General features: G+C 37.4%; 1 protein-coding gene across 2 annotated transcripts; it reads left to right on the top strand.

Moving 5' to 3' along the window:
• The first annotated feature begins 41016 nt into the window (after positions 1-41016).
• On the top strand, positions 41017-48944 carry LOC145123558 (kinesin-like protein KIN-7D, mitochondrial). 2 transcript variants are annotated; one of them, XM_079058765.1, is made up of 25 exons: positions 41017-41757; positions 41879-41976; positions 42096-42185; positions 42313-42365; positions 42436-42501; positions 42784-42837; positions 42975-43034; positions 43177-43255; positions 43349-43416; positions 43500-43556; positions 43645-43749; positions 43835-43939; positions 44050-44157; positions 44247-44378; positions 44466-44633; positions 44726-44884; positions 44989-45126; positions 45212-45331; positions 45466-45516; positions 46127-46174; positions 46296-46442; positions 46893-47573; positions 48049-48181; positions 48280-48399; positions 48492-48944. In XM_079058765.1, exons 1-24 carry the CDS (start codon positions 41402-41404, stop codon positions 48363-48365), a joined length of 3162 nt encoding a protein of 1053 aa, XP_078914891.1. In that variant the 5' UTR covers positions 41017-41401; the 3' UTR covers positions 48366-48399; positions 48492-48944. The 2 variants fall into 2 exon arrangements, with proteins under 2 accessions (XP_078914891.1, XP_078914892.1); XM_079058766.1 differs by lacking the exons at positions 41017-41757; positions 41879-41976; positions 42096-42185 and having other exon boundaries at positions 42312-42365; positions 42743-42837.
• Positions 48945-72089: the final 23145 nt, after the last annotated feature.

Below are 72089 nucleotides of genomic sequence, written 5' to 3' on the forward strand. Positions count from 1 at the left end.
CGAATTGAATACTGATTTGCATAATTGTTTGTTCACCTGATCAATGAATTAATAGTTGTGTTGAAATCAAAGGATTGGTAATAGTGAACATGAACCTAATCATTTTAGAAATCGGTGAACATGAATAAATAAATATGTGTGTGCAATTATCTATGATTTTAAGATGTAATTTGTCTAAACCAAAGTACCTAAAGATATTTATCTTTGGTCAGTTTATCGAGATTTATTGTTTAGTCGATTGTTTGAAATGTAATTCCATAAAACCTTTCTTTACTGCTTTTGTGTGTTTTATGTAACCTATAATCAAACATTCTAAATTAATTCACTACCGCTTCCCTTGTGTTCGACACCTGTTCTTACCACAACTATATTATTACACAATTAGGTTCATTGCCTAGTGTGTGTGTGTTAGTCCGGTTGCGATAAATTCAGTTTTATACATTTTAAACTTGAGCAAGTAAAAAAATATATATAAAAATCACACATCAAGTTTTTGGCTCCGTTGTCGGGAAGCGAGTTTCAATTAATTTAGTTTATTTGATTATTCGTTATTTGTTTTTAATTTTTTAGTTTTATTTTATTTTCGTTGATATCATGTCACTTGTCGGGAAGGTTTTTGTTGTTATGTGCAGGAATTCATGATCATACGCATTGCTTGGTTTTACTTTTTGCATGGGTTTCGGGATTGCAAGCGATTAGGGAATTATTGACTTGTTTAGTCTACTACTTTGGTGATTTGTCCAACTTAATCCACGAGACGTAGTATAACAAAGCGTATCGAGGTGGTTAAGTGGAAGACCGAACTTTTGCTACTCTTGACTAGTTGGGTCAACTCTTGTTCTACTTATTAGTTAATGGTGCAAAGAAAACAAAGGAAATAGCCTAACGGGTCCCAAAAGTTTTTGTTTTCACAAACTATCTCTTGCATGCAAGGGATTTAACCAACAATTGTAGCTTGATTTCGACGAAGACGAGTGATCGTGATATCCTTTTTAGTTATTTTGGTTTGCTATTTTTTAGTTATTTTAGTGAGTTTTTATTTTTATTTTTATTTTGTTTAAATTTTGTTTTCCATGTTGATGCTCTTGATGTTTCAGATTTTTGTAGAATTTTTGCCCTACGGATGCTTTCAGAAACTTCAGTGACAAAATCACCGTCAAACACGCTGTGGTAATAAATAAACACGGCGCGGTGAGGTCAAAATGTGCGATCCTTCATTTGATCAATAGAAAAACACGACATGTTGTCACATAAACACAGCGTGTTGAAGGCTCAGGCAACATTTTCAAGTCAGTGCTTCATACCTACTCAAGGCAGGCATTTTTCAGGATTAATGAGTCCATTCCAGGAGCGTGCCAGAAGTAATTTTTCCAGTTGTGTTACGAGCTGTCAACCACACAATACAAATGACAACCAAGGTGTGAATGAGCTTTTCCCACACCAAAGTCAGCTGAAGAGAGAAAAGAGAAGAAAATCAACCTCACCACATCTATCCCAGGGGAGTCTGTGTTAGAAATATGGTTTAGTGGCACTTGGAAATCTGAGAATCGTGATAAAGACACTTTCAAATCGAAGTATTTGGGTGGTACTCCCAAATCCTCAATTGGATAAGACTCAGAGAAAATCAGAGAGAAAGAAAGAGAATGAGATGGTGTAAATTCGTGAGTACCAGAAAACTGACTAAAAATTGGTTATAAACCTTCCTTGTCTGAAAAACTGTCAAAACTGTCATATAACAGTTTTTCTCAACAGTCAAAACTGTTATAAATCCGGGTTTTGTATAAGGATTAATGCTAAGTCAAAAATGGGTCAAATATTCAAAATTTGGATTTTCTGATGCATTTTTAATACAGCAATATAACCCAAATAAAAAATTTCTGGACCCCAGCCAGGGGCTCTTCCCCTTGGACCCCGCCAGGGGCTGTCGCCCCTTGGACCCCGCTCCCAGGGGCGCTGCCCCCGGACCCCCGTTCGTTCAGGGGCTTCGCCCCTAAATGCCAGTATACTTTGATACTTGATCAAACTTAAACAAGTGTGTACTCCACACCTTCCTTACTTGTTTAATATTTATCAAGATCATTTTTAGTCAACAAAGTAATCCCATTACACTTAAATAACATTGATGAAAACAAATCACCAACAGTCTGTTCATTTTTCTCCCTTTTTACTTGTTATTTATTTTGCATAAGATGCAATGGGGACATTGCATGAATTAAGTGTGGGGTTAGGGTTGGTTACATTAGAATCCAAGTATTATTTTTGAAAATTTGTATTATCTTGTAACATCCGGATACCCAGGTATCTCATTTTAAGTATTTTGTTGAATTTTAGAAAGGGACTCGGCGAGTAGGCGCTCAGACTCGCCGAGTGGAATCGCGCTTCTGCCAGCCTGGATTTAATGAAGGGACTCGGCGAGTCCATGCGTGGACTCGGCGAGTCCGCGCTGTTAAAAGAAGCCCGAATTTTCGGGGCTTGTACCCTATTTAAAGGCCCTTATGGCCGTCATTTGAGGCCACCTTGTTCCAGAGAAACCCTAGAGAGAGTGGGGAAGGCTTGAGTGCAAGAAAGGGCTTATAATCTTCATTTTGGGGTGATTTTTGCTAGAGAAAGAAGAGAGGATCCATCTAGAACGTGAAGGGAGCTTGGATTGGAGCTAATCATCTTGAGATATTGTCTCTGGAGGTATAATCCCTTCTATTTCATATTGATATGATAGATTTCATGATTTTAGGGTTTTTACCTCCCTTTTTTTATAAGATCTAGTGAGTATGAGGTCCCCTTTGTGTTGATGATATCAGATCTGGACCTTGAGAGGTCCATAGAGTCGCTACCTTCTAGCTTTTTGCAAGCAAATAAGCAATTTTAGACTAGGTTGCCATTTCTAGTGATATTTCTCCATTTGAGGCTTGATATGGGTTGCATGCACGTAAAGGTTGCACCTTTATGTGACTTTTGAATGTTAGAAGGATGGATCTACTGTTTGGTGAAGCAGATCTGACCTCAAGAGATCTTTTGAGAGTTTTCATGGGAGGAACTCGGCGAGTCCATAAGGGACTCGACGAGTCGAGTCAGGTTGCCCCGTGACTCGCGATCCGTAACGACCCGGGGAGTATAGGGTTGACTCAGTGAGTCAAGTGAGGACCAGGGACGAGGAGGCAGGCATGTACTCGCCGAGTCACTCTAGTGCACTCGGCGAGTCTGGTCAATGTTGACTGTTGACTTCTGTTGACTTTTAGGGATTAGTCAGTGTTTGGACTTATGAGCCATTAGAGGGGCAGAATGGTCTTTTACCCTTCTTAGAGAACTTATAGAGAGGAGTTGGCCTAGCCTTTAGAAGTTGTATTAATTAGATAATTTATTTATGTGATTAGGTGAAGGCTAGTGCAGTATTTCAGAGTTCGAAGTTTACCAAGTTACTCGAGGTGAGTCTTCTCACTATACTTTACCTAGGGTGGTAATTAGAGTTATGTGGCAGAGTATTTTGTATGCTTTTGCATGATGTGATTTCTATGTGATTTATGCTATGTATGTTACAGAGTTTACAGAGTTAGGACCGGAAGGTCCACAGAGTTAGGGCCAGAGGGCCCACAGAGTTATGGGACTGGAGGGTCCCACTGAGACACATTGACCAGAGGGTCAAAAAGAGTTATAGCCTCGAGTGGCTAATATGTGTTGTGTGTGGTATTTTGGGGAACTCACTAAGCATTTATGCTTACAGTGTTTTGTGTTATATGTTTCAGGTACCAGTGAGGATCGCGGGAAGGCGCCGGCATGATCAGTACACACTATTAGAGTTTTATACATTATGATCTTGGGATGTGTTTTTATGGATTTGATATGTGATACATTGGGATTCGAGAATATTTATGAATGAAATTATATTTTAAAAAGTGAAAAATTGTTTTGAAACTTCGGTGTTACAAGTTGGTATCAGAGCCTTGGTTTGAGGGATTCGGGTGCATCTTCGGATGAATCTGAACTCAAACTGAGGAATTGAGAAAGTTTTCAAAAAATAAACAAAATTTTCTAAAAGAGTAAAAAGATTTTGAAAAGAGCAGAGCAGAGCAGTGTGTACGATCAGCTAGCGCCTGAACGGTGATTTCCCAAAATACCCTTACATTGTGTGTTATAAGATGTGTTATGATATGATATGCATGCTAGAGTAGGCTAGGTATTACTATTAGGACTAGAGTGGCCTGATCTGTGATGCCTTAGCCTAGGAGTTACTGCTACTATGAGATGCTTCGAGAGTAAGTAGGTAGCAGCGAGGAACTTATGAGTGGTTTACTAGAGAGTAGCCTGAGTTTAGTGAGATATGGAGTACTGGTGACCTGGGATCCAAGGAGGAGGACTTAGGGTGAATACTAATGCGGTGTGGACGGTAGTATAGGGCCCGTACTACTGAAGACACCGGAGCAGTGCACACTCTAAGTAAGAATCATTTGGGTACTAAGAGAGCAAGTAGGGTCGAGTATCGAGTGCGAATATACTCGAGCGAGTTTCTGATTCCTTTTGTGTGGTATTTCAGAGACATCATGGTTGTGACGCGCCATCACCCAGGGGGCAGTGGTACCAGTGGTACCAGTGATGAGGAGATCCGTAGGCTGATTCACGAGGAGGTGGCCGCGGCCATCCGAGCTGAGATACCAGAGATGTTCGGGTCTATCAAGACCACGTTGATCGAGACTTTTGATGAGCGGTACGCTGCTCTCACTGAGGCTGCTGTTGCTGCGGCCACCGCAGCCGTCGCTGCTGCCAGGCCGCAGGGGGGTGACTCATTGTTGTACCGAGAGTTCAGCAACACGAAGCCACCAGAGTTTGATGGGACGCAGGACCCGATTGCTGCGATGAGATGGGTTTCTGATATTGAGGGATGCTTTTATATGTGTTCTTGTCCGGAGCATCTGAGAGTTCGGTTCGCGCTGAACCAGCTTCGCTTGGGAGCGAAGGACTGGTGGAAGTTTGTGACAGCGCACTACACACCTGCAGAGTCTGCCGCAGTGACCTGGGAGAGGTTCACCGCTATGTTTCGTGATGAGTACGTTCCCCTGGTGGAGAGGGAACGTTTGGCCCAGGAGTTTCTGACCCTCAAGCAGGGTACTGAGTCTGTTACTGTGATCACCAGGATGTTCCATGAGAGGGCGATGTTTTGCCCCGAGCACGTGTCTACCGAGAAGGCACGTATGAGTCGGTATATGAGTATTCTGAGAAGGGACATACGAGAGTTCGTGGCGAACTCGTCATACCGGACATTTGCTGAGCTTCAGGCAAATGCCCGGAAGAGGGAGATAGAGCTAGAGACTCAGGCTAGAGAGGAGGTGGAGTCTCAGGGGAGAGATCGGCGGCCGGCACAGTCCCAGCCGGCAGCCAAGCGGGCCAAGCCCGCCGATTCGAGATCAGGGAACCAGAAGGGCCGCACTTGTGGCAAGTGCGGCAAGGGTCACGAGGGAGTTTGTAGAGCAGGGTCTTGCTACAAGTGTCGCAAGGCCGCACATGGCCAAGGATTGCCCCCAAGGGGTTTGCAGTTTGTTTTCACTGCAACCAGACTGGACACCGGAAGGCAGAGTGTCCGCAGTTGCGAGGGTCAGCTCAGGGAGCTTCTCAGGGATCTGTCCCTGCTGCCGTGCGAGCTACGGAGAGTCGGCCAGTGAAGGCCGAGGCGCCAAAGGCTCGCGGGAAAGCCTTCCAGTTGACAGCGGAGGAGGTCCGCGCAGCGCCCGATGTCGTGGCTGGTATGTATTCTTACATCTGCTTATTTTTGGATTGTGGTGTTATGCTTATATTGTGTTATGCATAGGTACATTTCTTGTGTGTTATGTACCTGCTTTGGTGTTATTTGACTCGGGTGCGAGTCGGTCTTTTGTGTCGTTAGCCTTTAGTCAGCACATCAGTACTCGTCGAGAGGCGTTGAGTCGACCTTTGCGAGTTTCCATAGCTGACGAGAGAGCAGTGTATGCCACTGATGTGATTCGAGGATGTGTACTCGAGATCTTCGGCGTTGAGTTTCCGATTGATTTGGTCCCGATTGCTATGGGAGATGTCTGTGTCATCGTGGGCATGGACTGGTTGAGCAGATTTTGAGCGGTTATCGACTGCGAGCGACAGCTGGTGACCATACGAGACCCTAGTGGGGGAGTTCTTACAGTTTATGGCGAGGGTACCCCTTCTGGGTCGGCATTTTGTTCAGCCGCAAGAGCGAGGCAGAGTCTACAGCAGGGCTGTAGTGGGTTTGTGGCTTATGTGGTGGATACGAGAGTAGGTGCAGAGAGACCGAGGTCGGTCGATGAGGTCCCGATAGTGCGTGAGTTACCGGATGTTTTCCCCGAGGAGTTGCCGGGTGTGCCTCCCGAGAGGCAGGTGGAGTTTCGTATCGATTTGGTTCCGGGGGCAGCGCCTATCGCCAAGGCGCCTTATCGCCTTGCACCTCCAGAGATGCAGGAGTTATCCTCGCAGCTTCAGGAGCTGCTAGGAAAGGGGTTTATACGGCCGAGTAGCTCGCCGTGGGGAGCGCCGATCCTTTTTGTCAAGAAAAAGGATGGTTCACACCGGATGTGCATTGACTACCGGGAGTTGAACAAGTTAACGGTCAAGAACCGTTACCCATTGCCGAGGATTGATGATCTGTTCGATCAGTTGCAGGGAGCGTCTTGGTTCTCCAAGATTGATCTGAGGTCTGGATATCATCAGATGAGAGTACGAGATGAGGATATCCAGAAGACGGTGTTCAGGACTCGTTATGGGCATTACGAGTTCGTGGTGATGCCCTTCGGGCTCACCAATGCACCAGCAGCATTCATGGATCTCATGAACAGGGTGTGTAGACCGATGTTGGATCGATCGGTGATCGTGTTCATCGATGACATATTGGTGTATTCGAGATCCAGAGAGCAGCATGAGGAGCATTTGAGGGAGATCCTCAGAGTTCTGAGATCGGAGAGGCTTTACGCCAAATTCTCCAAGTGTGATTTCTGGTTGCGAGAGGTCCAGTTCCTGGGACATCTCGTTAATCAGAATGGGATATCGGTCGATCCGGCCAAGATTTAGGCGGTAATGAGCTGGGAGGTGCCGAGGACCCCCACCGAGATCAGGAGTTTTCTGGGGTTGGCCGGCTATTATAGGAGATTTATTAAAGATTTCTCTAAGATCGTCGTGCCTCTCACCAGGTTGACCCGGAAGGGCGTTACTTTTTCGTGGGGTCTTGAGCAACAGGCCTCGTTTGAGACTCTTCGCCAGAGGTTGTGCGAAGCCCCGGTGTTATCCCTTCCCGAGGGAATGGAGGATTTTATGGTGTATTGTGACGCATCGATATCAGGGTTGGGTGCAGTGCTTATGCAGAGGGGGCATATGATAGCATACGCATCGAGGCAGCTGAAGCCTCATGAGACGAGGTATCCCACTCATGACCTGGAGTTGGGGGCTGTGGTGTTCGCTCTAAAGATCTGGCGTCACTATCCGTATGGGGTTCGGTGTACCATATACACGGACCACAAGAGCTTGAAGTATTTGATGGATCAGCCCAACCTGAATATGCGCCAGAGGAGATGGTTGGACGTGGTAAAGGATTACGATTGTGAGATCCTGTACCACCCGGGCAAAGCTAACGTTGTAGCTGATGCCCTGAGCCGTAGGGCGGAGAGTGCCCCGATACGAGATGTTTGCTTGAGATTGACAGTGATGACTCCGGTGCTGGACACCATTCGGGAGGCCCAGGCAGAGGCCGTGAGACCGGAGAACCGCAAGAGGGAGCAGGTGATTGGGCAGGCACCTGAGTTCGTTACCGATAGCCGTGGGCTTATGACCTTTCAGGGTCGGGTTTGGGTGCCGTATACGGGCGGGACGCGCATCACTTTGATGGAGGAGGCGCACAGATCGAGGTTCTCGATCCATCCCGGGGCCACTAAGATGTATTTGGACCTGAAGAAAGATTATTGGTGGCCCTGTATGAAGAGGGATGCCGCGTGGTTTGTGGAGAGGTGCTTGACCTGTCGCAAGGTTAAGGCCGAGCACCAGCGTCCGCATGGCAAGTTGCAGCCGCTTGATATTCCCCAGTGGAAGTGGGAACATATTTCCATGGATTTCATCACCAAATTGCCGAGGACCGCGAGGGGTGTCGATGCAATTTGGGCGATCGTCGATCGGCTGACGAAGAGCGCGCATTTTCTTGCCATCAGTGAGAGCTCTTCTGCTGAGAGGTTGGCAGAGTCGTATGTGCGGGAGGTGGTATCGCGTCATGGAGTACCGATCTCGATTGTGTCAGATCGAGATGTACGTTTCACTTCCAGGTTCTGGAAGAAGTTCCACGAGGAGTTGGGTACGAGATTGCATTTCAGTACCGCCTACCACCCCCAGACGGACGGACAGAGTGAGCGGACGATTCAAACGCTCGAGGACATGCTCCGAGCATGTGTGTTAGACTTCAGAGGAAGTTGGGACACGTATCTGCCGTTGGCTGAGTTTTCCTACAACAACAACCACCATTCGAGTATTGGTATGCCTCCCTTCGAGTTGTTGAATGGGAGAAGGTGTCGGACTCCCATTTGCTGGGGAGAGGTAGGGCAGCGTGTGATGGGTAGCACTGAGATAGTGCTTCGGACGACAGAGCAGATACAGCAGGTTAGACAGAGGTTACTGACGGCCCAGAGTCGTCAGAAGAGTTACGCGGATAGGCGACGATCCGATCTTGAGTTCCAGGTGGGAGACTTCGTACTCCTGAAGGTATCTCCTTGGAAAGGAGTGATCCGATTCAGGAAGAGGGGCAAGCTGGGGCCCCGGTACATCGGTCCGTTCAGGGTGACCGCGAGGGTGGGCAGGGTAGCATATCGGTTGGAGCTACCTGTGGAGTTGAGCCAGATTCATGATACCTTCCACGTGTTTCAGTTGAGGAAGTGTATAGCCGATGAGTCGACAGTGGTGCCACTGGAGGATATTCAGGTGGATGCGAGCCTGAATTATGAGGAGAGGCCAATCGCGATTCGGGATCGGAAGATCAAGGTTCTGAGGAACAAGGAGGTGTCACTGGTGCAGGTCCAGTGGCAACATCGGAAGGGGTCCGAGCTGACCTGGGAGCTAGAGTCGGAGATGCGGGAGCAGCATCCAGAGTTGTTTGCCGAGCAGGACTTCGAGGGCGAAGTCTGATTCTAGTGGGGGAGAATTGAAACATCGGGATACCCAGGTATCTCATTTTAAGTATTTTGTTGAATTTTAGAAAGGGACTCGACGAGCAGGCGCTCAGACTCGCCGAGTGGAATCGCGCTTCTGCCAGCCTGGATTTAATGAAGGGACTCGGCGAGTCCATGCGTGGACTCGGCGAGTCCATGCGTGGACTCGGCGAGTCCGCGCTGTTAAATGAAGCCCTAATTTTCGGGGCTTGTGCCCTATTTAAAGGCCCTTATGGCCGTCATTTGAGGCCACCTTGTTCCAGAGAAACCCTAGAGAGAGTGGGGAAGGCTTGAGTGCAAGAAAGGGCTTATAATCTTCATTTTGGGGTGATTTTTGCTAGAGAAAGAAGAGAGGATCCATCTAGAACGTGAAGGGAGCTTGGATTGGAGCTAATCATCTTGAGATATTGTCTCTGGAGGTATAATCCCTTCTATTTCATATTGATATGATAGATTTCATGATTTTAGGGTTTTTACCTCCCTTTTTTTTATAAGATCTAGTGAGTATGAGGTCCCCTTTGTGTTGATGATATCAGATCTGGACCTTGAGAGGTCCATAGAGTCACTACCTTCTAGCTTTTTGCAAGCAAATAAGCAATTTTAGACTAGGTTGCCATTTCTAGTGATATTTCTCCATTTGAGGCTTGATATGGGTTGCATGCACGTAAAGGTTGCACCTTTATGTGACTTTTGAATGTTAGAAGGATGGATCTACTGTTTGGTGAAGCAGATCTGACCTCAAGAGATCTTTTGAGAGTTTTCATGGGAGGAACTCGGCGAGTCCATAAGGGACTCGACGAGTCGAGTCGGGTTGCCTCGTGACTCGCGATCCGTAACGACCCGGGGAGTATAGGGTTGACTCAGTGATTCAAGTGAGGACCAGGGACGAGGAGGCAGGCATGTACTCGCCGAGTCACTCTAGTGCACTCGGCGAGTCTGGTCAATGTTGACTGTTGACTTCTGTTGACTTTTAGGGATTAGTCAGTGTTTGGACTTATGAGCCATTAGAGGGGCAGAATGGTCTTTTACCCTTCTTAGAGAACTTATAGAGAGGAGTTGGCCTAGCCTTTAGAAGTTGTATTAATTAGATAATTTATTTATGTGATTAGGTGAAGGCTAGTGCAGTATTTCAGAGTTCGAAGTTTACCAAGTTACTCGAGGTGAGTCTTCTCACTATACTTTACCTAGGGTGGTAATTAGAGTTATGTGGCAGAGTATTTTGTATGCTTTTGCATGATGTGATTTCTATGTGATTTATGCTATGTATGTTACAGAGTTTACAGAGTTAGGACCGGAAGGTCCACAGAGTTAGGGCCAGAGGGCCCACAGAGTTATGGGACTGGAGGGTCCCACTGAGACACATTGACCAGAGGGTCAAAAAGAGTTATAGCCTCGAGTGGCTAATATGTGTTGTATGTGGTATTTTGGGGAACTCACTAAGCATTTATGCTTACAGTGTTTTGTGTTATGTGTTTCAGGTACTAGTGAGGATCGCGGGAAGGCGCCGGCATGATCAGTACACACTATTGGAGTTTTATACATTATGATCTTGGGATGTGTTTTTATGGATTTGATATGTGATACATTGGGATTCGAGAATATTTATGAATGAAATTATATTTTAAAAAGTGAAAAATTGTTTTGAAATTTTCGGTGTTACATATCTTGAAAAATTACTAGGTTAATTCATGAAATTATGGTAAATTTAAAAGCAAATTTCATTATTAGGATTCAATGCTAGTATTGTGTGGGATGATTCAATGCGAACCTAAATGTTTAGTTGATCCAACATATGTTATAGTGTATATGTGGCTTCCTTATCTTAGTGAAATCATGGAACAAAAACACGACCCTGCTTAGTTTGAGGGCCGCAATATGTTTAGCATCATGTACCAGAAATGTATCAAGGAGAGCTTATGTAATCATTGCACATTAGACTAATACCTATAATCAATAAAGGTTGAAGTTAAATCCCTTTGCTTAAGCATATGTTTTTCTAGGATTTTTAGTTTTGAGTGAAAAAAGTGAGTATGTTAAAAAAAATTGAAAAAAGTTATGAAAAAAAAAGTTGAAAAAAAAGAGTTGCAATGTTTGAAGAATCTACAAGTTATGAATATCATGAAGAAGAGCTACAAATTATCAAAGATTTAAAAGAAAAAGTTGTTAAGTTATTTTTATTTATTTGTAATTTTGTTTTCTAGGTTATTTTTCCATATGTATGCTTGGGGTTTAACCAAATATACCTTGAGGTTAAGAAAGAGTTATGGAGATGGATTCGGAGGGATGCATAAAATGAGTCTTGTTCAAAAGAAGTGGGAAAGTGTTTATGAAGATTGTGAGTATTTAGGATTAGGAGGTTCTAAGGAAAATTTAGACACAAATACATGCATTGCGGTCTTGGCATAATGGTTGGGTTCAATTTGGATTGTCTTGTGCGGTATTGGTACGCTAAAATTCAGTTTTGTTTGGGGGCAAGCAAAAGTCAAGTGTGGGGTATTTTGATGTGAGCTTATATAGTTATATATTTCATACATTATCTTTATATTTTATGCTACATTATGTGTTAATTCTAAAACAAATGGTACTTATTATGTTTGAAATATGTTTTATAGTAGCGAACACATGCTCGAGACAAAAAGGAAGCGTATGAGAAGTCGGAAGCAGGAAAACGGGAGATAAAGCAAAAAAGAAGACAAAGAAGGGTGTTGTTGGACAGCTTGACCCCTCGTCAATGTTTTAGCCATATCTCATGACTCATAAATCCGATTGACGAGATTCAAAATGTTCTGAAAACTAGACACAATTTCGGAAGACTTTTGTGTTTTGATAAAATGTTGATTCTAAACGAACATGCCGTGTTGATCACAAACGCTGTGTGTTGAATAGAAGTTTTGCGATTCTTGACGCTGACTTAGAGAATACGGGATTTTGATGAAGAACACGCCGTGTTGGCCATTTAACACGCCGTGTTGACGCTGAAACCTATAAATAGAGCCGAAAATTATCCCTAATGATATATCTTAAACCCTAGATCGATTCCTACGATTACAAACCCCCAAGAAGCCGTTTTGAGGGTCTAGAAGACGGCCAGAAGACCGTTAAGCTGACAGGAGTGAAGATCTGAAGGATTGGAGAGCAGATTCATGCCGGTAATCATGTGGTTCATTGTTCCGACCAATATTAGTGTTCAAATGTGATTCTATATGCATTTACTTTATGATTTGGGTGTTAAAACCCTTTGCTTTGTGTTTATGATTGAATGAAACCTTGATTTTGTGGATTAATTGCTATTGTGATTGTTTATTCATGTTTTATTTATTTTTTCAAGTTTGATTGAAAGATCCATATGTGTTAGAGATTGTTACTTATTCCTTATTGCTGAATTGATAGAGTTTAGATGACAGTCTGACTGTGTTGATTTAAATTAAGGCTCTCCACTAGAGTTTTAACCAAAACCTAGGGTTTTGAATTAAGTAATGAACTTTAATGTGTGTGTGTCTGACTGTGTTGATTTAAATTAAGGCTCTCCACTAGAGTTTTAACCAAAACCTAGGGTTTTGAATTAAGTAATGAACTTTAATGTGTGTGTGCATGTAGTAGAGTGACCATTATATGCATGTTTTAATTCCTATGACCACTAGGGTTAAATAGATCAAATATTGCTTAGTACGAATTGAATACTGATTTGCATAATTGTTTCTTCACCTGAACAATGAATTAATAGTTGTGTTGAAATCAAAGGATTAGTAATAATGAACATGAACCTAATCGTTTTAGAAATCGGTGAACATGAATAAATAAATATGTGTGTTGAATTATCTATGATTGTAAGATGTAATTTGTCTAAACCAAAGTACCTAAAGAGATTTGTCTTCGGTTAGTTTATCGAAATTTACTGTTTAGTCGATTGTTTGAAATGTAATTCCATAAAACCTATCTTTACTGCTTTTGTATGTTTTGTGTAACCTATAATCAAACATTTTAAATTAATTCATCACCGTTCCCTTTGTGTTCGACACATGTTCTTACCACATATATACTATTACACAATTAGGTTCACTGCCTAGTGTGTGTGTGTTAGTCTGGTTGCGATAAATTCAGTTTTATAAATTTAAAATTTGAGCAAGTAATATATATATATATATATATATATATATATATATATCACACATTAGATTTTCTTGCACAAGCTTTGTTAATTGTCCGACTTGTGTGTGGATGCTCATGATAAATGCTTGTTGATCTATAAGTGCTACATGAATGACATCATGTCTTCTTTAACTAGCTTCCACGAATCTAAATAGCATTGACTCAAGAGCAGTTATATTGTCAGATTGGACTCGTTCTAATTGGTAGATATCATGTTCGAGTTGTTAATATTCTATTGTGTCTCGATATCTCTTGTATTCCAATGCATAATCTCGTGTAGAATAGGGTCACCCACAAGCTCCGCATCTATTGTGTACCACGTTAATTGATTCATCCATCTTTGTGAGCCTACTTTCCCTGGCGTTAAGTTTCTCCATTACCAACGTTAAGACTTCATAACATCCATCTCCATTCATGTTTCTTCTCGTGATATCCTCCCTTGGGTTGTGATACTCCCCTGAATGCTTGGCAAATTCTTCAGTTGAAGCCTTGTAAGTGGTCAGATCCTTCTTTTTCATGGACACTTGAGAATCTAGAAGTTGGCAAGTGCATACGCTGACTACATCATAAAAATTTGAGATCTCTTATTTCACATTGAAGTCATGTTCATGGAAACTTCATAATAATTTCTTACAGCGTTCCCAAGCTTCGTATAGTGACTTCCTCTCCAATAGTTGGAAATTTTGGATAATTCTCTTCAGCTTCGCCACTTTTGAAGGAATGGTGAATTGGTGAACGGATTTAGTCCTAAAATCTGCCCATGTCGTAATTGCTCCAAAGGGAAGTGATTTTAACCTTTCCTTTGTTTCACCCTTCAGTGTGACCGGTAAAAGTCGTAGCATCACCGCATCTTTACTCACGTTTGGTGCATTAAAATAGTTAGAAATTTCCACCACCTCTTCTATATGATCATAAGCATCCTCATGCTCCTTCCCATAAAAAGGTAGTTGGTTTAGCATGCCAAGAATGTGTCCTGGTAGTTCGAACTTTATAATGGTTGAGATTTTTGGTGGATCAAGACCCTATCTGTTGTCATTCCTTATATGTCACTTGTACTCTTCCATTGTCATTGTTGTGATGTCCCCCATTTTTCTTTGCCAATCCCAAACTAGAAAATACGTTTAAAACAAACAAAAAGAAATAAACTCAAATAAACTAAAAAACAAAACTGCCAATGCCCACATCGAGGTAAGATATGGCCACGTCGTGGGGAATGCCTGGACAGAAAATAAACAAAATTCATAAAAATAACTTTTTGCGTCTTTTACCCCACAAAAAGGATCGATTAACCTAAAGTCGTTAAAGTACAACTAAAATTAGTCGTTCCCACGCAACGGCGCCAAAAACTTGATGTGCCCAAAAGATACCTATCAACTTTAAACCTAACTAACTTAACTAATTTATGCACCTATAGGAAGTGTACCTAGTCGGATTATAGAATAGCTCAGGTAAGTCGAGTGTCGAACACAAGGAACAGAATTTAATTAATAAAATAATTACTAAAAGTTGAACTAAGAAAAAGTGCTAAAGTGAGCGGTTTTTATCTGATTTTACAAGTTCAGAAAAATTTAAATTAAAATACCTAATTAATGACTAGAAGGCGATTTAAAACAAAGGATAAAATAAACTTTCGTTTAGCTTCGAATCCCTCCTATTTCCTATGGTTGATTTCAAAACAATGGATTAATTCCATTAGTTACCAAATAAAAGTTACTAGTCATCTTGATCTGACTAATTAGTATAAGTCAATTTATTAACTTTAACCGCCAATGATCATGTGAGTTAAGGTCACTAAATTGATTTTAAAGATAATTTGGACTCTCAATGAGAGAATCTATAGACTACTATTCTATGGTCAAGTCTAGTAATCAAGCAAATATTATAATTAAATATTGCTCTCTAACAGAGTTAAGCAACTAACTTATCACCTATAATAGGATATGGCTAATCTCTAGCTCTAGAAATTTAATGATCATAAATAACTAGGTAAACCAAGTTCATGCAATTATATGCAGTTTAACTACACACTCTTGAGGCAAGACAATAAAGATAGAAACTTTAACAAGCTAGGTTTAGATTTATCAAACAATATTTAAAGCAAAACTAACTTCATAAATTCATCAAATAAGAAATCAACACATAGTATTTAGAAGTTCGTCTAATCTAAACGAAAATAAAGGTTATTAGACCTGAGGGCGTGTGCCGGAAAGATCATTCACTTTTTGCCTGCCATGTCAGCCTTTCCCTTACTTTTGTAACATCCCGGTGTTAAGTTTATTAAAAAAAATCAGAGGCGAGGACGGGGGCGGGGGCAAGGTTAACCCTCGTTTTAATTTCCGGGGCGGGGCGGGGGTGGGCAATCGCGTCTCGAAACCCCCATGGGGACCCCGTTAATTAATTATATATATACATATATTAATTATATAAATATAATAATCAATAACATGATTTTGAGCTTCCAAAATTCAACAAAAACCATGTTTTTAAGTTGTTAGTATAATGTTTTTAAGATGTCATACCTTTTTTATTTTTAACATCTAAAATCCCGCTATAAATAATTATTTGTTACTTAAAAAATAGCTTCTTTTAGCCCAAACAACAACTTCTTTTAGCCCAAAAAAGGCAGCCCAAAATTAATCGGGGGCGGGGGTAATGTAACGCCCGCAGATCCGGACTAGTCAATTTAGAGACGATGAGCATCAAAAGTGAGTTTTTGATGGAAGATTATTTAGAAGGATTAATATTAACCAAGTTGTAGTATATGTTACAAGGTTTCCGTACATATAAAGAACGCCGAAATCCGAGTTATAACAAAGAAGTTATGGCCCGTCGAAGTTTTACGGCAAAACCAGCACGACACCGGGAGACGTAAATAGTGAATATACGGTAGAAGAATTTTTAGCCTTAGTGATCTAAAAATTTTTTGTAGTATACGTTAAACGGAGAACATACAAAAAAAGAACGTCCAAATCTGACTTCGTATGAGGAAGTTATGAATTTTCTAAGATTTGGCATAGTAGTGCACGCCCCGAAACTCGAATTTTAGTTCGAGCGGTTTTTGGCCTACGCGACCTAAATGAGAGTTGAAGATCTCATTAATAGGAACTCAACGGTAAAAAGACAGACGAAAACGGAGTCTCTATGTAGAAGTTATAGATCGTGTTTTTAAGATCGGTCGAGAATTAGCCGACAGAGTCTAAATGAAAGTTTTAGATCGTGTTTTTACCTACTTGTGGATATAAATAATGTCGAGAGTAGAGCTCGTATGTTAAAGATATGGACGAAACTTGGTCCCTACTCTTCGAGCGCGATAAATTCGATACAGTTTTGTAAATCTGAGATAGAATGAGAATTAGCTGACGGCGTCTAAATTAAAGTTGTAGTACTCGTAAATACCAACGCGTGGATATAAAGAACTTCAAAAATGGAGTTCGTATGAACGAGTTACAAATTATAATAGCATATTTACGTATTAAAATAAAGTATAAATCATATATACGTACACATATATATACAAATGTATATATCATTAGAAAGGTATCGACGATGCGGTTATTATAAGACTAGTGTTGAGTACTTTCGACATTAGTTTAGTACAAATATCGTTAAATATATTTAAAATAGTATTATGAAGGGGTGTTTAGTCGTTTATATAACTATAAGGTCATTAAGTAATTATGGAGGGTAGTTTTTGTAAATTCAATTACTATAAATAAGAGGCTTAGACTCTCATATTTCTTGCACCATTCTCTTGATTCAAGAGTCTTTCTCTTCTTATCCCCCAAGCATTTCGGTCCCTCGTGATTCGACTTCTCTTTCTGTAGTTTTAGTATAGTAAGGTGAGCACTGAAGTGCTGCACGAATCTTTCTTATAAAGATTCAGCGACGAAGTTCTGCCACTGCAGAGCCCGACTCCTAGCTAAAACCCCCTTGTAAGTAAGTTATGCTTACCCTATTTTAATATAGCTTATATTTAAAATTAGTATTGTTATTATGAGCTTATAATAAATATTTGAGCTATTATTATGACTTATATAAGTGTCGTTATAATATCTTTTTAACTACTCGTGGTACGGAGAATCTGGTTTAAAGGGCCGCATAGGGTTGTTGGATTTCATAAGTGCTATATGCCAAAATGGTCCTGCCCTCCGGTGTTTTATGTCTGGCCCCTGTCTGTACATAGTGGTTGGAAGTATTGTTTAAACGCTTATATAATAATAATAATAAGACTAATAATTAGTCACGGTAAATATTAGACTAAAATCTAGTGGTAATAATACTAGGTTTCATCGAAGGAAATTATTTTAAAGTAAACGAAGCGCTGTCCGAGTACCGAGTCACCACCTTATCAAGTGAGTGCATAGTCCCTTTCATGAACATGATTTTAATACAAGTATTAATTAAAGTATTAAATATATGTTAAAGAGTTTATGTGTCAGTGCATAGTCCCTTTCATGAACATGATTTTAATACAAGTATTGATTGAAGTATTAATTATATGTTTATGTGCGAGTTAATTGATGTTGCCTGAAATACGTGTTAAAGAACGTACCTGATTATATATGATGATTTAGGATAAAGAGTAAACCTAAATTAATTATGATGAATATTGGGTAGTATTTTCTTACGAGTACGAGTGAGTTATACTCATAGAATAGAACTTTATTATATCTCATTGATCCGGGAGCATGGATTATACATAGTCATTGTCCCTAGTCCGAGAGTATGGATTGGACATAGTCAACTGTCATTAATCCGGGAGTATGGATTAAGACATAGTCATTTGTCCTTAGTCCGGGAGTATGGATTAAGAAATAGTCAGTTGTCCTTTGTGAGTTCTAAATTATATATATATATGATATAACATTGTGGGATTGAAATCCTTGTGTACTTACCAGGTTTCCCAACCTGGCCCACTCAAGCTTATTTGTATCACAGGTGTCGATACGAAGTTACATTACACTGAGAGATTAAAGAGATGTAGATCACTAGTGTAAATGAATGTAAGTTCTGTTTATGCTTATGTTTCTGTATTGACGATGACATCCCAAATGTTTTAAAACGAATAAAAATACATTTCTTCGGAAATGTTTTGATAACGTATTTATCATGTTTTACTGGGAACAAATTCCGCAACATTTTCACTAAAAGAGGTACTCTGATTTTTATAAAGCATAAACAAAATCGGTCTTTTGGGCCGTGAAAACGGGGATGTCACAGGTAAGAAGGCTGGATGTTTCGGGGGCGGGGGCGGGGACGGGGGAACGGGGAAATTTCAGGGGCGGGGCGGGGAATGCATTTTCCATCCCGTTTACCCCCATTGACATGCCTAAATTTCAATTTTTACCCTATGTATGAATAAATATTGCATTTTAGTTATTGAGTATAAGAAAGAGTGCAAAATGGCCCATAGTGGCATTTTGGGTGATTTTGGACAAAGGGGTACTACGATGGGCGTACATTGTGTACAATGAGCGTATTGGGGCGAACCCTAGTATGTTGGGCGTATGCCGCGTACGTGAGAAAACTTCAAACCCTAATTTTTAAGGTTTGGTCCATATATAAGCATCATTATCACCTCATTTCTCATTCCCTCATCAGCATCTATCTAAGAAAACGTCTCTCTAGCAAACCCAAAGTGAGAAGAGTGCATTATGAGCTCATTTGTGTGCTTTGGTGGTGTTCTTAAAGAATAAGAAGTTGGTACAAGGACTTTGGAGCTTGGATGCAACCTGGATCTGGGACTCTCTTCTTGTTAGCAATCTCCAGGAGGTAAAAAGCTCATAACTTGATCACCATATCTTGTAGATCTATCCATTTCTTCATTTAGGTCACTTTTGGTCCCAAATATGGTGATTCTTGAGCATGTCATGATCTTAACCAAATAAGTCGTCCTTTCAGACCTTATGAGGGGTCTTGAGACATAAAAATGTGGTCTTGAGGCTTAGTTTTTCTCCATGCATGCTCTAGAAGGTCTTAAGGCATTAAGAAGTTGGGATTTTGTGTATTAAGCGCTTAATGTTCATGCAAAGTCATAAAGTTGGAAACTTTATGACTCTTAGTGGTATTTTGGCCTTGGAATTGAAAGTTGGACGTGAGAGCTTAATACATTAAGGTCTTATTGAGAAAATGGAAATATGAGCGTACGCCATGCGTAATCTAGAGTATGCAGCACGTACTTTGTCAACCACCCGACTACAGTCAAAGCCCGAGTACGCCGTGCGTACCTCCGGAGTACGCCGTGGGAAATGTTTTGACATTTAAGATTTAGGTTGAGCCGGTTGTCAGAGCTGGGAGTTTTCAGACTGCATTCAGACTGTGAAGTGAGTTTTCCTCACTATACCCGTGGGTCGAAGGCACCAATGCCGACACACTAGATTATTCTGGAATTGCATGATAGAATTGCCTGACATATGATGCCTGATAACCTAGGGTTATTTCTAGTGTGAAATTGGCATCATTACTGTAGTTGCTTGGTGTATGCATCATAGTTGTACATAACTAAGATTCTATAGCTTGAGAGTATTTTGTTCAGCCTTATTTACTATTCTTGTTTGATTAAGGGCTTTGGGTAGAATCGGGTATTCGACTGTCTATATGATCCAGTGTTATGTATGATTAGCATACACGAGTGCTGCAAGGTTGGTGGAAGTTTCATGGATGAGTTATGTGGGGTCAGCAGGACAGTCGAGGAATTTCTAGCATTTCTCTAGGGAGTGAGAATAGGATGTATGCGTATTCTAGTGTGTGCTGTTAGGGTCGTTATGATGATCTTCTCAGACAAATATGGGTAGGTGTGGAAGGTAGTATGGGCCCATACTACTGGAAGCACAGGACTCGTACTCGTAGCATGCAAGTCACAACCCTTGGGGTTTCATTATTTGGAATAGCTCATATGATATGAATTGCGCTTTATCTGATAGTTTCTCGTTTATTTCGGTATGGTGTTCACGATGGGATCCAGATCAGGAGTAGGAGCAAGTGGCCAGGATAGTCCAGGGCTGACTGAGGATCGGATCAGGGATATGATTCATGCTGAGGTTGTTTCTATTGTCCGGGGGCAGATACCGGAGTTGTTTGGGTCTATCAAGACCGCCATGATTGAGTTCTTTGATGACCGATACGCTGCACTTTCATATGTTACTGCTATTGCGGCCGTCACTGCTGCGGGGATTGGAGGAGGGAGAGCCTTCTAAATACCAGGACTTCGACAATACGAAGCCCCCCGGTGTTTGACGGGGTTCTGGATCTGATCATTTCCATGAGTTGGTTGTCTGATGTTGAGGGATGTTTATTTACTTTCTCCTGTACAGCTGACCAGAAGGTCAAGTACGCTCTGAACGTTCTTCGGTCTGGAGTGAAGGATTGGTGGAGACCGGTCACTAGTTCATACACTTCGGAGCATAGAGTTGTTATATCATGGTAACAGTTCTCTGAGATGTTCTTCTCGAGATATGTCCCACTGGTTGAGAGGGAGAGATTGGCCCAGTAGTATTTGGACCTGCGACATGGTACTAAGTCAGTGACAGAGATCAACAAGGTGTTTACTGAGAGATATATGTTTTGCCTTGAGTTTGCTGCTTCTGAGCAAGCTCAAATGACCCGGTACTTGAGCATGCTCAATATGTACATCCACCAGTTTGTGTCTACATGGTATACTTGTGAAGTTACATGAGGACTCTAGGCGACGGGGATTCAGTTGGAGCTCCAAACGAGGGAGCAGAGGCAGGCTCCGGTGCAGTCGCAACCTGTGACGAAGAGGTTTAAGGTTGCTGACGTGAGATCTGGGAATCAGAGGGGCCGCATTTTTGGCAAGTGAGGCAAGGTTCATGAGGGTTCTTGTCGATCTACTTATGGGTGCCACAATGTGGCAAGGATGGGAATTATGCCAAGGACTATCACCAACATGTCCTCACACCGACCACCAGGATCTCTTATCACTATGAGTAGGTTGGCTATATTAAGGCCAATTATCCTTTGCTCACGGCGAGACCGGCGTAAGCTACTTTGAGGATCATCGATGTGCGACAGGGTAGGGCGGAGCCCCTGAGGGCTCGAAGTCGCGCTTTTCAGCTCACGGCAGAGGAGGCCATGGCGGCGCCAGACGTCGTTACTGGTATGTTTCCATTTACTATTTTGTCGATTATATTTCAGTATGCTTATATATATATATATATATATATATATATATATATATATATATATATATATATATATATATATATATATGTTCTGATAGGTACATTCTTACTGAATTCTTTGCATGCTCTTGTGTTATTCGACTCGGGCGCGAGTCAGTCCTTTGTATCTCAGTCTTTTAGTGTAACAACCCAAATTTCCAACAAAAATTTTCATTTTTTCCAAAATCCCATAACATCAGATAAATTATTCAAAACATCAGAGTGTCCAAACTAAAATGCCAGAGAGTGCACGCTGCGCCATCATGTCAGGCCCTTGCCCTTAGATCCTGAAGTACCTGAAACAACCAACAAACTGTAAGCTAATGCTTAGTGAGTTCCCCATAACATACCCCTTATAACCACATAACCACATAACCATATAATCACACACACACACACACACACACATATATATATATATATATATATATATATATATATATATATATACACTACATAAGCAATGCATATAACATATAGGGATACCATGGACTCCCTCCACGGTCTTACTCCAGGATGTCGTGGGCTCCCCCCAGGGTCTTACACCTATGTGTCATGGGCTCCCCTGTAGCATCCGGGATTTTCCAGGTATTATTAATCATTTTAAAATTGAAGAATGGAATGGTTTGGTTTGGGCTTTGACCTTTGGGCCTTATTAGTGGACTGAGGAAGTGACGTACGCGGGGCGTACACAGCCATGTACGCCCAGCATACTCGTGAGAATGAACCGCGGTGGCCAGGTGCGTATGCCCAGCGTAGGCATGCAGCTCATTAAACCCTAAAATTTAGGGTTTACTCCTTATATAAAGAACATAACTCCTGTTTATTCAGCCTCCCTTCACTCTTACCCAGCCACCACGAAAACCCTAGCTCCCTTTGTGTGCCTTTGTGTTCTAGAAGCCATTTGAGAGTGTTTTTGGTGTTGTTTAGTGAGAAAGGAAGAAAGGATATTGAAGAAGAAGCAAGGATCCACCAAGAGCTTGTAGATCCAGAGGATTGACACCATTTCTGACTCCTTTGAGGTATCAAGCTCCATACTTGACCATTGTATGCTTAGATTTGTTTATTTGGGGGGTTTTTATGTCCTTTTTGACCCTATTGTTGAGAGTGTTTGAGTATTGTTGGTTCCAAAGCATAAGAACTGTCCTTTTGGGCTCTTAGAGGCACTAAGAGTCATAAAAATCGGACCTTGATGGTTAAGCCACAACCATGCAAGTGTTTTTGGGTCTTAAAGTTTGTTAAAAGGACATAAGTGATGTTTTGACCCCAACCTTGCATGCAAGCACATAAAGTTTGTGACTTTATGGTTTAGGAAGTCTTAAAGGACCTGGATCTGTATTTTGGATGTAAAGACTTAACTTATTAAGTCCTGAATGAAGTCCCAAAGAAGCTGGCCAGTACGTTGGGCGTACTCCCAGGTACGCCGCGCGTACTGGGTCAACCCATGATCTGGTCAAGGCCGGCGTACGCAGGGGTACATGCCAAATACATCGCGCGTACGCATGCAAAATGAGTGTTTTGGGCTTTGGGGCCTTAAGGAGATGGGCCTGGACTTTTGGGCCTAGTGGCCCACTGGGAAGTATAATTCTGGACTTGGGAATCTGAATTTAGGGTATTGGGCCTATTGGGCCACAATTGGACCCCTTGGAACCATTATATTAGGACTTGAACTTTTGGGCCCATTTGGGGGTTAAGGCCCAATTCAGAAATTGGGCAATTAGTGGGCCCTTAGGGAGCCCTTATTAGGCCATAGGAGGGTTGGACTTCATAAGCTAGAATTTAGAACTTATGTATGTTCCAAATGGACCAAGGGGTAAAATGGTCATTTTACCCTGAGCAGTGTTGTGGTTTCTGATTGAGCATTATTATTATTATTATTATTATTATAGTTGGGAGTCATCGGAGCAGCTGTTAGAGGTTACTTCCCGTGAGATTCGACACTCAGCTTTACGAGGTGAGTTACCTTCCAGTAGCGGTGGGTCTACGGCCACAATGCCGGCCCACCAGTAGGAGTTATGTTGGATGATTGTCTTTGTGATATTCATCGTTATGTGCTACTACCTGTGATGTTTATGTGCTAATATGATATGTTTTATGTGGTAGTGGTAGTAGGAGGGGAATAGTCCCTAAGTTCGGTTGTTAGGACCGATGGGTAGGTCGGACACCCCGGTATGTCTAACAGGGGTAGGTTGAGCACCCCGGTATGCTCAGCAGGGTAGGTCGGGCACCCAGATATGCCTGATAGTATGTTATAGTATGGTATGTGGTATGATGGGGGAACTCACTAAGCTTCGTGCTTACAGTTTTCAGTTTTGTTTCAGGTTCCTCCTCAGCGAAGGGGAAGGAGCCGGCGCGGTAGCGGCACATCACACTCACGCATGATTTCCGCATTGAGTTTTCTGGGATTTGTACTCTGATCATTATTATTATTATTATTACTATCCAATGATATGCTTTTGAGACACGACGTAATGGTTTTATGAATTAATATAATGTTAGCAACGTTTGACAAATGATTTTATATGATTACTTAATTAAAAATGAAATTTTTAGTCTCGAAAATTGGGATGTTACATCCCCCACATAGTCTTTAATTGGAATGTCATGGGCTCCCCCACATGGTCTGATATCCAGCTGCCACGGGCTCTCCCCGGGGTCTTCGCATATCTAACCAATAAGGTACTAACACATTCACATGCACACATACTAGACATATCCATAATGATTCCACAATAATCATCACAACTAAATGAATGGGCCGGCCTTGGTGCCTTCGACCCATTGGTATGGTGAAGAGGCTCACCTCTCAAGAAATGTTGAACCGGTAAAAGTCATATCCCAACTCACAGCCCCAAAATCAACTGCCTACAACCACCATGTGATTGATTTCATCAGAATCCTGAAATACCAAAAATACCCTTAAAGCCAAACTTGGTCAACAGTCAAGGTCAACTGTCAATGTTGACCCAACTCGTAGAGTGCATCTAGCAACTTGTTGAGTTCCTTTAGTGTTCAACAAACCGGGAAAAACCCTAGCTAACTCGGCGAGTTATCTTATCAACTCGCCGAGTTCGCTCTGTATCAGAAGGCGAGAAAGCCCGATCCAACCCGTCGAGTTATCAGGGCAACTCGTCGAGTTTTCCATGCTTAACATATTCAGCCCATTCCAGTCAAATCTAAAACCCCAAACTACAGATCCAGTCCTCTAGGGTTAAGATACCACGTAAAGTTGGTAACTTTACATCCATTCAAGGCATAAAGGGGCTAAAACACTCCAACTAAGCTTATCAAGGGACTTAGAGCATGAAGGAGGGCCAAGACTTTATAAAGTTGGCAACTTTAAGTCTACAAAGGCCTTGAGATGTCCAGATCTGAATCCATATCTTCATAACATGCTCAAATCCAAGAATGGTCCCAAACTAGGCTAAAAATGGCCATAAACTTTCATAGAAGAATATCTAAGCAAAAAAAGGCCAAGGTATCGACTTTATACCTTAAAATGGTTGCCTTAGCAGAGTAAACACTGGATCTACAATCTTCTCCTCCAGCTATGCACCAACCACTTCAAGCTTCTTCACATAAACACAAAAAATGCACTCCTTAAGCTCTCACACACTCAAAATGGAAGGGAAGGCACGAGCTAGGGTTTCTCTTGACAAAGGGGGCGATAAGGGAGGATAACATTGGGGCTTAAGGCTTTTAAATAGGGTGCAAACCCTGAAAATTAGGGTTTTCCTTTCCAACTTCTACTCGTCGAGTTGGGGCCTTCCAACTCGTCGAGTAGACCCTTAATCCCACATCCAAAACGATCCTTACTCGACGAGTTGGGGCTCCCTAACTCGTCGAGTTCCATTCCAAAACCCTAAAATATTGAGAAATAAATGATACCTGAATCAAGCATTACATTTAGTAGGAATTTCGATATGACCCTTGGCGAGTTGGAGTGTCCGTTGCGGGTTTCTATCGCCAACGAACATGGGATCTTTGCATACAAAGTATATCAGGGTTGTATCTTGGAGATCTCTGAGGTGCCTTATCCGATTGATTTGATTCCTATTCCCATGGGGGGGATGTGTACATGATAATGATGATGGATTGGTTGAGCATGTTCGATGCTATGATAGAATGCGAGGGTCAGCGAGTGATAGTTTGAACCCCAAGTGGGGGAGAACTGGTTATCTACGGAGAGGGTACCAGGTTTGGATCAGGGTTTTCTTTGGCATCCATGGCTCGACAATACATTCAACATGGTTGTATGGGTTATCTTGCCTATGTGGTTGATATACGGGTTGTGGAGCATACATCGATTTTGGATGTGCCATTTGTCAGGGAGATGTATCAAGATTTTAGACTAAATTATTGGTGTTCGTGTATGAAGAGGGAGATAGTCTGGTATGTTGAGAGGTGCATGACTTGTAGGATGGTCAAGGCCGAGCATTATTGGCCGCATGACAAGCTACAACCTTTGAAGGTTCCCATGTGGAAGTGGGAACAAATCACCATGGATTTTATCGCCAACGGGGCTCCTTAACTCGTCCAAAACGATCCCTACTCGACGAGTCGGGGCTCCCTAACTCATCGAGTTCCATTCCAAAACCCTAAAATGTTAAGAAATAAATGATACCTGAATCAAGCGTTACATTTAGTAGGAATTTGGATATGACCCTTAGCGAGTTGGAGTGTCAGTTCCTGGGACATCTCGTTAACCAAAACGGGATTTTGGTCGATCTGTCCAGGATTGAGGTCGTGATGTAGTGGGAGGTTCCAAAATCTCCCTCACAGACCAGGAGTTTCTTGGGTTTGGCGGGATATTATCGGATATTCATCCAAAATTTCTCCAAGATTGTTGTACCCCTCACTCGTCTGACGAGGAAGGGAATGGGTTTCCGATGGGGCCTTGAGCAGCAGACGGCATTTGAGACACTGCGACAGAGGTTATGTAAGTCCCCGGTATTAACCCTTCTGGATGGTGTCGAGGATTTCGTTGTATTTTGTGATGCATCCATCACTGGTTTGAGGGGGGTTCTTATACAGAGAGGGCGAGTGATTGCATATGCTTCTTGGCAGCTGAAGTCGCATGAGGCACGATATCCTACTCATGACCTGGAGTTGGGAGCAGTGGTATTTGCCCTCAAGATTTAGAGACATTATCTATATGGGGTCCGTTGTACCGTTTACACGGATCACAATAATTTGCGATATCATATGGGTCAGCCGAACCTGAACATGAGGCATCGTAGGTGGCAGGACGTGGTCAAGGATTATGATTGCGAGATCCTTTACCATCTGGGTAAGTGAATGTGGTCGCGGATGCCTTGAGCTGTAATTCGGATGGATCTTCCGTTGGGGATATGTTTGATCAGAGGGGCATAGGTAGAGGGAGTCAATAAGGAGAACTGGAAACGGGAGAGGATTAGGGGCGAGATCGGCAGATTTGTCACCGATAGTCGGGGATTGTTGACCCGGTGTGGTCGGGTTTAGGTTCGGTTTCAAGTGGGATCAGGCAAATAGTTTTGGAGGAGGCTCATAAGTCTTGCTTTTCGGTACACCTGAGAGCCACCAAGATGTATCGAGATTTGAGACTAAGTTACTGGTGTTCGTGTATGAAAAAGGAGATAGTCTGGTATGTTGAGAGGTGCTTGACCTGTAGGATGGTCAAGGTCGAGCATCATAGGCCGCATGACAAGCTTCAGCCTTTGGAGGTTCCTATGTGGAAGTGGGAACAAATCACCATGGATTTTATCGCCAATGGGTTTTGATGCTATATGGGTCATCGTGGATCGATTGACCAAGAGTGCACACTTTTTGGTCATCCGAGAGAGTTCCTCGGCCGAAAAGTTGGCCGATGTGTATGTTCGGGAGATTGTTGCTCGTCATGGGGTTCCGGTCTCCTTTGTATCAGACCGAAATGTTCGGTTCACTTCCCGGTTCTGACAGAAGTTCCATGAGGAACTGGGTACGAGACTACATTTCAGCACTACTTACCATCCACAGACTGACGGCCAGAGTGAGCGGACCATCCAGACACATGAGGATATGTTGTGGGCTTGTGTAATAGATTTTGGTGGGAGTTGGAATTCCTACCTACCTCTTGCGGAGTTTTCCTACAACATCAATTATCACTCCAGCATTGGTGCACCGCCCTTGTCTTCTGTATGGTCGGAGATGTCGTACCCCAATTTGTTGGGGGAGGTTGGTCACAGGGTCATGGGAAGTACTGAGGTAGTCCTCCAGACCACGGAGCTTATCCACAAGATCAGGAAGATATTGCAGACAACTCAGAGTCGGTAGAAGAGCTATGTCGACCGGCGTCAATCATAGTTGGAGTTCCAGGTCGGCGATATGGTTCTACTGAAGGTCTCACCCTGTAAGGGTGTGATACGCTTCAGGAATAAGGGAAAATTGGGTCCCTAGTATATTGGATCGTTCGGTGTGATCGCCAGGGTAGGCAGGGTGGCCTACTGGTTGGATTTGCCGAGTGAGCTAAGTCAGATCCACAACACTTTCTATGTTTCGCAGTTGCGGAAGTACATGTTAGACAATGAGGCAGTGGTTCCTTTGGATGATATCCAGGTCGATGAGCGCCTGAATTATATTGGGAGGCCGGTAGCGATAATGGAGAGAAAGATGAAGGTCCTGCGCAACAAGGAGATACCTTTGGTAAAGGTTCAGTGGCAACATCGGAAAGGATCTGAGTGGACCTGGGAGCCGGAGGCGGAGATGCGGGAGCATTATCTTGAGTTATTCGCAACAACGGACTTCAAGGACGAAGTCTATTTCAAGTGGGGGAGAATTGTAACATCCCGGTGTTGAGGTAATTTCAAAATTTTACCCTATGTATGAATAAATATTGCATTTTAGTACTTAAGTATAAGAAAGAGTGCAAAAATGGGCCATAGTGGCCAGTGGAGTGGTCCAGATAGGTTGTATCCCCTGCGAGGTGGTCCAGTCTGTTGGATTTGGTGTCTAAGCCCATAACTATAACTGGGATGTACTTGACCCGATTGTAGCATGGTCCTTTTGGGTTGCGTTCATCAGTGCAATTTGATAGGATGGACTTTTTAGAATAAAGTTATTTGTGATTTATGAATATATTATAAGTATAATATATTGAGAAATCATATTATTTAATTAGTATCGATCAAGAATTAATTTGGAATTAATTTTGTGATCAAAAGAGACTAATTAAATATATGGGGATTGATTATGTGAATCAATCATTCTTATAGTGTAGGCCAATGATCCATGGTTATTTAGGATGCGCTAAACCAAAGAGATAATCCATGGATAGTCCATGGAGGTTTAACAGAAGGAGCATAAGAATGTGAAAAGTCATGGAGCGTTAGGGTTTGCATGGATGTAACCCTAACATTTGCTACACTATAAAATGGATCCCCTAGAGCCAAAATTGGTGGCCATTAACATTCTAAGAGAGTGAAATTGATTTTGTGCTAAGCAACTTATTCTCTCAAGCCGCCTCTTGCATTTGGTGTTTTCGAACCATTAGAGGCATCACATTTGGGGTGTTCAAGCTTTCAAAGGTCAAGAACTACAAGTCCTTCTCAGAGGTAAGTCATCTAACTAGTTGTATTGTTCATTTGACAATTTGTATGCTATTTAGGATATATGCTTTGGAAAACTGAAAATATGCATGTATAATTAGAAAAAACATAGATCCAAAGCATTTAGGGTTGCATGTGCACCACATGAGTGTTATAGTGCTCAAAACCCAACACAGTCATGCTGAAAGCTCGTAGAGGTAGGCCCTACAAGGCGGTCCAGTCAGGCTGGCTATTCATATTGTAAGCTTATCTGTTGTGGTGCGCTGGTACTTTGGGGGAACTTACTAAGCGTTGGCTTACAGTTTTAGTTTATGGTTTCAGGTACTTCCGATGATCGTGGGAAGGCAAAGGCGTGATCGTACACAACTTCCAGTTTTTATGTATTCGGGTATTGGGAAAACTCCGATTTGAAATAATGCTTTTAAAACAATGGCTCTTTTTGTAAACAATATTAAATCATGGTTGGTTTTAAAAAAATTAAATTATTGTGATTTTTGGAGTGTTACAACTTTTCTTTCTCTCACCAAAACCCAGGGTGTATGGGAAGAATCTTTCACTATTTATATATATATATATATATATATATATATATATATATATATATATATATATATATATATATATATATATATATATATATATATCATACAAATATTATACTTATTTTGTAGGGGATTAAAAACCATTAATTTTGATATATTTTTATAATTTTTTTAGTAGGTATATAATTTAATACATATTAAAAAAGCTGAAAAAAAATATTGACTCTTTTCCCTACCCCACGGTATGGTGTTTTAGGGTGGGGGAACTTTTCCCTCACTCTTTTCCCGCTGCACACCCACCGGTCTTAGCCCATAATCACAGTTGAAAAACACATAAACAAAAGGAAAATAGGCTAAACATGGTTAAACTAGGCAAACCAAATGAATATGTGTGAATCCTTGCTCCAATCTCTTTATCCATTGTTCTCTAGTCGAATTCTGCCCTCCAAAGGTTCTTGGAAGGTTTTTTCTTCGTCAACTGTCGTAACCCTCTAGCCTCTAACATCTAAAAACGACCTAATGTCCGGAATAAATATACTTGCCAAATTATAGTTGCTACGACGTGGTGAATAGGCGCCACATCATGGTCTTCTATTAAATCTTTTATTCTCTAAGTCAGCTCAAGGATCGCAAAGCTTCCAATTGCTACGCCGTGGTTGGTGATAACCACATCATAGGATTTAGTCTTCAAGCCTTCTTTGTCTTCTTTTTTACTTAGCCCACATTTTCATGCTTCCATCCCCTCGTTTGCTTCCTTTTCATCCCTCGTATGTCTTTGCTACTTCAAAACATATTTTAAACATAATAAGTACCTTATGTCCCAAAATAAGCATAATTGTAGCTAAAAGTATTAGAAATGTGCATGAAATATATGACTAAATATGCACATATCACCATCCACCGCCCCAAACCATGATTCTAAACCTGGAAGATGAAGAATCAGTTCGTCCTTATGTGGATTAAATCAACACTCACCGATCACACCCTTACTATTGTTGCACGGGCCTCCTCATCTCAACAACCCTAAATTGCACTTGAGAAAACTCACCAGGCCCAAACTACATCCCGAGGTATGCTGATGAAAGTCAATCTACAAACCCTTTCTGAAGGCTCTCTATCTATGTTGGAGTATATTGAAAATAAACGTTATATTGCTGACTCTCTTGCAGCAAGCCTCTACCTCAATATCCTTTGAAGATCTCATTGGGCATATCTTGTCTGGCCTCGACTCCTCCTATGGGCCGTTTCTCACCGCCTTTATGATTAATGGTGACACTACCTCAATCGACGATCTCGTTGGTTTCCTGCTGCAAGAAGAAACACATATTGAGACTGAGCTCATCCGTCAGTCCGTTGTTAACCCACCAACTCTGTCACCTAATTCCTCCACTCCACTGGCGTTAACTGTGAACCTCCCTTCATCATATCTTTCATCTTCCTCCTATGGTCAAACCTCTACTACCGACCCATAAAATGGAGACAATCTGCACCGTCGTCTCCACTACCAACTGTGCTCCAATCCTGGCCATGAAGCCATTGACTGTTGGCAATGAAACAATCATGACCATCCTTCACGTCTTCCTCGCGATCAGACCAGAACTGCTCCAAGACAAGCCCACTTAACCCATCACAATAGCCCTTCAACATTGGTTGATCCATCCTGGTATTCTAATACCAGGTCCACTAACCACGTTGCACCGGACATTCAGAATCTTCACATAATAGATCACTACAAGGGGCCAGACGAACTCCAAGTTGGCGATGGTAACAATCTCACTATTTCTCATGTCACTTCATCTTCACTGCATCATCTTAGATTACCCACAGTTCTTGTGGTGCCTCAAATCACAAAAAGTCTTTTAAGTCTCTAAACTCATAAATGACAATGACGTTTATATTTCATTTTGGCCTAAGCATTGCTCTATTAACTTTTTTTCAGGGCAAAACAATACTTCAAGGGGACGTTAAACATGACCTGTATCACCTACCGCTCACCACAAATAAATGAACCACCAAAATAGCTCTATTTGGTGTAAGAATAACTCTCCACGGTTGGCTCATCCCCATGCTCCTCTTCTTCGACGCTAACTCTCTTTATTCAAGTTACCCTCTTCATCAAATAATTTTCCCAACATTTTGTGACTAATGTCAATTGGCTAAAAGCCATCATTTATCCTTTATGCATGATCATACTACTTATATTTTGCCTTTTTGATTTGATATACTCGGATGTTTGGGGTCATTCTCCCATATTTTCTATAAATAGGAATCATTTTTTTTCTATTTATTGATGATTGCACAGAGTATGTATGGATTTATTTCTTATCTCATAAATCGCAAGTGTTTTCAACTTTCTTGAACTTTCACAAAATGGTTAAAACACAGTTTAACACCACTATCAAAAATCTCCAAAGTGATTGGGATGGTGAGTACCACAATGTTTCACACTTTGTTCAAACCCAGGGTATCACCCACTTCATCTCTTGTCCCCACACTCATGATAAAAACGGTGTGGTTGAACGTCGCAACCACATTATTATTGAAAAAGGGCTTAACTCTCTTGGCTCACTCAACTCTTCCACACACATTTGGGGATCATGATTTTAAGACCACCACCAACTTACACAATCGGACAATTACACCAGTTCTTGAATTTTTGTCCCCATATCAGAAACTCTACACCAAAATTCGTGACTATAGTTTTCTTAATACATTTGGTTGCCTCTGATACCTATTTTTGCGCCCATACAACCACCACAAAATCGAATTTTATTCTTTACATTGTGTATTTATCGGGTATACCACAACTCACAAGGGATATTTGTGCTATTACACACCCTCATATCGCATATATATCGCCAGACATGTAGTCTTCAACGAAGATATTTTCCCGTATGCTGATCAAGAACCACCCATTTCAAAATCCCCCATACCAACTCACTCCATAGTATCTTCCTCTTTACTCGAACATGCAACCACTTTAGCAACCTATCCACCTTCCTCCCCAACACCACCTATCAATTCACTCCCCACTACTCCTCCCTCTCCCAATAACCCTCCTGTTACTTCTCCTAGCCCTCATTTTCAAGGCTCAATTGTGAGCTCACGAGCTAAAGTCACCATGCCATCCATTACTCATTATCGCCCGACTAATCACACCATACATCCTATGGTGACTCGAGCTCGTACAAATTCTTTAAAACAAAAAGCTTTCTCTACTACCGTCATCACTTCCTCTCAAACTAAACCACACACCTATAAACAAGCCAATGCCTATAGATGTTGGCAAGATGCAATGCAAAGTGAATATGATGTAATAATGAGGAATAATATTTGGTCTCTTGTTGCGTGACCCTTTAATGTCAATCTTGTAGGTTGCAAGTGAATATATACAATGTAAAACGAAGATCATATGGGTTGATTGAACTTCACAAAGCGCGACTAGTTGCTCAAGGTTTCAGTCAATAAGAGGGGGTCGATTATTATGAGACTTGCAGTCCGGTTATAAAACCAACTAGTATTCGTTTGGTTTTGTCGATAGCCATCTCAAATAGTTGATGCATTCGCCAATTGGACATCAATAATGCCTTTCTAAATGGAGACTTGCTCGAAACAGTTTATATGAGACATCCTCGTGGTTTTGAAGATGTTAATAAACCAAACTGTGTATGCTGATTGAACAAGGTTCTTTATGGCCTAAAACAAGCCCCAAGGGTCTGTTTCATTAAGCTAAAAGCATATTTGATCCAACAAGGGTCCGTGCATGTCAATCAGATACCTTTCTTTTCGTGCATTACTCCTCATCCACTGTCATCTATATCCTTGTTTACATGGATGATTTGATTACCACTGGTACAAATCTTACTCTCATTCAACGATTCATACAACAACTTGATCGAGTATTTGCTCTCAAATATTTGGGAGACTTACACTACTTCCTAGGAATACAAATAAATCACTCCAAAAATTCTCTCACCTTACATCAGAAAGGATATATACATGACATCCTTGAACGAACCAAAATGTCTGACTACACACCACTTTCCACTCCTGTTGATGCTCACTCAAGGCTCACATTGATTGGTGATCCGTTTTTGATCCCAAGTTGTATCGACAAGTGGTAGGTTCACTTCAATATACCACAATCACCAGACCTGATGTAGCCTTTGCGGTAAATCGTGTTTGTCAGTACATGCATTCACCATCAATTCAACATTGGCAAGCCGTCAAAAGAATCTTACGATATCTAAACAGAATCATCGATCACTGCTTATATTTTCCCCCACTACCAAAACCAAGTTATTAGCTTTTTCAGATGCAGGATGGGTTTCTGATAAAGACGATAGTAGATCCCAATATGGATTTGCCATTTACCATGGTTCCAACCTTATTAGCTTGACTTCTCGCAGGCAACGCGTTGTGGCTCATTCAAGCACGGAAGCAAAGTATCGTTCATTAGCCTATACCTCAACAGAATTGATTTGGATCAGACAATTACTTCAAGAATTACAAGCTCCAATACACGGTTGCCGTTAATTCTTTGTGACAGTGTGGGTGCCATCCTCATGACAAAGAATCATGTAATCAACACTCGATCTAAGCACATAACACTTGATCTAAACACATAACATTCGACTTCCATTTCATTCATGAACAAGTTGAATCAACACAATTACAGATCTCACACGTGTCCTCTGTTGATCAAGTTGTTGACATCTTTACGAAACCTCTTCATAATGATAGATTCACATACATTTTAGACAAACTTCAGGTTTAATCCGCCCATGAGCTTGTAGGGGGTGACAACGGTACTCTTACTTAGTCAAACACACTTGTGTATAAGTCTCATATGTAAAGTAAATCAATAAATAGCTTAACCTAGTATTTAGGAATCAATTAAGTGAACCTATGTATATATAGTCTTTGTTTTTATCATGTAACCAACCGTTGATCAATACAAAAATCATTCTTAATATTTATATGCAACAATTTCAAGTTGTAGCATCGTTTGCGATACATGTAGGGATGAGCTTTAGAACCGAATCGGAACCGGAACCGGTATTGCGATATCATAAGAACCGGGAACCGGACCGCCAGTTTCGGTGTCGGTGCTGGTTCCGGTCCCTGTTTTTCGGTTATTTTTTCAAACCAGAACCTGTTATAAATAAGGTGAAACTAATGATGATGCAATTCATAATACATACACGTAGTTTAGTGTGCTTCCAAAAAATAAAAGACAATTAAACTTTCATATTAAAAAAATAAAAAAAAATATTGCATTGATATGTTGTCTTTTCGGACTTCTGTCGGATTCAATATTTAACACAAACACTAAGTTACATGTTGGAAAAAAATCAAGTAATTTTGACTTCATATGAGTGAGTTACAATATTTTAAAAACCGGAACAAAAAAAACATGCTGAAAAAAAACACAACATTGATATGTTGTCTTCCGGGACTTGTATATGATTCAATATAAAACCAAAATATGTTTTTTTTACAGTCTAAAATGAAGTACAAACACTAAATTACATGTTGAAAAAAATCAAGTAACTCTGACTTAATATGAGTGAGTTACGATATATTAAAACCGGGACAGAATAAAAAAACGTGCTGAAACAGAAAAAACGCAGCATTGATATGCTGTCTTTCGGGATTTATATATGATTCAATATTTAACCAAAATATAATTTGTTACAGTCTAAAATGAAATACAAATACTAAATTACATGTTGGAAAAAAAATCAAGTAATTCCGACTTCATGTTAATGAGTTACGGTATTTTAAAATCCGCAACAAAATAAAAAAAAATATGCTAAAACATAAAAAACGCAACATTGATATGTTGTCTTCCGGAGCTTGTATATGATTCGATATTTAACAAAAATATGTTTTTTTATAATCTAAAATAAAGTAAAAACACTAAATTACATTATGGAAAAAAATCAAATAATTCCGACTTCTATATGAGTGAGTTACGGAAATTTAAAAACCGGTTCCCTTTTTTTGTGGAACCGAACCGGTTTTGGAACCAGGACCGGTTTGCTATAAGTAGAGAACCGCTAACCGGACCGTTTTATTAAATCCAGTTCCAAATCCAGTGCTTCTAATGCTCATGTATGGTAAAATTCCATACCAAATCAGAAATAGGAACAATGACGAGTAAGCCAACACCAAAGTCCCAATGAAGACACGATTTGTAAATAACATCACTGCTCCATTGCACATCAAGTACTTAAAACCCCATAAACAATTTTTATTCACGTGATCTCAAACTTTGATCTATGTTATAACCGTTGTAACGAGTATAATAAAAAAGATGTTTGGTTAGATTAGGTTTTATAAATATTGTTTTTATATTTAATGTACTTATATAAAATAAAAAACCCATGCCATCAAAACCTATGTATAATAAAGTCAAGGTTATAAAATCCATACATGTCAGCATCACAACAAGTTTTACTAACTTTTTCATAATATTAAAAAAGCTAATTTTTTTAGTTTAGGATCTTCAAGTATTAAAAAAATAAGAACAACCTTTGTGGTAAATAATAAATAAATATAACTTCAATTATGATCAAAGTTCATACACTCATGACAGCGTAACACCGACGTTGTTTTGATAAAGGTATATGAGATATGGATATGATTGGTTAACCAAACCCTCCCCACCCTTTCCACTGTTATTCCCGCTCATTTTACGCTACCTTTTCAAAAATAAAACCCATTACGCCTACGCGCGTCATTTTCACGTTTAAAAACCCCAATTATTTTACACCTTCCAACATGCCGATTGCCACCTCATCTTCTTTAACTCCTCTCTTCTTTCAATACTACTTGGATAAAATTTAGGAACAAATTACTGAAATCGTCCCTATGGTTTGGCTAAAATTACGCGTTTGGTCCTAACATTTTTTTTGTATTCGGACCGTCCTCAAAGTATGATTTTATTGCGTTTTTCGTCCCTCGCACACTTGAAAATACTATATTACCCTTTGTCTTTTCTTTTTCAGTTTTTATATTATTTATTTATTATTTATTAATTAAAAAGGTAAATTAATAAAATATGGCCCCAACACATACACTCCTCCATTCCCTTCCCCTCCGTCAACCTCTGATCAACCACCAACATAACCTCCGACAGCACCTCCGTTAACCTCCCAACATCACCATCATTCACCTCAGAAAACCACCACCAGTCACCACACAAAATCAATTGACTTTGAACAAAAAAAAACAAGCAAACTTCATGTAATCACAATTAAAACCTGAAATCCAACCAAAAAAAACCTGTAACCTGTAACCAAAATCAAAATCAAACAAAAAATCATGAACAACGAACTGTTTGATGAATCAATGAAAAGCTAATCCTCCATCTGAAAACACTAACATCGACCTCTAATTCGTCGATCTGGGTAATTGATTTCATCATCAGTTCATCAATTAACTGAGTGTTGACTACTGATGAATCTCGATCTCGGTTAATAAACTCCTCCGGTCATATCCCGTCCCCGGAAAAGCTGAAAAGGCGAAGGATGCTCTGATCAGATCCGTTAACCATACATAAGAAATTTCAAAGAAGAAAGTCCAAGTGTAACGAATTTGGTCGAAGATCTGGCGATTTTCAGAAGCGATGAATGTGGTGGCTTGATTCACATAGGGCGATGGTGGTGGTGCCTCCTATTTTAGAAAATCACCTATTTTAGTAACATTATGGTGGTGGTGGCTCTAATTTCAATAAGGCGATGACGATGGTGGGAGATTTAAGATACAAGTTCAGTGAACATATCCAATTTGAGTTGCAGAGCTTATATTGCATTGCAGATCTTTGATTTGAGTTCAAGATCTTGTATTGCAGATCTTCGATTTTCGATTTAAGATCTTTGTCGGCAGTGCAATGGAGGAACTTAAGGGAAAAAGCACAGTGAGGGTGAGTGTTAGGTTACTGATGGGGGTTTACCAATTTAGGGGGAAGAGATGATAGTGGCTGCTGGCGGATGATGACGTGTGGTGTTCACCGGATTTCTGATCTCGCCGGAGATGGCGACGATTTACGGGGTGAGTAAAGAAGTGGTGATGAATGACCAGTAAATTGGAAGAGTCTTGAACACGTGAGAAGACAAAGGATGGGTGTGGGCCCATTCTGTTTTTTATTAAGAAATATAAAAGATTTAATAAAAAATAAGTAAAAAATAAATTGGAGAGGGCAATATAGTCCTTTAAGGTCGGATAGGGACGAAAAACGCAATAAAATTATACTTTGAGGACGGTCCGAGTGCAAAAAAAATGTTAGGGACCAAACGCGTAATTTTAGCCAAACCATAGGGACGATTTCAGTGATTTGTTCAAAATTTAGTATAATGCACTATTTTAAGAAAGAAAATTGTAAAAAAAAACCGATACAGATTGAAAAAATATAGCTATAAGATGTGTTTTTAACTTGGTTATATTTCATTAAAATGTAAATACCACCTAAATTGAGTGGGTTTTATTAGATCCTTTCTATGGTAAATAAACAATCAATGCAAGGTGTTTTTGTTACTCTTGTTTTAGAAAATAAAACATATATACTTTTATAGGTAATACAAACATTTATTTAGTGTCACCTATGGACATAAAAGGTTTTATTTGTAGATGATAAAAATGTAGTTAGATTGATATGTATTCTTACAAGGATATATATATTTTTTTGAAAATTGTTATAATAATATAACTTCAAATGATTTTTTATACTTTTCTTTTTGAGTCGAACAATTATTAAATGGTATTAAAAAGAAGAGAAAATAAATTGCATTATATATTTTATGCCTACAAATATTCCTACCCATTAAAATTATGATAAGTGTCACCATTCCACCATTTAATTTTATTTTATTTGATATATTTCTAAGAGAGGTGGGTGTGGGCAACGCCCACACGAGTTACAAGGCTAAAAAACAAAAAAACGCCGTTACCAAATGTGATGGTGGTAACGGGAAGTAACGCGAAAGCCTTTAACATGTAATAACGGGAGGGTGGGGCGGTGTTCATTGGCGTTATCACGTGTTATGAGACACAATAACGGGAATGGGCGTTGCCCACTTCGAGTAGTCTAATATACTCTTAATGAGATAGTTAAAAAAATATGAACGATGACATTTGTTATAATTTTAGTGGGTAGGAATATTTATAGACAGTGTAGGAGACAACTTAATTGTTTTAAAAAGAACATTTTTCATGTCACATGTGTATCTAAAAAAGGGAAAGCTTTGCTTGCTTTTTTTAATAATAAATTTCGTCCATCATGGAGTATGGATCATTGTCCGGTTTTAATAGAAAAAAAGCCAAATAGTTTTTATAATTTGTATCATGTATTTTGAAAATATTATTAATGGGTCTAATATTCAAATTAAAGCACTTCAAAACTAATTTGAGATTTTATAGTTGTAATTGTTTTAAACAAAATTAAACGTGATATAATATTATTGGTCTTATAAACATAAGAATTTACAAAATATTTATCCCCTTAACTCAACACGGTTGTTATTTAAACAAGAATATATAAAATGATATGTTAAAAAACTATAGACATTTTAATTACTAATATAAGTTTAACCGGGTAATATAAAACCATGTCGATGGTCACATGCGATCTATTGGAAGGGGAAAAAAAGCAAAAAGAAGAAAAAGATGGACGATCGAGTTAGACGACAAACTCGCTCTCAAAAACATGACCTGGACACATGATATATATATATATATATATATATATATATATATAAAACATGATTTTTGATATATTTTTTATAACTTTTTCAATAAACATATTATCTAAATAGTTGTATTAATTAAGACTCTCACATATTATATATTCCATGTTAGGTCGATAAATAGTTAAAATTTAAATTTGGTTGGTTGTTTATGTGGATGAGAGAACTTTTTTTTGCTATGTTTGACAAATAGCTAAAAAGCTAACTTTAAACTGATAAACCAGCTAATAAAAAAGACATTTGTTAAAACTGACTGATATATGTAAAATGACATAAATAAGAATATAGAAGATTAAATTTTTATAATTAATATTAATATATTTGGAACTTGTTAAAATGATATTATGATGAATTTAAAAAAAAAGAGATCTTACTTGAACCTTATTGTGTGGGCCCACATATATCTATACACCCACATATATGTCCTATTATTGAAAGTTTATTTATCAATATCATATAAAAAGTAATTTTGTAGTTTATAAAATATAACAACTTAAAAAATATCAAAAAAAAGTCACCTGTATCATTTTTTTAGTTGACGAGCATAATCTAAATTATACTCATGGCAACCCTTCCATATTTTTGAAAAATAAAAGTTGTTAATGGTGATAAGAAAATAATAGAATGGTAGCGAAGTTAGTAAGCAAATCTTTACACTTTTATTTATAACAACTCTCGGTTTTGACTAATCTTTTAAATGACTTTAAACAGATGAATATGACGGGTGGTTTTGGAAGGGTGATGATAAAACGAATTTCTTTGTTTAGTCTCTTCGTGATTTGATGAATAATGACTCCAATGTGAATAGCCCGAGAACCTTCGAATGGGTGACATGGGTGCCTTTAAAGATCAACTGCTTTGTTTGTCGTCTATTCAAAAACAAAATCCCCACCTCTATGAATTTGATCAAGCGTGGGATCCAAATTTTGTCTACTATCTACCCTTTATGTCAAAGGTCCAGAAGATAGCACAAACCATGTTTTCTTTTCTTGTTCCTATTTTGCCAAGATTTTATGGAGTTGGTTGATCAATTGGTTTTCCTGCCTTCAGGGGCAACCTTCTTATGAAGAGTTGTTATATTTACTTAAGACAAATGCCAGATTTAAGAGGATGCAAAAGTTGCGGTTGTCGTTAGTTTACACAACTCTTTGGATGATTTGAAAGGCGCACAATGCTATTATGTTCAAGAATGAGAGACGGACGACTGTGCTAATTACGGATGATATCAATATTAATACCTTTAATTGGATTAAATGTAGATCTAAATGTTACTGAATGAGTAGCTTGGACCTCATCCCTTATCCTAAACTCCTTCATATAATTTTGCTCAAGCTTTTTGCTTGTTTCTAATATATCATCTATTGTTTAAAAAAAATTAAAATAATAATAATTAATACAAAACTATACAATAAATGTTAAATATCATGTGGAAGCAAATCAATAGACAAATTACGTTAAAAACAATGTATGAAATTAATTATCCAAAATAAATGCTAACAACTAATCTAAGAACCTATATATGACCTAAATCAGTAAAAAAAATAATTTATTGTGATTAGAATAATAATAAAATAATAAAATTCCTCACTATCTGGCATAGTTTGCCTAGATTTTTATATAATTTTAATTTACTCAAATTTGAAAATAACAATAAAAAAAGGAAAAAGAAATCCTTCCATCGTTCTCCTCCCCACCTCTCTCTATTCATTTTAGGGATCTCTTGCTCTCTCTTCACTCTCTGCAACTCTCTTCTTTGTCTTAACGAAGAAGATATACTCACTATCTCTCACACACACGCACACACTTTCTCTCTCTCTCTCTCTATACGTATAGATACTCACATTGTTACTTTCTCTCTCTAGAACACCTTCTCTCTCACTCACACAGCATAAAAATATTGGAACAATGTCATTCACTTTACTAACTAATCACCATGTGAGGTTCTGACAACTCCCTCTCTCTCTCCCTCTCTCTCTCTAGCTCTCTCTTTCATATACTTGTATCTCACTTGATATTTGGCGGATTCCAATTGGTTCTTTAATTTGAGAGCTGGATCGGTAAATGGCAACTTCTTCATCAAGAGGAAGAAGTAGTTCACCTTTCCACCACCGGAAGCCATCAACTCCTTTCTCTTCCTCTTCATCAACGTCTTCTTTTAATAAGCAGCTCATTCCTCGCTCCTGCTCCTCTTCCGCAACTACGTCGTTCTACGGGGCTTCTGGTAACGGTTACGGTTCCAGATCCATTACTCCTGGTGTGGCTAGGTCGGATTCGATGTATTCCAAAGGAGGTTACGGAGGCCGGTCACCGGTCGGTTTTCCGTCTGCTGATGAGCTTATTGGAGAGCCGGTTGATGGTATGCCGAGATCGGGAGGAGGTGATAGCATTTCTGTAACGATTCGGTTTCGGCCATTGAGGTAATTTGATTTATTGATGGATCTAAAATTGAATTTAGATCTATACCTAATCTCGATTTTAGGTGAGTTAGGGTTTTGAGAAAACGTCGGTGACATAATATCTAATTTGTTGATATTGTAGTGAACGAGAGTATCAGAGAGGAGACGAGATTTCTTGGTACGCTGACGGAGATAAGCTTGTTCGAAACGAGTACAATCCAGTGACCTCCTATGCATTTGGTACGCAATATGGCTTTCTCCATTAATCAAGGAAACAGAAGAGAATGTATATGATGATGAAAACTGAATATTGGAATCCATATTTGATACTGTTAATTATGTTTATGATGACATGACAGATAGAGTTTTTGGACCCTCTGCTGTCACTCAGGAAGTGTATGAAGTAGCTGCTCGACCTGTTGTGAAGAATGCTATGGAAGGAGTAAACGGTGCGTTAGAAGTAGATCAAATTAACTAATTCAATTGCATTCATTCCCTGCTAGTTTGTTATTTCTGATTCATGAGAGATTGGATGAAACACTAATTGTCCGAGCTAATGTAAGACTGCTAATGCAGGCACTGTCTTTGCTTATGGTGTTACAAGTAGTGGGAAGACACATACAATGCACGTAAGAGAAATTGCTACTCCTGTGATATTATCAGTTTCAAGGGATATTTCTGATTCAATGATCTTTGCAGGGTGATCACCATTCTCCTGGAATAATACCACTGGCGATAAAGGATGTTTTCAGCATTATTCAGGATGTAAGTGTTTCTCAACACCATATTAATAAGATTTGAAGCGCATTGCAACTACATACACCCATGTAACATCCCTTTGGTTCATGATTGCGATGCAAGTCATGTAACAATTATTCTTGCCTGTGAGTCTGTCCCTTCAGTGTCATTTTATGTATGTGGTTATACTTGTGTATTGGAGTATGTGTATGTGTATTTGATATATGTACAGAGTTGTGCCACACTTGGTTTATTATTGACATTTCAGGAGCACATATGAGTAATAAACTCTCTATATTCACATTGCAGACTCCAGGAAGGGAGTTCTTGTTGCGAGTATCATATCTTGAGATCTACAATGAGGTTAGTAACACATTTAGATGAGCACTTGCAAATTAATCAAGAAGCAAATTCACTTCATTATGCACTTCTCACAGCCAGTATCATGTCATTACTGAAGCTTACCTATATAATCTTGTTATCCTATACTATTCTGCCAGGTCATCAATGATTTGCTCGATCCAACTGGACAAAATCTGCGTGTTCGAGAAGATGCACAGGTTCCTACAGTAAACTATATACAATTTAGTTCTAAAAGTTGATTTTTTTAATCTTTTTTTTTCCATCTTGGTCCCTAAGTATAGCTTTATATATAAATGTATGTGTGTGTATTCTTAATCATACTACTTATTTTCTTAATAGGGTACATACGTTGAGGGTATAAAGGAAGAGGTTGTTTTATCCCCTGGGCATGCCCTTTCTTTTATTGCTGCTGGTGAAGGTACTGTTGAAATTTGAATCTTTCCTTCCCTATAATATATTTGTGTATTAATTGTTATCTTTAATATTGATTAACTTTCTTTATATTATACAGAACATCGCCATGTTGGTTCTAATAATTTTAATCTGCTTAGTAGCCGTAGTCACACAATATTTACTCTGGTATGTATTAACATCTACCTTATTATTCTGTTGACAACCACTTTTTACAAATTTATCTTTGAAACATGTATTTGAATTTACAGATGATTGAAAGCAGTGCCCATGGTGATGAGTATGATGGAGTAATATTTTCTCAACTTGTATGTACCCTTGATCTTTTGATATCCTTTACATAATTTTATTACTGTTGTATCATCTATTCATGTTGTTTTCTCTAATTTGTTCTAGAATCTAATTGATCTTGCGGGATCAGAAAGCTCAAAAACTGAAACAACTGGATTGAGGAGAAAGGAAGGATCTTACATTAACAAAAGTCTTCTAACCCTTGGAACTGTAAGTATTTTTATTTATGCTTCTGTAGCTGACCAATTTATTTATTTATTTTTGTTTAGGAAATTTATTTCAACTGGATTTGCAGGTAATTGGGAAGCTTAGTGAGGGGAAGGCTTCTCATGTTCCATATAGAGATTCCAAGCTTACTCGCCTACTACAGTCCTCATTGAGTGGCCATGGACATGTTTCAGTAAGTATAAACTATAAATAAATCATAATTAGTAACAAACATTTAATTAAATATATGCATTACACCTGATAAATCACTTTATTTATTTATATTTTTTTAAATCTTACCAGCTTATCTGCACCATAACTCCAGCTTCTAGTAACATGGAGGAGACACACAATACATTAAAATTTGCAAGCAGGGCAAAGCGTGTTGAAATCTATGCTTCTCGGAACAAGGTGTGCTATGAAATAAATTAACATTTAATATCTCTTTCAGAATTTTTTTATTAACAAAATAGTAATACTAACACAGTTTAATTTTCCAGATTATTGATGAGAAGTCTTTGATTAAGAAGTACCAAAGAGAAATATCAGTTCTCAAACAAGAGCTTGATCAGTTAAGACGTGGGATGCTTGTAGGTGTTAATCCCGAAGAGATAATGACCTTAAAACAAAAGGTATTGTTTTATTATTTATTATTTATATTTATGGTTTGGGTTTATTAAAAGAATAAACAGATTTATTGATTTATATATGTTTAATAGTTAGAAGAAGGACAAGTAAAGATGCAGTCACGCTTGGAGGAAGAGGAAGAAGCTAAAGCAGCTTTAATGAGTAGAATTCAAAGGCTCACGAAACTAATACTTGTTTCTTCAAAAAACACAATTCCTGGGTTAACTCATCAAAGGAGTTTCTCTGCCAATGAGGAGGATGTAAGTTACATGACTTTTTCATTTTCACTATTTTATATATCTATAGAACTCGAGATTAATGGCTTTTTTTTTTGTTTATAAATATGTTCCAGAATAGTTCTCTGCTATTGCAAAGTGATAATCTGAATGATACTCCATCAGAAATGTCTCATGAACTCAAACACAGAAGAAATTCCAGTAACTTATCAGCTGCAGGTAGCACTATCACTGAGTCAACTCAAGTGGGTGACCTTGCTGGTGGTGGGAAACTGGTAACATTATGTTTTAAGATTATCAATTCATGTATAAAATATTTTTGTCTAAAGATGTTAGTATTAATTAATTAATTTTTTATATATATTTTTTTAATTTATAGGGTGTAATCTCGATAGATCAGATGGATCTTTTAGTGGAGCAAGTTAAAATGCTTGCAGGAGAGATAGCATTCAGTTCAAGTACAATGAAGCGTTTACTGGAACAGTCTGCAAATGATCCCGAAAGCTCAAAAACTCAAGTACTACTTTGTTTCACAAATTATGAAAATAAATTGTTTGAGATTTTGCCATATGATTTGAGGATAAGTATTTATATTTCTACAGATAGAAAATTTGGAACGTGAAATTGAAGAAAAGAGAAGGCAAATGAGGGTCTTGGAGAAACAGATTATTGAAAGTAACGAAGCTTCAATTTCTAATACATCATTGGCTGATATGCAGCAGGTAGTCTCATTTTTCAGTTTTCATTTTTTTATTAATATTTAAATTCATTCGTATCTTCTTTGATATCTAAAAGCTTATAATTTTATATATTCATCTGCAACTTACAAATGTTTCTTTCTTTGTGCTGTTTTTAGACAATGATGAGATTGATGACACAATGTGATGAAAAGGGTTTTGAGTTAGAGGTACATATGCTTTTTATGTTTTGCCTTTTTATACCATTTTACTCCAACCCAACATCATTTGTTGCACCAAATTTGGTGTTATACTATTCCTTTTGTACAATTTGGTCTTTCAAGTTTGAGTTTATAGATTTTTATTTAGTTAAAATTTTACAGTTATATTTCAAATCTAATATCTGAACTTGTTAAATTGATATTAACTAATCATATATATTAAATATACTCTTTATGTTTCAAATTTATACATGTAATTTTTTCCATTTAACAAAACGTTTGTTTCAATAGAATAATAGTTAATTCGGTTATATATAATAGTTTAATAATATAATTTATAAAGTTATTGTAACAACAAAGATGCAAGACTAATTGGTCAAAAGCTAATATGTATAAAGAGTATATTTAAAAATCTATATAAGTTAGAAAAAAGTTATATATTTGGAATATTCTTTTTTGTGTAAAAAATGGAGACGAATCACTATTTGCACCAAATATTACATCATTTTGGTGCAAAAAAGGTGTTATGGGTTGGAGATGGTCTTATTAGAGCATTTATTATTTTAATTAATATCATTACAATAATACACTCATGATTTTTGTTTCTCTATATCCACAGATAAAGTCAGCAGACAATCGCATCCTCCAGGAACAATTGCAGACCAAGGTATATATGGAGATTTCATTTGTTACAACAATACATTTGTCTTAAAATATCCACTTGTACTCTTTATTTCAATTATACATTCATGTTAAAATATTCTTTTCTACTCTTTGTTTTGTTACAGTGTATAGAAAATAAAGAACTGCAAGAGAGAATCACACTGCTGGAACAACAACTGGCTGCAGCCAATAGTGAGAAATCCCAGTCATCATCTGGACAGAATGTATCTGAAGAATACATCAACGAGTTAAGAAAGAAAATTCAGATGCAGGTAATTTCAGGTTCTAATTCCAAGTTAGAAGGAATAATAAATTTTAGTAAATTACATTTTGGTCCTCGATTATTTCGAAAATCAACTGTACTAAGGGACCAAGTCCAAAATGTTACAATAAGGACCAAAATTGCAAAAATCGGCTATACTTGGACCAATAACGTAACAAAAACATCAAATAAGGACCAAATTTGCAAACATTGATTATACTCAGGGATCAAAAATGTAATTTACTCTAGTAGTTTTTAGAGTAATTACGTTCTTGGTCCCTTAGTATAAGCTAAATTATGCAATTTTGGTCCCAAATCATAGTCATTTTACTTGTAACAAGGAACAAAAATCGCTGCAAAAACCTCAAATAAGGACATGTATTGCAAAAGAAAACTTTTTAAGGACCAAAAATGTAATTATTCGTAATAGTTTTTTTATTGTTTTGTATATTTTGAACAGGAGGTAAAGAATGAGAAACTAAAACTGGAGCACATTCATATAGTAGAAGAAAACAGTGGATTATCAGTACAAAACCAAAAGCTATCAGAAGAAGCATCTTACGCAAAAGAACTAGCATCTGCTGCAGCTGTTGAACTAAAAAATCTAGCTGGTGAAGTCACCAAACTCTCGCTACAAAATGCAAAACTTGAAAAAGAATTAGTCACAGCTCGTAGTAATAACCGAAAATATAACAATGACACCACCACAAAATCCGGTCGAAACGGAAACGGACGGTCGTTATCTGGTCGGGTCAATGACTTTGACCTTGACCCAGAAGATCTGAGAAGGGAACTAAATGTAAGGAAACAAAGGGAAGCAAGCCTTGAAGCTGCTTTGGCTGAAAAGGAAATCATAGAAGATGAATATAGGAAAAAAGTTGAGGAGTTGAAGAAGAAAGAAGGGGCGTTGGAGAATGATCTGGCGAATATGTGGGTTCTTGTTGCTCAGTTGAAACGAGAAGCAGGAGTAGGAGGAGGACAAGTTGTTACTGATGCTAATGTTAATAGTGAGAGAAATGAAAATGTGAATGAAGTAAGAATGGAAAATGGTGATTTCAATAATCAGGTTCTTAAAGAAAGGCAAGTTTTGGATGTTGTGAATGATGTGCCAAAGGAAGAGCCCCTTGTTGCTCGTTTGAAGGTATTATTATTATTATTATTATTATTCTAAAACCATCCAAAATGGTTAAGCCTTTAGAACCCATTTTTACTTTTCTGGTGACCTTTAGTAATCAAACACCTATTATAAGTTAGAAAAAAACATATAATACTTGGAGCACCTCCAGTAAATTGTAAATCAGTTAAATAAATACAACACTAATACTTCCTCAAATAGTTTTTATTGAGATAAAACTTTTTCAAGATGTTATCGGTTTCGACAACTTCACTAATCGTTTACGCAGGGATTAATTGGTATTTTTATAACAGTGGTTACAAGTAATAAATATTTACTAAATTCAAAATTTCATATTATACAATTAAATAATCTAAAAATATATATAACATTGAAAATGTAAAAAAAAAGCTGAACACCAAATAAATTTGATGCAAAAATTGAGTAGTTTTGGTATTGGGTTGGAGATTGTGTGTCTAATAATATAATGAATGTGGAACAGGCTCGAATGCAAGAGATGAAGGAGAAAGAGCTAAATTACAATAATGGAAATGGTGATGCGAATTCTCATGTATGTAAAGTATGTTTCGAATCACCAACTACAACTATGCTTCTTCCTTGCCGCCATTTTAGCTGTAAGCTCCATTGCTTTTCATGCAACATACATTACTCATTACCTTCTATAAAATTAAATCTAATCTTTTTGTATATATATATATTTTTATTTTTGCAGTGTGTAAATCTTGTTCAGTTGCGTGTTCCGAGTGTCCAATTTGCCGTGCCAAGATTGCTGATAGAATTTTTGCTTTCACATCTTGATATTTGCATTTTACCCCCCTCCCCTCCCTCCAAGGTATTATTTATATACCAAAACCAACTCTTGCTTTCTGTTTCTGATGATGATATCATTTCATTTGTCTAATATTTATATGGTTTTTTATGCAGATTTGTGATAATATTCACCCTCACCCTCACCCTCACCTGCTGCCTGGTTATATTTTGTGTTGCTTAGTGGGTGTCATTCTTTAATTGGTCAAGCTGTATGTAAACTACTACTACTACTACTAGTGTTGAAAAAGGTATACTACTGCTCTATTCTCTTTTCCAAATGGATTGTAAAATTAGAATATCTTCTTAAATAGAAACTAACGGAGGTCAAACCTTTGACCTTTTGTCATATATAATACATTAGTTGGTTGTACTGCCAATTCCTTTTTTCCCACCCTTCCCCTCCACAATTATTACTCTAGCTTTTACTCTTTTTATTTTATTTTTTTAGCTTCTCTTTTTGGTTGGTTTGTGTAGTAGGTTGCAGAGGAATGTTTGTTTCATATAAATGTACTTTGTTATATAGTCTGTATTTTTTATGCAAAAGTAAAAATGCATCATGTTTATTCATTTTCTAGCTTTTATGCTAATTCAGATCTTTGATTATTCATTTACTAATCTTGTTCTTGTCAGAATAAATGCGACCTTGATATCTTATGACTATGGCAAATAAACTAGTTTCAACATTGAATTGGACTCCACCCTTCGTTTTTATTAAATTACCTACAAATATACAATTTTGATTATCAAAGAATCAATCTGTGAAATGTTCATGATTCATTTGACTTAACTGGTGCATGCATGGGCATCCAACTCCATACCTAGAAAATAGAAATTTAATTTAATTTATCTATCTGTCCATTCTTGAGAAACACCTAACAATCCATATTATTGGTTGTTGACATTGACAAGATCTAAAAGAGTTCAATACCAATCCAATGCATGGGTCTAAGCCCTAAGGTCATATATGTCAAGGAAATATAAAATCTCACTTGTGTCTTTTCATTTTTTGTAACTACGTTTTACATTGATGCCATTACATATATCTTTTGAAAAGGATCATGCTACAACTACAATAGACTTCACATAATTGAGAAGAGGTAGAAATGGAAGACACTTAATTAAATTGAGCTAAAATAAGCTGGTGATTCTTTTGGTAGTGGAGGGCAAATTAGGAATTTTGTCTTGTGTTTCTGTTAGTGCATCATCCTTTAAGTCGGCGGAGAAATAAGGTACAAAGTACAAACATCTTTTATGGATGTGGAAACCATTTTGGAGACAAGTAGACTCTTGAAATTCTAGTAAGCATTAGGGTTACTTTTGTTTATCCACATATTTTGAGTGTTTTGAATCGATAGAAAGAAACTTTTTTTTTTTTTTTTTTTTTTATCATCCGTTATTGCGTTGAATTCCTTTTGTTAAGTCGGTTCATAAAAATTGGTATCAAAGTATCTGAGTATGGCTCCTGGAAATCTCAGCCAAAGAGTACAAAATCTAGAAGAAGGCTTAGACCATCTCAAATTTTTCCTTAACAAATAGAATAAAAAATAGGGTAAATAGTGTTTTATCTCCAACCATACTCTATTCTTTACCCAAAAAGTATATTTTTAATATATTGTATTATTCCAACTTACATAGATTGTGAAACACATACCTTCTACTAATTTGGTTTTAACAAATATATAATCTATATTTTTTTTCATTACAATAATATTAAATAAATAAGATTATATATTTATATTTATAATACATTTATAAATAAATATGTTATCATGTTTCATGATTTTAATACGTATTTAATTTTTTATATGAATTCGATAATTAAAATAAAATTTATATTTATGATTAATTAATATAATTTATTATATAACAAAATATTATATATATTAAATATTATATTTAAATTAAATCTAATTGATAAAATAAATTATAAAAGTATAAATAAATAAAAAGAAAGACTAAAACCGACAAATGAAACTTCATCCCTATATTTGGAGAAATGAATAGTATTACTCCATATATGGGGTAATACTATTCACATATCAAAATATGGGGGAATAAATGAGGAGGGTGTTTGGGACGTCTTTTAAAACAACCTTTTACTTTTAACTTTTCCAAAAAGTTAAAAAAGATACAAAAAATGTTTGGGTATTAAAAAAGATCTTTTTAAATGACTTTTTGTATAGAAGGAAAAGAGAGTGTTTTAAAAGTCACAAAATCCTATCTTTTTGTGACTTTTGAGACTTTTTAACTTGAAAAGTTAACTTTTACCCTAAAAACAAATACAAACACTTTTTAAAGATTTTCTTTTGGAAAAAGTCACTAGCCAAAAAGTCATTTTGCAAAAAGGACTTTTGACCTTAAAAAGTTTTCCCAAACACCCCGAGGTAGGGTTGGAGAAGAATGGGGGAAAATAGAGATGCAGATGACATTTGGAGGTGGGTTGGAGATGCCTTAGAAAAAGGTTGGAACGCAATCATAATACCAACAGAGCCTCATAGAGACAATGATTCTGATAAACGACAAATCAAGAGAGATGTATCGTTTCACTATTGCTGAGGAAATTTGCCAATTCAGCAGCGAGATACCACCTACGTCCTTAACACCACCACTTTTGGATTTTGAAGCAAAGAATGGACGAAATATAGACTCAATTTCGAACCAAGAAGAATCGTACTTGAATTGTTGGAAGCTGATGACGTCCTCTTAGGTTGTAACGCTAATGGAGTACAAATCAACCCCTTTGAGACGATTGCTTCGTTAGATGACGTATTGGAAGTAGTATTCTTAGGTCATTGTAATAATGGGCTTAAAAAAGAGACTTGGGGTGAGATTGGAGTGTTGGGCTCACGTAAATTGATTCAAATGATAGACTTGCACTCAAAGATAAGGGCAAAGTGAAAGTAAGCCCACATGTTATAATATAAACACACTTTCTTCTGCTAAAAGAAAAACCGAGGAAACTAGTTAAAGTGGGAAACGACAACCTTGAAGAAGTCCACCGCAACGTCAACAGACATTGCCCAAGAACTCAATCAGAAGATGCCGAAAAATTTGATGCATGTGTTGGTTTTCCTAATCAAGAAGTTTATGCCAATGCTCCTAAAGCATTGATTCAGATTTGGTAGTAAACTAGTAATTGTAGATATAATGGATACAATAAAGCACAAGATCTTGATATTATCCAGTAAAGGCGGTGTAGGCAAGAGCACAATTCCTCAAAAACGTCCACCAGAGCGAATTTGAGGAAAAAAGTGTCTTTTATTTTGTAAGAATATGCATAAGTTTATTAATGTGTATACGTCTATTATTTTGTAAAATATGTATGAATCTCTATTTAAGTCCAGATATCGATGAACATATAAGTCCATTACGTCAAACCACCACCAACAACTTCAACCGCCTTCAGTTCCACTTTCTCTCAGATCTTTGTGAAACACAACCGTCACCACTAACCTTCGACGACATTCCAGATCTAGATCTCAATCCCCGAAATATCTCAGATCTAGAGAAAATCCAGCGAAAACGATGACCACACGTCAGATCTACAAGCTTCGGCGAGCGACGATGATCCACCACAATCGTCTCCATCTAGATTTGCTTCGTCTTTGCTTCCTCCATATCTTCTTCGTTTCCGTCCACCTCAGATCTGGATCTAAATCGCCAGAATATCTCAGATCTAGAGAGAAAGCGACGAAAATGACCTTCACACGCCAGAATATCTCAGATTTGAAACCCTAGAGCCGCTACTCCCATGAATCATCGTTGCCACTATCGTTTGACGCACCAGAGGCCAATTTTACGAGCGTTGGCAACCTGTGAAGTTAGATTTACAACCTCCGACGACTTTTCCTGGCTCTTAATGCTTAGATTTGGTTAGATCTTAAGTGATTCCGTTGGTTTTTCCCTTGCGAGATCGTCAAACTTCATTTGTTTTTTGTTCCAGATTTGGCTGATATCACAGGTACACTCATATTATTACTTTGTTTACTTTTGTTAATCATCGTTTTTTTGCTCTTAAGTTGTGAGTCCATGTTTGCTTTATTATTAGTTATAATATTTGAATCAAATTGTTGTTCACACTTTATGTTTTATGGTTGTTATGTTGTGAATTGAATTTAAAATGTGTATTATTATGTTAGTGTTTTATCAAATAATATGAATTTAGTTTTTTTTTTTTTTTTTTTTTTTTTGTAAGATGTGAATTTAATGTTTTAATCTCTTGTTTTTGTTTATTTTGTTAATCTTAGATTTAACTGTTGTTAAGTTGTAAATCTAAGCTTGTTTTCCTATTTATTGTAATATCTATATAAAACTGTTATTCAAAGTTTATGTTTTATAGTTGTTATGTTGTTGATTGAATTTAAAATGTATGTTATTATGCTAGTGTTTTCTTAAATAATGTAGTTTAGGTTCTTTAAGTTGTGAACTGTGATGTTTAATGTTTTAGATATTGTTTAGTTATGTTAATGTTAGTTTTAACTGTGAATGAGTGAATTAATATGTTTTAAACCGTGAATACTATGAATGAGAGTCCTAAACTGTTTTATTAAACTATGAATTTGTATGGTGCACACAAGATGCTTGATGAAATGCTTCAACAAAATTAAGTATGTTTTAAAGCTGTAAATACTATGAAGAAGAGTCCTAAACTGATTTAATAAATTGTGAATTCAAGTCTTGAAATATAAGTTTTAAGTTTAAAATATGTCGTGAATGTATACTTTTTTGTATTAAACTTTGAATTTATGATATTAAACTGTGAATTTTGTGTATTAAATTACTAATTGATTATATTAAGCTGTGATCTGACTGTACTAATCTGTAAATTAACTGTATTAATATGTGAATTGACTGTATTAAACTGTGCATTGAGTTTTATAATTTTGAATAAAATATGTAAAGATTAAACTGTTAATATTATTTAAATAAACTTTGAAAGAAACACTAGCCTATAGATATGAAGATATAAATGTAAGTTCGAAGTTTATAATATAGCTATGAATGTATAATTTTTTCTTCTTCGGTTTTTGTAATTACCATAACTTCTTCATATGGATTTCGTTTTCTATGATATTCGTTGTAAAGCTTGTCACAAGATCTACAACTTCTCTTCACTGATCCTTGGTTAAATATTTTTTAATTTTGAATTTTGAAGTCGTGAAATATGTCCATACCCATTTATGCCACTTTTAAGCCTTAACCATGCTATTTTCAATAACCAATAATTAATTCATCTCAAGTCCATTTATCTTGAATCTTTTCCATATATCTTCATTTTCATGTTTGGCTACAATTTTCTTGTATATAGTTACATTCAGACATTCAATATTGAGTTACCAAGCTCCAAAGATGTTATCTTGAAAATATGTAAATTCCCATATGCTTTGCATAATTTTTTTTTTCTAACTTTACGAAGTCATAACTTGGTCATTCTTGTATGGAATTACTTGATTCTTTTTAACATTGTTTAACATGTTATGTCTCTTTTCAACATGTATTCATTGCCGTGAACTATAAAAACCATATAAACTCAACTTAACTTACAATAGAACTATAAAAACTGAAATCATATTTTTAACAAAAAGGATCAAAATACCATTTTACTAAATTTATAATTTTGTGGTCATTCCTTTCTTCTTTATAACTTTATAAACATCTAAAATTTTGGGATGTTTCTTTAACGAACACATAAATGTTAATTAAATTTGAAGTTGTTTTAATTAACATTGATTTTTAAATAAAAGATACAAATCCAATTAGATGTCTATTCTTAATCATAATAAAAGGTATGGAATTTGTATGTATATCAATCAGAAAGAAAGAGAAAAAGAGAGAAGGAAGAGGTATTTTTGTACAAGCATTTTTCTGTGATATTTCAATGATGCACCTCCCAATCTTAGTCTTATGAGAATGGAAGGGTCAATGAAATCCTATGAATTTGGTAAAATACTGGAATTTGAAATCCCGCCATTAACTTTTACCATACAATTGTTTTTAATGAATCTTAAATTCAAATCTATAAGAATCCATCCAAATCCCTTAAACCAAACACTCTTTTATACTTAACAATTTATATTTTATACAGTTGTACAATACAACATTTCAAAACACAAATTGTTGTGAATGGAAAAAAATCCTATGTATGTTGAGTAGTGGTTTAAATATCCAAATATTTATATTATTAATATCATAAAGTTTTTAGATACAAATCTTTATTCTAATAAATGAATAAGTTCATTCTCCTATCAACAAATGTCATACTATTAGAACCCCTAATTAATATTATATGTCACCTATAATGCCACTTGTCAACCAATTAATTATCAATTTCAAATTTTAAATTTTAAATTACTTACTCTAATTATATTAAATTAATAATTGATTCTTTATTTTTGAATTTCAAATTTTAAAATTTTTCACTTTAACTATATTAAATTAATAACATTAGATTAAAAAATAAAATAAAATTAATACAGACTATAATAAATGTGATATAGCTTCACGCATTTATTTAAATCAACGATTATAGTTTTATATAACTAAAAAAATATCTCTTAAGTAATAATTTATTTAAAATAATTTATTAATAATTTTGAATTCTTAATATAAAAATTTAATTAATTTTATAACCGTGGTTCTCACGGGTTATAAACTAGTTAAATAGAATAATAACGTAACCGCGAGATTTCTCTTCATCGATGTAGCTTTGGTCCTTTGTTTACTTTAGCGTCTCGTTTTATAATTTGCTATGGACACGTAACAATGTGTAGTATATTTGTATCAAATATTGTAAATGAACAAAACCACAATTCAAACAATTTATAGAATAAATAAATGCTTCAAGAAAGCAAAGATGATACTAAAGCATGACTTTCACTAGTATATATTATCTTTATTTTTATGATTACTGTTTAATAAAAAAAAATAAACCATTAACGATTTTTAATTCTTTATGATATTAAGGTTATATACTTAAATAAAATAGTTTGCATATCATATACTTGTATTCATATAAATAAGTTTATGGAGCTTTATATTTTTACCAATCTCGACCATGCTATTATTTGTCAAATATAAAACATCTTTCAATAACAACAGATTTTTTTTTCTTCTTCAGGAAACATCTATGGATGGGTAACACAAAACACAAACTTTCTTCAAAATACGATTTATCAAAAGAAGACAGATAAATAGATAAGTCGAAAAAGACAAACATATCCTAAAGACGTAAGCTACTTTTAAAGCACTTTAGTCTTCATGCTTCCCCATGCTAACTTCAACAAAAACACACACACACACACATATATATATATATATATATATATATATATATATATATATATATATATATATATATATATATATATATATATATATATATATATATATTAGGGATGAGCTTTAGAACTGGACCGGTTCGGAACCGGAATGAGTTATGCTCATTTAAAAAAAATTATGCTCATTTAAAAAAATTAAGTAATTTCGACGTCATATGAATGAGTTATGTTCATTTAAAAAAATGTGACAGATTAACAAAAACAAAAAATGTTGAAATAGAAAAAACGCAACATTGATATTCTTTCGGGCATTTGTCTGATTCAATATCTAACCAAAAAATATGTTTGTACAGTCAAAAATGAATTACAAACTCCAAATTACATGTTAGAAAAAAATCAAATAATTCCGACTTCATATTAGTGAGTTGTGCGCATTTTAAAAAACGAGAAAAATGTCAAACCGGTTCCGATTTTTAGAACCGGGACCGGTTTTCATAAAAATGGAGAACTTGTAACCGGACCTTGTTACCAATTCCGGTTCCGGTTCCGGTTCCGACGGTTCTAATGCTCATCCCTAATATATATATATATATATATATATATATATATATATATATATATATATATATATATATATATATATATATATATATATATATATATATATATAATGTGAGATGACCTAATTTTGTTAGACCGTGAAACGCAATCATAGCCACTCATTTTGTAGATAAAAAAACATTATTAAAATGCAAAATAGTTGAAAATTTTTGAATTCTTTTTTCAAATATTATTTTCGTCATTTATATTTTCAAAAAAAAAATTTTAAAAATACCAAAAAAAATTAAAAAAAAATACATTTTTTTTACATATTCTACTAGAATATTAGAATATTTTACATATATGACAAATCTAATAGAATATTCTAACATTCTAAAAATCACATTAGAATATTTACAGTGTAATATTTTATTAGAATATATATATATATATATATATATATATATATATATATATATATATATATATATATATATATAAGGTCATTGTTAGAAAATGTTTATATATGTAATGTATTTAATGTATTAAAGCCTCATTAATTTTAATAATTCAAAAATTTTCTCATTTTTTTATAAATTCAAACTTCTCAAATTATTAAAATTTCATATTTAATTTCTTTTAAATAAACTCATGTAATACATGGGTCTCACACCTAGTGTGTGTGTGTGTATATATATATATATATATATATATATATATATATATATATATATATATATATATATATATATATATATATATATATGGGGTGAGGTTCAATAGAGAACTGATAACCATAATTAACAAGGAACTAACGAACCAATCGTGAACGTCAGAAATCATACTGATCAACGCCAAGGAAATAGATATACACTTGTACATTAGACACACACACACCGGATTATATCAAAAAATTCACATCCTTACCAAAAAACCCACCTCTTATTTTCGTTTAAAAAATTTTAGGCCACATTTTTTATTGAAAAAAAACCGAATATACCGTTGTTAATGATTTTTCGTCCTCTTTCCATACAGATCCATGTTGATATATAAAAAACGAACTTTTTTTTTCGAAAAAACCCACTTCATTTTGTTATATTTTTCAATATTTAAGTTTATTTTTATCAAAAAAAAAAAACTAATTATACCAAAAATATTAATTTTTTGTACTCTATTAATAAACATCAACACCGATTAAAAAAAAACTCGATCAGTTCAGATTCACACAGTGAATCTAAACTGTAAATATTTCAATTTGTAACATTCACAATGTAAATTTGACTTATTATTTCAACTCTTTGATCATTCGCAAATTAACTTAGTAAAATTTACATATGAATCAAAATATATTCCATGTATTTTTATAATATTTTAACGTTTTCATTACTTATAAATTAGTTTTGTAAAATCAACAAATTAATTTATTTACATTGTGAATCTGACTTACGATTATTCACACTGTGAATCTGAGCAGGTTCACACTGTGAATCTGAGCAGGTTCACAATGTGAATCGGAGCAGGTTCACAATGTGAATCTGAATAGGTTCACAATATGATTTTTAATTGAAATTTCTTTTTTTTTTTAAACATCAATATCAATCTATGTTTACAGAGTACCAAAAAATATAAATTTTGATATATTTATTAATTTTTTTCTACAAAAATATAGACCTTAACTTTTCAACAAACAAAGAAAATGAAGTGAGTTTTTTTTAAAAAAAGCTCATTTTTTATATATTAATATGAATCTCTATGGAAAGAGGACGAAAAATCACGAACAATGGTATATTTGGTTTTTTTTTTCGATAAAAAACATGGCCTAAAAAAAGAAGTAAGTTTTGTTATAATCCGGTGCATGTGCGTCCATTGTAAAAGTATACAACCCTTTCTTTTGCCGTTGATCGCTTTAAATTTCGACACTTTGGATTGGTTCCTTGGTTCCTTGATTAATAATGGTTATCTATTGAACTCTCTCTCTCTCTCTCTATATATATATATATATATATATATATATATATATATATATATATATATATATATATATATATATATATATATATAAAGAGAGAGAGAGAGAGAGAGAGAGAGAGAGGTAGGTAGGTTCCGTTGAGATGAAAAATAAAATAGAGATCTTGAGATTCAACCTCAACCACATATTTCACATCTGCCGCACTAACCCTCCGACGTACCGACACGACCGACATGTTATAATCATAAATGATTATATAGCGTCGTCCGTTCCTTTCTCCTCCGCCACCATCGCCACCACCACAACCACAACCGCCACCACCATTACCACCACGACTGACACCATCCGACCCCACTACTGTCACCTCCGTCACTTATACCACCGCCACCTCTGCCATCACCACCTCTTCTGCTACCAATTGTCATAATCATATATGATTACTCAATCTGTGAACAGAGATAAATGTATAATCATTTATGATTAAGCATACCCCACTGCTGCCGGTACGCTAGAGCGTTAGAGCGACAAATGAGAAATATGTGGCTGAGGTTGAATCTCAACATCTCTAATTTTTTTAATCTCAAGTGAACCGTCCCCTATATATATATATATATATATATATATATATATATATATATATATATATATATATATATATATATATATATATATATATATATATATATATATATAGCGTGTGAGAACACTACTTTTTGTTATTATTCTGCTATGAATATTGAAAATATACAACTACATGTCATTATTCATTAATGAATATATAAACAATCACACGTTAAAATTCACATTAAAATTTACTAGATTACTACACATATATAAAATTTATAGTAGAATAATAACATAAAAATGAACATATGAATACTTATATGTTAATATTCACATAATAATTACTAAAATACTACACACATTAAATTCAAAACAGAATAACAACATAAAAATGATGTTATTACGTTCTCACTTTATTTGGTGTTCTCATTTGAACTTAACTCTCTCTCTCTATATATATATATATTGCTGCGAACAATTTTCCAAGGGGGAGTGAATGTAGAAGAACCTTTCCCTCTCAAGCATGTCGAGTGTGCAATTTAAGAACATACACAAATCGTAAGCCGTTCACCGGGGATGGTAGACCAGGAAAACGCTCTTGCGATCAAATTAGGTTCGAATTTGATAGTATGTTAATATGTTTGAGTGAGCGAAGGAGTATTAAGATAACTTATTTTCTTCTGTCGCTGATCGATCTATCTATACCTTCGTTCTTCTTTCGTTCTCCAAATGGTTACCTTTTCGTACCGAGCAGGTCACTGTCTCGTCATATTAAATGCTTGTAAGGCCGAAGGTGCAAGATTGTGTTCGAAGGTAATGTCATTAGTCATTTCTCTAGTGACTAATGTACTATTACTTTTGCTGTATCATAGTTGTTATTTCATTATTATCGATGCTTAATTGTTCCGATCAATTGACTAATCTTTTCCTGTATAGGTTCATCCATGTTTGTTTGCAGGCGAGTATGGTTCAATCATACTAGTGCGATCATCATTGTTCGGTTATGTTGGCTATGCCTACCTTATCACATATATTTTGGTCGATGAGGGTGTACATGTAATTACATATATAACTTATTAAATTCCTCCAATTTTGGATAACCATTTTAATATCGTTAATAGTAATTTAGATTTATCTAGTTTGGCCATGGATAAGAATCGTCTGGTTTAATTTTGACAAGACCATTATGTATCCCTACTAATCATCATCACCCTGTAAGCCTATAACTATGTATTCAAATCTTGAAATTCGATTCCATTTAAGAAGCATTTCAAGTTTCAACTTCCATTTTGTTTGCTGCTTTAATAGGCCTTTCTATACATATAATCACGATCTCCTTTTCTGTAACGCCCGTAGATCCGGGCTAGTTAAATTAGAGATAATAGGGTCGAAAACGACTTTTCAACAAAAAGATTATTTAGAATAAATAATCTTAACCAAGTTGTAGAATATGTCTCAAGGTTTCCGTACATATAAATAACGCCGAAATCCGAGTTATAACGAAGAAGTTATGACCCGTCGAAGTTTTACGGCAAAACCGGCACGGCACCGGGAGACGTAAATAGTGAATTTACGATAGAGTGACTTTTAGCCTTAGCAATATTAACGAAAATCGTAGAAAACGTTAAACCGAGAGCGTCCATAAAAAGAACGCCCAAATCTGACTTCGTATGAGGAAGTTATGATTTTTTGAAGTTTCGGCTTAGCAGTGTACAACCCGAAGTTCGAATATTAGATCGAGCGGTTTTTAGCCGATGCAACCTAAACAAGAATTGAAGATCTCGTTAATAGTAGCGTATTGATAAAAAGACAGACGAAAACGGACGTCAGATGAAAAAGTTATGAATTTTTAACGGATCAGTCCTGTCCCGGCCTGTTAAAAATATAACCTTTAAAATAAAGTCGAAATTAGCCAACAGAGTCTAAACGAAAGTTGTAGATCATGTTGCCGCCTACGCGTGGATATAAAGAACGTCAAAAACGGAGCTCGTATGCGAAAGTTACGGATTTTAGAAGATATTTAGTTTTTGGAGTAATCTGCGAGTGACACGTGACACAATATGGGCCACACCTTCTTCCCCACGGCTTTGCATGAGATCGTGACACGTGGCACATTACGCCCAGCGTAACTTTGAGTACGCTTAGCGTAACCCTTAAAACACCATTACGCTCAGCGTACCTTTTGAGTACGCTCAGCGTACTCGGTGCTGGCAGGCTATAAATAGAGGCGTTTTTCCTCATTTTTCTTTAGACCTTTTCTCAACTTCTCTCCCAAACACCCCCAAAGCCTCAAGGCTTTTATCTAGCCTTTCTTAGGAGTTAGTAGCGAGTCCCGAAGCGCCAGAAGGCCCCGAGAAGAAGAGCTTTCGGCTCAAAAGTTCTGCCCGCGCAGAGCCCGGTGATTCGCTAAACCCCAATATAAGTTTTGTCCGAGGGAAATTGTTTTAACAGTAACGAAGTGCTGTCCGAGTACCGATTCATCACCTTATCAGGTGAGTGCATGATCCCTTTCATTTTACACATATATATGAAGTATTTTATATAAACTACGTGCTATGTGTGCATATTATCTGTATACTTGCTATCTATGCTGGATGAACGATTTTATACAAGTTTTATATGATTTAAACTGTATATGTATTTATATCTACATAATATGTTGGGTAAAACATGGGTAGATGAAATATGAGTTGGATGATTAGTTGAGAGGTGATATAGACCATGAGGTGAGGGTGAGAGGTGGACGATGTGAGAAGCCTTGTACCTAAATGCTGGCCCCGTCATCTAGCAGAGTATAGATGACAACCACGGACCATTCTAGACAGTCCAGTGGAACACTAGCAGACTCGCAACCTGTAGGTGTTGTGAACGATGTGTTCACCGGTGTACTCTAAAAACCCATTGACATGTATTGCGAGTGGATTTCTCGGAAACGATACTGTTGATAAATGAAATAGCCCTGACAGCTATGGATTTAGTGCCTGCTGAGTAAACCCTGGCAACTATGGATTTAGTGCCTGTTGAGCAAACCCTGGCAACTATGGATTTAGTGCCCGTTGAGTAAACCCTGGCAACGATGGATTTCGTGCCTATTCCTTAGGATGATCCTTAAGAATGCATGAACAAGAAATAGTTGATTCTTAGGGTAGATCCTTAAGAGTAAATAAGATAATAGGGATGGGTAATTGGGTTAATTGTTTGTTGATTAAACATAATAATTATATTATTGTGGGTTGAAAACCCTATGTACTCACCAGGTTTCCCAACCTGACCCACTCAGTTTATTTGTATCACAGGTGTCGATATGAAGTTACATTGCACTGAGAGATTTAAAAGGGATGTAGATCACTAGTGTAAATAAATGTAAGTTCTGTTTATGCTTATGTTCCTGTATTGACGATGACATCCCAGGGTTTTTAAATGAATAAAAATACATTTCTTCGGAAATGCTTTGATAATGCATTTATCACGTTTTTCTGGGAACAAATTCCGCAACATTTTTATTAAAAGAAGTACTCTGATTTTTATAAAGCATAAACAAAATCGGTCTTTTCTGGCCGTGAAAATGGGGATGTCACATTTTCTCCCTTGTTCATTTTGGCTTTGTACTTTCTTTGTCAACATGTCTAAGGATAATTAGGCACCTATGTCATATTATCCTCCATCTCCTCCAAAAATTTGGATGAGATCATTTCGAATTACAACATTTATACTGAATTTTATCCTCAACATCCAAGCGATGGCCAAACAATAGTCAAATCCTCCGAAGGCTTCGTCGTTGTTTACCATCAGTTTTTTAGAGTTGGACTTCGACTTCCTGCATTTGACTTCTTGAAAGTGGTGCTTAGTCTTTACAGCCTTCACATTGCCTAACATACTCCCAAATGGATTTCAAAAGATTGTTTGCTTTATCTTGTTGGGTAAAAGCATTGGGTGTTGCTTCTAGTCTCACTTTATTTCGCCACTTCCATGTTACAATGACGAGGGGTGATTGGGTATCCTTTTCCTTTGTCATGGTTTAAATGATATTCATGATGGTTTGTCGAGTTCTATTATGTCACACTATCGGCCGGCGGCGGAAACGCCGAGCTGTGCGACGTCAGGACGTTGGATCACAAATATTGAACATACATAGAACAATACAAAACAAAATAAAACATTAATATCACTTCCATCATGGATAAAAATATTACATCAAAACGTATTTCTAAAATACTTGAAATTTTAATAGATTAGATGCCTTGACGGTAGGCATAACTATAACGATAATAATTCTTCGGTAGCTTCGTCGATCAACCGCTGCTTTCGGAGGTGCAATCTCCCATCTATCGATTTCCTTGAATACATGTGGTTTTGAAAACGTCAACGTAATGTTGGTGAGTTCACAGGTTTTGTATACTATACTTTGAAAATACTTTTTGTATAAAACTTTGTTAAGTTGTAAAAGTATTTTGATTCATTGATTTGAAAATAATATTCTACTATCCATAGGTACTATTCGTATCTTAGGAGTGTATTTTACAGAAGGGATGGTGTTCTTATCTATAGGGTAGGGTGACTACGAGTAAACTTTCATACTCAATATAGGTTAATCGGATACCGTCAAATCTGAACATATATAACAATATACTTATGACGTATTTAGAATCTTAATGGTTTTATAATTATTATAATTATATTTAAAGTAGATATTCTTAGCAAAGCCAAACTGGCAGAGTGGCGATATAGCCATTATAAGAGTTGAGATACGGCCTAACATACTACTATTATACGTTTAAATCGATTGCAAAGACGACATAATCTATTACCATTATCCGTTTGATGAGAGTAACGATTGGAGCTATCTTTGATAGGATATTAGGGCATCGTACAGTTAAGTACATTGCCTACCCTTAAGTTTTCTATAGTTTATTCCATAATTATTTTGATACGTATATATATTATACCATTTCCATAAAATAATTATTAGGTTCTTGATATTTATAGGATATTAGGGCAGAGTAACAACTAAGTAAAAAGCTTATCTTAAAATTTGGCCAGCATAACGACTAGAAACTAGGTTATTCTAGGGAATATGACAACATAACAACTAGAAACTATGTTTTTCTACGGATTAGGCCAGCATAACAACAAGGTATAATCCTTTAGTATAATCTTAGGCATTACAACGACTAGGCATAATATCATTCTTAAAGCTTAGACAGGGTAACTACCGGACACAATATTATCCTAACGTTTGCATGCAGTTTCAAAACTATTGATATATTAATGTTAACGTATACCTCAGGAAAAACGTTAAAGAAGAAAAGTCAAACTAGCGCCAAGCTTGGTCTAGTTAGAGTCTGGTCATACCTAGTCTGAGGCCAAGGCCGAGCCTTTGCCTGCATGGACTCACTGGTATGGCGATTAAGGGGCAGAACTGCGCCTTACCCTCTTCTCCCCAGGAGAAATACCCCAGCAAACGTGGAGCCAATCAGAGAGCTCCACTTGCCTATCTGACGACAGCCACGATCATCATTATATCGAAGATTCCACTCTAGCCAATGGGGGAACGAGATAGAAAGACATGATGGAGGATCCTTCAATACGGATCCGCCACGTCTAGTCTCACGAGGGAAGGCTTAACAGAATCAGTTAGGAGGCACGTGCCTCTCGATCAGGTATAAAAGAACCCTTCTTCCCCACAGAGAAGGGGATTGAACTCTTTTTCTCTCATACATTCTCTATCTTCTCTCGGAATCAATTCTAACTTGATCGTCGGAGCTTCGTCCTGGGAATCACTCCCGAACATTGTCTAACGATCATCTCTTTTCTTTGTACTGTGATATCAGGAGAAGGAACCAACTCGACACCCACCCTTGATCTCAATCCTACCATCTCCGACATATCACAACAATCATAAGTTATAATATTTTTGTAAAATCATTGAAATAGTTTTATAGCATGTATCCCCCCCATAAAACATTTGAAAATAGTAAAAGTGGGGTCATGAAACTCACCCTTGAAGCGTGTTTTACTAGACTCTAGGTCTGCATTTGGTGGCGTCGGGGGCTCGGGATCGACCGGGCTCGAGGGAATAATAAAATAGCTAAAATAAAAATTTTAAAAGGAATTTCTTAAGAATTCTATGGCAATTTTCGAAGTAAAGTTGAGAGAAAAGAGGCAGATTGGTGTGAATTGAATAGAGCTGCAACAACTCTTTTTATACTACGAATGCACGCCGCGCAAGGGAGGGGCATGTCACGCTCAAGCGACATGGCTGCATACTGCTGCTGACATGTGTCCAAAATCTGCTGGTGCTATGTACCCATTTCTAGAAGCTGGTGCGTGCCAGGCGCGCACGAAAATGACTAAGTCTTGTAAAATCCGTCACTTCCTCATATGAGCTCCGTTTTCGGCGTTTTTTATATCCACGCGTAGCTATCGACGAGTGCTATATTCTCCTTTAGGTTGCATTGGCTAGTTTTAAATTTATTTTTAGCACTTATTTTTATACGATTTAATGATTTTTCGAAAATCATTTTTCTCTCGTACGGGCTCCGATTTGGGCGTTCTTTTTCTCAAAATTCATATATATCGATGAGTACTAAGATTCTCCTTTTGGTGAATTTAGCTAAAAGTCAACCATTCTCTTCGTAGTTTTTTTGACGTCACACATTCCTTGTGTGCTATATTCTATAAAATTCATATCTCCTTCGTATGAACTCGGATTTCTATGAAATTTATATTTCCGGGATCGGGACGACGTGTAATTTTGGAGTATGTTATAAATAACATAACTTTTTGCGCGCTTATTTTATACGAATTATGGACAATTTGGTTGATTTTTCTTATTTTTCTTAATACGAAATTTTATATTTTTATCATAGATTGATATATATTACGTATCAAGTCTATTATACTCGACTTTTGTCGGTTTCTGTAAATAATGATTGGTGATAATTGTTGCAATTGTTACATATTAAGAAGTTGAAACAAGAGTTTTTCTTTCTTTTACATTGGCCTTTTCTAAATCGCTGCAATGTCAGAAACACAAGAGAGAGATTCCGAAAATGGAATATAACATGTGCCCAAAAATGTGGGTACTCTTGACCCTGAGACGAATAGGACCACCTCACTAGAGAAAGTTATGGAACATGCCGATGGTACGGAGGACACGTCTTCCTAGAAGCATCGTATATTGGTGCATTTTGTGGATACTAAAGAGAAGCGGGTTGTAAATGTTCCTTGTGAGACTACCGTACCTACTAATACATCCAATCCAAAACCTATTCCTCCAAATTTGAGCAAAATATATGAGTGTCCTATTGTTTCTGATCCTTTGAGGATGAATGCCATTACCGTTACTTCTGACTCGACCCGACAAGCGGATATGACTTTGATCGTATTGGAAGAAAATGTAAAGCTTACAGGAACTGATGTTACTACTTCTACGCTATTGATCAACTCATATTCTCCTAAAAAGTTGCCTTCTTTCGAAGGACCATCTAAATATGTCTTCCAACATAAACTGTCTGGTTTTGGCTTGGGGTTTGATAAATTTGGTTCTAGTTCTCTGAATGTGAAGACTATTTCTCCCTTACCGAAGGATTCCGTTTTAGAAGGGAATAATGCTCAACATGTTTCCCTGATTGAGCCTATTTATGTTGACCTTTTATCCCCTGATGTTGATCCTTCAACATCTATTACTACCACCGAACCAGCTCTTGCCAGTGGTACTGCATCTATTAATCCATCTTTAGAACAAAACTGGTATAAGTTCTTCTTGCATGAGTATAATTATTTTTATATTTCTTCTATTATTATAACCTTTTTATTAACAACTATTTTAGGAATATTTTCCATAGATAATGAGGCTACACAAACAACTTTAGTTACTCTTGCTACTTCCATGCCATCCTTCTAACATCCTTTTACTACCAATGGTTTCCTACTAAGCATGGATTTGGTGATATGACCGATAAGGAGGGTCTTGATCAGGGTCCTATATATATGGTGGAAGGTACACTGGGTAAATAAAGTAGTTACTCGTAGTCGGGTTTGTGCTAATTCCATTTCTACAACAAACTCAAGCTTGAAAAGGTTGTATGTGCTTTGGAAGGGCTTGTGTGAACTTGAGGCTTTAGAAGAAAAGAAATTGAAATTGTCATGCGAGAATGAGGGATTGATTGCCACTAATAAGCGTTTGTTGGTTCAGATGGAGGAGAATGATCGTCGACAAGAGGAGTTGCATAATTTAAACTAGGATCTTGAGGTTAAAGCTCAAGATGCCGTTGATCAATGTTTGTCTTTGTGAAAGAGTTTGGAAGAGGTAACACAACAACTTGAGGGGTTGAAGGTATTGTTTGCCGAGAAGGTTTTAAATCTTGATATTGCATGTTTGGAGAAGGAAGTTCGAGTCAAGTGACAGGAAAATTGTATTGTTTTATAGAAGATTGCTCTTGATGTAAAAGATGTTCGTATTGGAGAACTTCAGAATGAGTGTGCCACCACCAATCAAGAGGTGTTGTTCTACCAATAAATGTATGAAAAACATTCCAATGATCTTGTTGGTTGTTGAAGAAAGGGATACCATATTTCGTTCATTCTTTGTTTAAGTATGAGGATTTTGGTACCTTAAATGCCTCCTTGCACCGCCTCAATCCATTTGGGGCTGCATCTGGTCTATCTGGAGATGAACAAGAAATTTTTAAAAGAACTGGTTGAGAAGACTCCTTTGTACTCTTATCCTAATGATTAAGAGTCAGTGATGGAACGATTCTATAAACTTATAAGCCACAAATATGAATTAATGAAGATGTTAGAGGCTGGTGAGGTTGACGTGGAGTCGTTGAGGAAACATCTCAATTTGGGGTATCCTTAAGTGCATGTTAATATTATTCCCGCTCCTTACCCATCGGTAGTTGATTCCCCATCAGTATACAACAACCACCGATCATTTTCCTTTTCTTCCGCAAAAGCGTAATTCAGTACTTCGGTCAGCAGAATAGTCTGGGTTGTTGCGACAGTTCCTTTACTATACAAGCATTCGACTTTTCTTCTTGTGGTATATCTGTCAAGAAATATACTAATGCTTGTCTCTTGATGTTGACCCTTGTCTTATAACTGATGTCATATTCACACAATTCTATGATCTACTTATTCAATCGTCCCGGTCGTTTAGGTTGCATTAATACTTGTCTAGTTGGCTGATTTTCAACATCGAGATTGGATGCACCTTGTAAATATTTTTTAATCTTCCAGATACATATATCAAATAGAGGATTAGTTTCTCGATTATCGAATAGTTGAGTTTTACCCCTTGAATAACTCGAGTGACAAAGTATACTGGGATCTTCTTTTTTCTTTCAGAAATCATGACTGCGCTGATTGCTTCCCTATTCGTTGATAAGTAAACGATTAGAGGTTTGCTTGTGATTGGACTAAATAGTGTAGGTTGTCTTGTCTTCGTCTTCCTTGGCCATTTGCACATATTGGTACCCTTTATAAGTATCAATGAGAGACTTCCATTTGTATTCTCCCAACGATTCTATTTTTTGTTCTAATCTCTAGTAACTGATAACTATCCTTCGGGCATGCTTTATTTAAATCTATGAAATCAACACACATCCTCATCGTCCCTTCACTTAAAAAAAATAGATTTGCGATACTGTGACAACCCGGAACTACCATCTTGTATATCTAGCCAATTCAACCCATGTTAAACCCATGTTCGTTATCTTTTAACATTGTTTAAGGGTTCATTTAAGCGTTCTAAGCTTGAGTACAACTGAGGTTGAGGTTAGGAATGAGTCAACAAGTCGTATAGTGACAAAACCGGGCCATACACACCTTTAGGAGGAGTGTACGGCCGTACACATGGGTGTGCGGCCGCACACCCACCTCATGGCAGCACACCCCCTCTTATATAAAGGGTAGACCCCTTTCCTTTCATTCCTTTCACTCCTTGACCGCACACAACACCATTTCTCTCAAGCTTCTTCAACCGTGAACCCTCCAAAGCTTCAAAAACGTGAGTAATCCATCCTTTAGTTTATTGTGCTTGAAGAACCTCTTGATCTAAGCCTTGATTCATCATGTCTCGTCATGTTCTTCACCCTTTGAAGGAGTGCGGCCGCACACCCCCATAAGGTGGCCACACACTCCTAAAAGACCCTCCAAAGTGAGAGTTTGACCCCTATCTTCGAGTTGGACATGACCCTAGCCTTGCTGTACCTTAAAATCGACATTTTGGACATAAATATGAAGGGTGTACGGGCGCACACCCCTATGTATGGCCGCACACACCTATGTGCGGCAGCACACTCCTTTGTGCGACTACACACACGCACCTTAGGGCCGCCAACCCATGTCTATGACCTTTATTGACTTCAAACTTGCACTACAACTAAGTATAGACCTAGAACACTTCATGGATGCAAGTATGAACTTTGAAAACACCTCATGTTGAGAGAAAAACTTAGAGACACACTTGAACAAATGTTAGAACAAGTATATTGCGGAATAGTTAATCTCGAAGGATCTAAAAGCTCAACAATAATATTAATAAGTTAGAGTTAGATAGTTAGAGAGTTAGTTGCGGAAAAGAAAAGAAATAGAAATGACAACAATTGTTATATCAAGTATACACATAAGTTGATTCATAACAAGGAATGCATTCAAACCAAGTTAATAAGGAAGATCAAACTTAGTGACTAAGTCACAAAAGACTTGCTCCGAAGAGAGGTTATAATCAGATGTATTCTAGTAATATTTGAGAGTAAGAAGGGATGAGTAATTAGATAGAGAGATAGAAGAGATAACTTCAGAGAAGTGTATTCAGAATAGATAGATGCGTATATGTGTGTATCGAATACAAATAGAATGAGCTCTATTTATAGAGACTCACGAAGTACACTAGATTACCTCTCTAAGAGTAGCCATGCAAGGCATACTGGACAATAGAGAGTGTTACAATAAAAGACAAGTAAAGTAATCTAGTAAACAGACTGCGGTAGGTAGAGACTCCGGATGCGGTTGCTGATGAAGGAGCTAGACTGCGGTAGCTTGATGGCTGCGGTAGCTGAAGTTCAAGAGGGTCACTTTTTATGATTCAACAATTTTCCCCTAAGTGACCTCTTTAACTTCTGATCAGCTATCAAGTTTAAGAAATTTGATCAGGATCCACCAAAACTTCCTGATGTTTTCCAACCAGATGATTCTTCTTAAGATCTCGAACTTGACCTCTGCAGTAGTGTGCTTCGATTTTTCAACTGCGGTTCGACAGATGTCAAGTTGCTTCCTGGTGAGGCGATGCATGGCAGTCATAGGAATAAAGTATTTGACATTGTCGATCTTCCTTTTGAAACTGACTCCAAGTTCAGGGAAGTTGGTTGCACCTAAGGATCTTTCTTGATAGCCTTCGGTAGGCATTGGTGCAGGGTCGAGTGGTGGTAGATCAAACTTCTTGGCAATGGTGGGGTAGATGTCTGCGTCAATTTTGGCAAAATCGCAAACAGTTTCCTTCAAAAAGGTATTAGCCCTTTCAAGCGCAATCTTCATCTTCGGGTGCTTCTCTGACTTGTTCTGGAACACCTTTGCAATGAGAAAGACTTCTTCCGGATTCATACAGGGGAAGTCTGCTTGGGTGCGGACATAGTCATGTTCCCTTCTAGTGAGGGTGTACTGAATGAAGTCAGCCTTCATGAATTTCCGGATCTTGAAGTTCTTGACTGCGGATGGTCTATCGTTAGACCATATTTTCTCAATGGAAGAGGCATGCTTAGCATAAAAATGACTAAGTCTCTCAAATTCCATTGGCAGCCTTTTGTGGTCTGGAAGGCTGCGGTCGAATGGCTCAAACACTGTGAAATATTTGGCGTTTGGGGAGATTGGAACATCCCGGTAGCCATCCGAAGGGGGTTCAACATATGTGAGGTGAGGTCTGTAGTCGTCGTCCAGCAGTCTGCGGTGAGGGTTGATCCAAGAGTTTATCAAGGATTCGTCCATGATGGTATCAAAACCGCATTCTCTCCATATTAGCTCAGCAAGTTTAGCTGCCTTCCAATCTTTCTTCCTTTGGGTGGTGGCAGGAGAGTCGGTTGAGCTTGGAGAGGACATGTGCTCCACCAGATTTTTGAAATGAGGAGGGGTCTCTGGTTTCTCAGGAGTGTTCTCCTTTTGTGGTGAAGTATGATGATGTGGAGTATGATGAGATGGTTGCGGTGTAGGAATTTTTTCGGTGATGATCGGGGGACTCTGATGCTGTGAGATGGAGTGATTTGAATGATGAACTTCTTCTTCACTTCGATGGACTTCGTCTTCACTTCCCCCTCTTGAGGAATGCAACCCAGGGGCTTCCTCAAGCCATTTTCGAAGGCCATCAACTTTGGCAAAAACTTCTTCAAATTGGGCTTTCAGGACATCTGCCAACTGTTGATTATTGGGAATGGTGGGGTTGAAGAGCAGTTTGTGAATGTCCTTGGTGAGCTGAAGAATTTCGGGACCATGGAAGTTGGAGGACAAGGATCGTTGCAGTCTGTTGATTATGGCTTGAAGAACTGAGATAGTGGACTCATACGCAGTGTGAGTCTCAACTATCAGTTTTTAAGACTGTGTGGCTTGATCCGCAATGGCTGCTTGGAGATCCTTTTTGATTGCGGTCACCTCAGAGATGAGGCGTTCCGCAGCAGCCATGAAGTCCTTGTGATCTGCCTGTCGATTGTTGTCAAGGGACCGGATTCCCATTTCGACTTTGAGAGAAATTCTCTCAGCAGCCAATCACTCATGTGTTTCTAGGCGTTCTATGCGTTCGATCAATGACTGCGGTCCGGGGGTGTCTTCTGGTTGCGGTTGAGTTGGCTTGACCGCAGCTAGGATTTGATCGACTTTGGCTTGTAAGCTCAAAAATTCTTTCCTTGTAACAACATTCTTCTTCTTTTTCTTCTTCTCTTTGGGTTTTGTCGTTGAATGATGAGAGCCACTGGATTCCTCTTCTTCGTAGAACATCATAAGGTCATCATCAGAGGGAGAGGGTTTGTTTACCTCCTGAATATCATCATCATCAAGACCGAAGGTGGGACCAGAACTGACTTCTATTGCGATTCCTTCATCTTGTGATTCATGTACTGTTGGAGTTGGAATCGGATTTGGAGTTGGAGTTGCTCTGGAGGGATCTGCACCTGCACCTGTTGCTTGAGTTTTGAGAATTGTTTCAGCCATCTCGGTCATCCAGTCTTGAACCTTCTGAATGGTGGCTACGGTATTGGCATTACTGATTGCATCTGGCCAATACTTTGCCACTGACTGGATTTCTCGCTCCTTTTGTTGTTGTTGCTTGATCTGTTGCTCCTTGCGTGCTTGGAATGCCCTTCTCAAAGCGAC

Source organism: Lactuca virosa, chromosome 7 (assembly GCF_052849685.1).
Source record: "Lactuca virosa cultivar CGN04683 chromosome 7, Lactuca_virosa_CGN04683_v6, whole genome shotgun sequence".
Classification (NCBI taxonomy): Eukaryota; Viridiplantae; Streptophyta; class Magnoliopsida; order Asterales; family Asteraceae; genus Lactuca; species Lactuca virosa.

Coding starts and splice junctions, on each gene's coding strand:
- LOC145123558 (XM_079058765.1), top strand. CDS start 41,402: ATGGCAACTTCTTCATCAAGAGGAAGAAGTAGTTCACCTTTCCACCAC. Junction 44,634..44,725: donor TCTCTGCCAATGAGGAGGAT/GTAAGTTACATG, acceptor AATATGTTCCAG/AATAGTTCTCTGCTATTGCA. Junction 45,517..46,126: donor AAAAGGGTTTTGAGTTAGAG/GTACATATGCTT, acceptor CTATATCCACAG/ATAAAGTCAGCAGACAATCG.